This window comes from Budorcas taxicolor, chromosome 9 (genome assembly GCF_023091745.1).
Source record: "Budorcas taxicolor isolate Tak-1 chromosome 9, Takin1.1, whole genome shotgun sequence".
Classification (NCBI taxonomy): domain Eukaryota; kingdom Metazoa; phylum Chordata; class Mammalia; order Artiodactyla; family Bovidae; genus Budorcas; species Budorcas taxicolor.
Window position 1 is genome coordinate 68,539,623 of NC_068918.1, and position 72,089 is coordinate 68,611,711.

Consider the following 72,089-nt stretch of genomic DNA (forward strand, 5'->3'; position numbering starts at 1 on the left):
TTTGTTTGTTTGTTTTTTGAAAAAGGAAATTTGCCAACCCCGCCACGAAATTTTGTCTAAGTTACAGACTGTCAGTCTTTATAACCCCTCTTTGTTCCTCTCTTTTCTGAATCCCACATTTTCACCGAGGGTAGATAATCTTTGGCATTATCCTCATTGGCTCAGCTTAGCTTTAAGTCCCTTGGGGTCCTGCTGACTCCATAAACTTTCAACTCCTAAATCCAGTGCTGGCTCACCCAGGAAAGAAAAAAGCAAATTGAACAATAAAATTCAAGCTGTAGCTTCCGTTGTGACTCAAGAGAAGAAAATGTTTTTAATGGCCAAGAGCACGTAAATGTCATTAATCACCAAGAATGTGTGATTTCTCATTGGAGGCTCCCAATAAACAGTGTTTTGTCCAACTCCATTACTATCTGGAATTTGTAAATTATCTGATTGAATGTTCACCTAGGGTTGAGCATTTTGGAAATCCTTTCACAGAAATGATATCTGCCAAGAAGGAGAAAGGAGACTGTTTTTTTCCCTTTGTTTTCTTTTTCATCCCTCCCTTGTGTTTCTCTTCCTTTCCTTAGGCCCTTTTGCTGTGTCAGCCCTTCTATGCACGATCGGTTTTCTGTGATCTATGGAAAACTCCCACCTCAGGAATTTGAAGCCTTCTGTTAAGTCTTTTTATTTTGTTGAGTCCAGGCTACAGATTTTTGTTTTGAAAAGGTCTTAGAGGCTTACATTGTAGCCACACACTTTCATTCCTTGAGCCGCATAGATAAATTAGACCGTTTTTTAGGAGGGGCTTTGCAGGCATACTCTCTGGAATACTTTTCAGCGTATTACTGAGACATTAGAGTTGTTTGGGGGTTCACACAGTAAGTCGATGGGATGTTTTCTTTTTTCTCTTTTTGTTCTCTCCTCTAATGTTTCTAGATCAATAAATAAATATAAATGGTTGAAAGAATGTTATAAATTAATTTGTTGATGCTTCTTAGAATAAATTAAAATAAGTCATTTGGGGACTTGAGTAAATATTTATCATAACAAACACATTTTCTAATTTCATGTGAAAGAGAGCTGCATTTTCCTTTAAACACACAGATCAGATCAAAAGCTGTATTGAGAAATTTGTTGTTGTTTATTCCCTAAGTTGTGTCCAACACTTTGAGACCCTATGGACTCTAGCCTGCCAGGCTCCTCTGTCCTTGAGATTTCCCAGCCAAGAATATTGGAGTGGATTGCCAGTTCCTTCTCCAGGGGATCTTTCCGACTTAGGGATTGAACTTGCATCTCCTGCATTGGCAGGCAGATTCTTTACCACTGAGCCACTGGGGATGTCCTGAGTTGAGCAGTAGGGGCTCTAAATCTATTCTCTTGCCTTGGGGAACATAACTTCTTAGGAGAGGTAGACTACAGTTTAACTACATATTTGGAATGCAAGTAAGAATTTTTTTTTTAAGATTTGTCTTTTTCTGGGTTGGTATTAGCAACTTTAATAGTGTGTCCTTTTATAGCTCTGTTTAAATAGAGAACTAATGGGGGAAGACAATTGCATTTGTTGCAAGCCTGAGTGCCCCAGCCTCCACTGCCCCAGCCTCCACACACATTCTCCCACAGCCTTGCAGGGTGAACATGATTTCCCCCACTTCACAGAGGAAAAAAACAGAGAGGCTCAGAGGGGTTAGGGGATCAACCCAGAGTCAAAAACACAATAAGTAGCAAAGCTCAGAAGATTCATGTGACTCCAAACCTATGCTCTTTTCCATTTTAACCTATTGCCTCTAGTAGATAAGAATGTTAATTAGATATTTGCCATTACTGCCAATCTAGATAGGTGCATTTCTCAGAGAATAGTAATTTTTCCTCCTATTTGCCAACCAGAGGTAGGCGAGACCATTGCCTTTGGCTAACTGGTCTCTTCAGGAGTCTTGAGGATGAGCAGAATGTCTTTTCCTTCTCACTGTATAGCCCCCACCAAGCTCCCCAAATGGACAACTTAGAGAGGCCAGTCCAGACTTTCAGTGGATGTCAAAGATTCAGGATGAGAAGTCGTATAAGCACCACTGTATCAGGTAATAGTAAAACAAGTCCGAATCAGCTTGAGTTCCCCTGTGAGCTTCAGCTTGGGGTCCTTGCATAGGTCATTGAGTAAAACTTAATTGACAAGATCAGAACAAGTTCTTGGTGGGATGGCAGTGGTTCTGCCCTGTAAGTGCAGTCGTGAAGTGGCTAGACTTATTTTCTGGGATACCTGCTTCCCCTTCAGAGCTTTTGTCTCTATTATGAGAATTCTTCTCTCAGGCACCCTAAACCTTCATACTCTTTCCACTTTCTCCTCAACACAATCTGCTCTGGTGAGCTATCACTTGGAAATAATCTAATCAATTAATCATCACTTGCAGGAATGACCATAGTGGTGGAATTTCAGGAATCAAGGCAGGCAAGGGAAGATGCAGTTTCAGAGCAACAGAGGTTTCTTAACACTCTTCAGTGTATGGGACATAGGTGACTACCTACTCATTGAATGTTCATGGATCAGGCTGATCTGGAGAGAGACAGAGGACTACTGTAGATGGCTGCAGGGTGCTTGACCACAGCAAGCAGCAGGAAAGAAACACTCTCGCTGGTGTGATAGCTCTCTGTTTCATCTTCCAGATCGCTCTACTAGGAACTGTGGCATTTAGAAAGAGGTTGGGGTGGGCTGGGGAGTAGGGAAGCATTTTCTTTCCTTTAGATAGCCTCTCAGCCTCTTTAGAGGAAGGCCGAGATCATTCTTTTTAACCCTTGTAACTTGGTCAAAATAGTTTCCATAGAAGCAAGAATGATTACAAAGACTGATAGCTTAGGCAATACAACATGAAAATGCAATATATTCTTAAAAAACAGTTCATTGATTGCTTGTAAGACCAATAGAATTCGATGAAGTTTTCCTAAAGCTGTTTCCATGTTTACTGTTTATTAGAAGCTTTTTTGAAGGCCAAAACTTTTGGTTTTGGAGTTGAGGAAGTTTCCTGTAGTGTCAGCAATTTGCCTTCTCCTTACTTATTGTAGATACTCACTAGGACAGAAAGACATTGCAGGTCTATAACGTGCTGCAGTTCATGGGGTCACAAAGAGTCGGACACAACTGAGCGACTGAACTGGAACTAAGCTGGAACATGATCCATGGTATAAACACACTACGAAAGAGGTCTCTTCCATAGCTAGTTCAGAAGCACCACTCTTTTATCTGGAGAGCCAAGGAATATTGGACTGTTGCAATCTGTGGCAGGGTAGGTAGATGATAGGTTTCTTTTATGCTTGAGGGGTTGGCCAGTTGTATCTGTGGTACTTGTAACTTGTTTCTCTCAAAAAGGAGGTGAAAGGGCTCAAGGAATACCTCAGTATATTCCATGGAAAACAAGAAGAGGGAGAAGAAGGAATGTCTATGTCAGTGAATCTATGTGATGAATGAAATACCTTTATCCATTGGTAGAACTTAGGCATATCAATAATTCTTTTTTTTTAAATTTGCATCCTTCTATTACAGCATCACTGTACTTGTTTTCTAATTATTCCTCCAAGTCTGCTAATCCCCATGAGGTTATAAACTACATCAGGGTCTGCATCTTCTTTATTTTTGTGTTCCTGATGTCAGATATACCTGGGCACAGAATAGTTCCTCAACAAGTTATTTTTAAATGACAGAAAATATTTTATGTAACAGAATTTTCATTCTAAAATAATTGCTTCCCTGGGAATGAGGCACTGCTGTGAGTCATTTCAGAGAACTGAGTGCATGGAACCAGCAACCTGGCCTGAGAAAGACATGATATTGACTAGCAAAGAGATGTCAGTCTTTCTTACCATAACTTAACTGAATCTGAAACACGAATACAGTGAAGTTGACCAAAGAGGATACCTTGGGGCAAGGAAGATCACACAGGATTGACAACTAGGTTGATGGGAGCCACAGAGGCCAAGATCAGAGAAGCTGCACCCAGATAGTATCTGAGAAAAGCAGGTGAAGATGCAAGCTTTGAACATAAGTAAGACTTCTGTTACCCAGCTAGTGAATTGCTACAGGCACTGTATAGGATAGATTTCCCAGGACTGCTAGTCAGGGTAGGACAAGCATCTTTCCAGGGGAAGAGTCTTCAGGGAGCAAATAAGAAAAGCCTGTTTCCTTCTGGGGTGATAGGAGAGATGAAAAGCAGGACTTATAGGTTTGGAAGACTATAAAGAAGAGTGAGGACATATCTGCAAATTCAGATTAAAGTATCCTGAAGTACAGAGAAGGAATCTTTAGGTATTCCTAATCTTTGTCCCCAAATATGGCCTCTGTAGTAATGCCAGATTGGTCAACCTGGGAAGCATCACCCTGGGAACCAATATTAGCATGTAAGACACTGAAGAATCAGTTCAGTTCAGTCACTCAGTCGTGTCCAACCCTTTGCGACCCCATGGACTGCAGCACGCCAGGCTTCCCTGCCCATCACCAACTCCTGGAGCTTACTCAGACTCATACTCATCCAGTCAGTGATGCCATCCAACCATCTCATCCTCTGTCATCCCCTTCTTCTCCCACCTTCAATCTTTCCCAGCCATCAGGGTCTTTTCCAGTGAGTCAGTTCTTCTCATCAGGTGGCCAAAGTATTGGAGTTTCAGCTTCAGCATCAGTCCTTCCAACGAATATTCAGAACTGATTTCTTTTAGGATGGACTGGTTGGATCTTCTTGCAGTCCAAGGGACTCTCAAGAGTCTTCTCTGACACCACAGTTCAAAAGCATCAGTTCTTTGGTGCTCAGCTTTCTTTATAGTCCAACTCTCATATGACTACTGGGAAAACTATAGCTGAAGAATAGAAGACACTAAAAATTCATAAGGCCTCACCCTAGTTTCTGAGTATACTAGATACAAAGGAAGTCAGTCATTATTAGGAAAGGAAAATTATTAAGACCACTTCTAGATATCTTGATATTTTGGCTGACTCTTTCACATTTGTTGTCATTCTCTCCCTCTAGTTTCCCAGAGTGATTTATGACATTATCTTAAAATGGAAGGGCCTATGTACTTATTCTGGGATGTACCGTGGTTGTGGGGTAGGGAGGAAGCATGTGGGAGAATCATATGATTTTCTCTTGCCTACTGTACTCTGGGAGAGCCTCCCTTGGAGAAAAAGCAGAGGATACAGAGTAGGAGCAGACACTTTTTTTTTTAAAAAAGAAGACCAGTTATCTGGGAGGAAGATGTTTGGGAGTATAAAGTAACTCCAAATTTGTCAAGGGGAGTAGCTTGGAGGACTGTGACACAGCTAAGGATAAGCAGGAAGAAATGAGCCTGGGTAGAGATGCTTTCTCCCAGTTCAATTCAGTTCAGTTGCTCAGTCATGTCTGACTCTTTGTGACCCTATGGACTGCAGCACACCAGTCCTCCCTGTCCATCACCAGCTGCTGGAGTTTACTCAAACTCATGTCCATTAGGTTGGTGATGCCATCCAACCATCTCATCCTCTGTCATCAATTTATCCTCGTGCCTTCAATCTTTCCCAGCATCAGAGTCTTTTCCAGTGAGTCAGTTCTTTTCATCAGATGCAGTTTCAGCTTCAGCATCAGTTCTTCCAATGAATATTCAGGAGTGATTTTCTTTAGGATGGACTGGTTGGCTCTCCTTGCAGTCCAAGGGACTCTCAAGAGTCTTCTCCAGCACCACAGTTCAAAAGCATCAGTTCTTCAGTGCTCAGCTTTCTTTATAGTCCAACTTTCACATCCATATATGACTATTGGAAAAACCATAGCTTTGACTAGACTGACCTTTGTTGGTGAAGTAATGTCTCTTTTTAATATGCTGTCTAGTTTGGTCATAACTTTTCTTTCAAGGAGCAAGCGTCTTTTAATGTCATGGCTGCAGTCACCATCTACGGTGATTTTGGAGCCCCCCAAAATAAAGTCACTGTTTCCATTGTTTCCCCAGCTATTTGCCATGAAGTGATGGGACCATATGCCGTGATCTTAGTTTTCTGAATGTTGAGTTTTAAGCCAACTTTTTCGCTTTCCTCTTTCACTTTCATCAAGAGGCTTTTTAGTTCTTCTTCACTTTCTGCCGTAAGAGTGGTGTCATCTGCATATCTGAGGTTATTGATATTTCCCCCGGAAATCTTGATTCCAGCTTGTGCCTCATTCAGCCCAGCATTTCTCATGATGTACTCTGCATAGAAGTTAAATAAGCAGGGTGACAACATACAGCATTGACGTACTCCTTTTCCTATTTGGAACCAGTCTGTTGTTCCATGTCCAGTTCTAACTGTTGCTTCTTGACCTGCATACAGATTTCTCAGAAGGCAGGTCAGGTGGTCTGGTATTCCCATCTCTTTAAGAATTTTCCATAGTCTGTTGTGATCCACACAGTCAAAGACTTTGGCATAGTCATTAAAGCAGAAGTAGATGTTTTTCTGGAACTCTCTTGCTTTATTGATGATCCAATGGATGTTGGCAATTTGGTCTCTGGTTCCTCTGCCTTTTCTAAATCCAGCTTGAACATCTGGAATTTCATGATTCAAGTACTGTTGAAGCCTGGCTTAGAGAATTTTGAACATTACTTTGCTAGTGTGTGAGATGAGTGCAACTGTGCATCAATTTGAGCATCCTTTGGCATTGTCTTTCTTTGGGATCAGAATGAAAACTGACCTTTTCCAGTCCTGCGGCCACAGCTGAGTTTTCCAAATTTGCCAGCACATTGAGCGCAGTACTTTCAAAGCATCATCTTTTAGAAATTCCAAGAGATTCCTAAGCATTCAAAAAATGATGGAACTATGTTATCTCTATCAAAGAAAAACAGTCACAACGACTGGATGATGAACTCTGCTGGTTGGGAGGAAGTTGCTGTGTAAAACCTGGCATGCTCATGGGTGCACGAGCTACAGCTTCTTGGAGCGGGCCTCTAGAAATGAAAGAGAATTGGCCAAGATCACCCGTTCCCACTACTTGAATGGGTCCTGTGGGAACAAATGTTGCAGTCGTAAGGAATCTTCAGCGTACCTCTAGGACTAGGTAGGAAATTAAAATCATTTAGAAGTTAGGTGGGATTTTTTTTTTTTCTTCCTCTTCTTCCAGTTTGTGGACCTGACTCTGAAAGATAGGAAGTTAATAACTGGTTACATAAAAGACATCCAAAGGAAAGAATTTGTCTTCTGGATCATGACAGAAATGTCAGGAAGATGTACTACTGAAAATGGAAAAGGGCATTGGATCAAAGTGGAGAACATATTTAACAAGGATAAATGGATGAATGGGAGGGAGAAAAATCAGGACCCGACTACCAAGTAGGTAATGAGGACAGTGGGCACGAGAGAGAAAGAATCTGGATAGTGGAGGTGGTCCTTAGTAATTAGCATTCTTTCATTCATTCAACAAACAACAGAAGTTCACTAAGAATAAGATTTATGACCTTAGAGAACTATATATGTCAACACAGAATAAGAGGTGACAAAATAACTCAAAGTTTTAAAGCAAAAAGGTAAATACAATATTATTGACAGCACTAAGATTTGATGAGAAAAAACTCAAGCTAAAAATATCAAGAGAAAGATGTAATTTATTCAAAAACTTATCTAGCAGAAGAAAAATAGAATAGTGCTATATATAACTAAGGATACATCCATGCAGAAACAAAGGTAAAGCAAAGAAAGCACAGGAGAAATAAACCAATTATACCACTGTGAGAATATACGTTAGACCACTTAGGAAGAGAAAAAGATGGATATTATATTTTTGGTGTTAAATCTTGGTAGCCCTTTGCAGTAATGGGAGACTAGGAAATACTTGACTTTTAGAGAATTAACTTTGACAAAATTAAAGTGTTTGATAAGCATTTAACTTTTAATGTTGACATTTTTAACCTCTAAAAATGAGGGAGACTATGCAAGAGGTAAATGTCAATATGGACATTCTGAGGGGCAATAATAATGAGGGAGTAACCAGAATCTTGGAGTTCAGACCACTGTGAAAGTCACCTGTGTCCCCTTCCAGGGTTTTTCAAAATGAGGTTCCTGGACACAGCAGTACCGCACATTGTTATTGGTCTGCAACAAGTTTAAAGTAAGTATCTGGAAACATTTACAGCAATTTTCATCATCACAGTATTTTTACTTTTCAAAATTAAAGCTGATCCCTTGCTCTCTTCCATTGGAGGCCCACACACCACGTTTCTGGCAATGAGACTCCTCCACACCAGCATCAATGAATGATGGAAGATTGTCTTTACCCTCACTGCAGTTAAGGATATGGGGCAAAGGTGCATGCGTATGGTGTTGAAGAAAGTGGACTGACCTCAGCAAGAGGGCAGGAGAGCTCACTGGGCGTGAGGTGGAATGTGTGATCACCGTGATGCAGAATCTATGGTAGTACAAGATCCCAGAGAGAAGGATGTGAAGGATGAAAAATACAGCCAGGTCCTGACTAGTGGTCTGGATGACAAGCTCTGTGGAGACCTGGAGGGACTGAAGAAGATTTGGGCCTGCAGAGGGATATGCCACTTTGGGGACCTTGGGTCCAAGATCAGGACCACACTAAGACCTCAGCTCACTGTGGCTGCACCGTGAGTGTGTCCAAGAAGAAATAAACTTGTGGGCATTGTCTGTTAATAAATTGTTTATACATTAAAAAAAAGTGGATCCCTCAATTACAGATGCTCTGAGAAGCACTGTTCTAGTTTATAATTCAAAAAGTGTACTGCTCTTTGTCCTAAAAGGAATATAGCTTATTAAGAAAAAGAATCTAAAGACAAAATGAAAGGGTAAGGGAATTTGAGTGTACAGTTGGGGATTATTCCAATGGGACAAATGAAGCAAACCATCTAAAAGTTCTCTTGATGAGAAAAAGGGGTGAAAGCCTTTTATTGAGCACCTGTTTGCTATTGAACACTTTTATTTAGATTATCTTATCTTCTCCTTTTAGATAAGTGATACTATTCCAGTTTTTATGGAAGGAGGTTTGAGGCTCAGTAACTTTAGTGGATTGCTTCTGCATGCATGCATGCTAAGTTGCTTCAGTTGTTTCTGACTCTTTGCAACCCCATGGACTGTAGCTCACAAAGCTCCTCTGTCCATGGGATTTCCAAGGCAAGAATACTGAAGTGGGTTGCCAGTTCCTTCTCCAGGGCATCTTCCTGATCCAGGGATGGAACCTGGGTCACCTGCATTGCAGAAAGATTCTTTACCATTTGAGCCACCAGGGAAGTTTATGTCTACACCTTACTCCCCAGAACCTGTGAATATTACCTTATATCACAAAGTGTGATTAAGTAAAGGATCTTGAGAGGAGGAGCTTATCCTAAATGGATACTAAATTCAATCACATGTACCTTTATAAGATGGACACACAGAGAAGATAAGAAGGCAACATCATCATGGAGGCAGAGATGAGTGATGCAGTCCCAAGCCAAGGTTGGCCTGGAGCCATTTGAAGTTGGAAGAAGCAAAGAATGGATTCTTCTCAGAGCCTTCAGAGCCTGTAGACACTTAATTTTGGTTTCTGGTCTCTGAAACTGTGAGAGGACCAATCTCTGATGGTCTAAGCCACCCACTTTGTGGTAATTTGTTATAACAACCTCAGAAACCTTATACAGTGACCTAAAGTGACTTTGCTTCCCTGGTGGCTCAGTGGTAAAGAATCCATCTGTTAATGCAGGAGAAATGAGTTCCATCCCTGGGTTGGGAAGATCCCATGGAGAAGGAAATAGCAACCCACTCCAGTATTCTTGCCTGGGAAATCCCATCGACAGAGGAGCTTGGCAGGCTGTAGTCCATGAGGGCACAAAGCGTTGGACACAACTTAGGGACTAAACAACAACAAAAACAAAGTAACTACTACAAAATGAAAAAAAAAAAAAACCGGATATTTAACCTCAAGCTAACTCTAAAGCCTTTTACTCTGATCTATCAAATAGCAGCCTTCCAGACTTTATAATGCCTAGATCAAATGATTAGGAATATATTGAAAGGATATAGAGAATACAGAGAAATAAAGAGTGTAAGTTGTATCAGGTGGAAATCCTGGTTCCTCTATTCACTTTACTTGTCTTCTCAAATCCTCAGTTCCCTCAACTGAAAGCAAAACATCATAAACCAAATTAATCACACTATCCCCCTTCATGGCTCACAGCCTTGTGATGAAGGGGCTTGGAAGGAAAGTTATGACAAACCTAGACAGTATATTAGAAAGCAAAGACATCACTTTGCCACCAATGGTCTGTCTAGTCAAAGCTATGGTTTTTCCAGTAGTCATGTATGGATGGGAGAGTTGGACCATAAAGAAGGCTGAGCGCCGAAGAACTAATGCCTTTGAGTTGTGGTGTTGGAGAAGACTCTTGAGAGTCCCTTGGACTTCAAGGAGATCAATCAATCAATCCTAAAGGAAATCAACCCTGAATATTCATTGTAAGGACTGATGCTAAAGCTGAAGCTCCAATATTTTGGCCATCTGATGTGAAGACCTGAGGTACTAGAAAAGATCCTGATGCTGGGAAAGATTGAAGGCAGGCAGAGAAAGCGGCAACAGAGGATGAAATGGTTAAATAGCATTGCCAACTCAATTGACATCAATCTGAGCAGACTCTGGGAGATAGCAAAGGACAAGAAAGCCTGGTGTGCTGCAGTGCATGGGGGTCACAAGGAGTTGGACACGACTTAGCAACTGAACAACAACAACCACACTTTTGTGAGGTTTGAGTATAATGACATACATGTAAATTTCTTTGCTCAATGCTAATTACCAAGACCTATTCTTTTCTCAAGAGAGTCTGAAGAGGTGCTGTTGGCAGTGCTCTTTCTGTTCACTCTGTTGCAGATGCAGTGGCACTGGGTTGCCCACCATGCTGCCACAGCAGATGGCAAGGTGAGCATCCTCCAGGCTCTGGATGCACAGTCCTAACATCATGTGCTGATAGGAGTGACAAAAAGCCCCTGAGCCTGTTGAGCAGTTTCTGCTTGAAAGTAAACCTCAGCAGCTACCAGGCCGAAGCAAAACAGTTGTTTTTGGCAGGTCTTTTTTTTTCAGGATTCAGATGGACAATACTAAATAACTCTATTCAACAGGCCAGCTCAGTTTTACTTGTTTACTTACACCCTGCCTTGTTCCAGAAGGGATTTAAGGTGGATTACCTATTAATACCACACAAGATAAAATAAGTGAAAAATAAGTGGTGAGGAAAGTAGGACAACAGGAAAACGAGACTCAGAAAAATAAGTGAAACCAGGAATGACTTAGACTTACCATGTTCTGTGAGGATTTTTCCTTCACCAGGAGTGGCCATGGGTGTGTCTCTAAGCTTTCTTTATGTGAACACAAAAAAGGGCTCTAAAGCAAGGTCCCCAGCAACATCCTCTTTAGAATGTAATTTGAGTCTGCCCAGAGCAATGGGTATGGGAAAAATCAAGGCCCTAAAGATCTTGACACTGAGCGTAACAATCATCATTTCAGCCTGGATTAAAAAAATAATCAGTATAGTATCAATGAAATTTGTGTCTTTGAGGAACATAGCTTCCTGATGTCCTGTCTAATATAAACTAGCTATAAAGTTTATATTAAAATACATTAACTAATTTAAAAAGAAGATGGAGAAAGCAAACAAAAAATGTATATGTGCAGAACTGTTGACTCACTGGACAGGATGGATGATTAACTATGAATTAGGGAAACAAAAAAATGACTGGTTTTAGAACCATTCATCTGTAACCCTACTTTCTGGAGCTGATCGAGGCAAGCTTGATCTGTAGCCTTCTCTGTTCATGGTAATAAATTGTGTCTGTTTACAAGACAACCAGGGGAAATGCATTCAGCGTGTAGAAAAGTGTCATTAAATTATTAAGATTCAAATTAAAAGGCAAAGAGCAGTTGGAGCACATGTCTTTATTTTTACTTCACTAAAACCACTATTAAAGATGCATTCAGCCAGATTTTGGGGAGTGAATTGTGTATCTAATTTATGGGATGGGCAGGGGGAGCCCTTCATGATGATGTGATGCTTAAAAGAGTTTATAAGGGTTAGACTAAGGTATTTTATAGTGAAAATTGATGGTGGATAAGTAACTATGGCCCTTGTCCCCCTTTAAACCTGAGTTACTCTCTCTGCTCTCTGGCAGAAGCTGGTAAATTTTTTCTCTAAAGGGCTAGATGGTAACTATTTTAGGCTTTGTGGGCCTTATGTTTCCTGCCATGACTGTCCACCTCTGTAATTGCAGTGCAGAATCAGCCATAGACAACCAGCAAGTTCATGGGTGTAGCTGCGTTCCATTAAAACTTTATTTAACAAAGGCATGTGGCAGGGGAACTAGCCCCTGAGCTGTAGTTTGCCAAATCCTGCTCTATGAAGTACAACCATGGAGTTTGAAGTCCTTGTTCAAAGTTTTCACTGTGTTCTGAACTGTTTTCTGAAAGAAAAGTTTGGTTTGACAGCCTGCTTCCCTGAAGATGACGGGACAGTCCTCCTTTTAGATGAGACCTTAATTTTCTTTCTTTTTTTTTGTTTTGAACTTTCTATTTTGTATTGTGTATAGATGTTCCTTGGTTGTTCAGGGTTAGGATTCGGCACTCTCACAGCTGTGGCAAGGGTTTGATTCCTGGTCAGGGAAGTCTTCCTCTCCCGCTGCCACCTACCAACCTCCCCAGTGCGACAATGCCACCTGTTACAGCCTCCCAAGTGGCGCTAGTGGTAAAGAGCCGCTGGCCGATGCAGGAGAACTAAGAGCTGTGGGCTTGGTCCCTGGGTCGGGAAGATCCCCTGGAGGAGGGAATGGCAACCTACTCCAGTATTCTTGCCTGGAGAATCCCGTGGACAGAGGAGCCGAAGCGACTTAGCATGCACATAGCTGATTAAAAATGTTGCAATAGTTTCAGGTGAGCAGCGAAAGTGTTCAGCCGTCCATGGGGTCGCTAAGAGTCGGACACGACTGAGCGACTTCACTTTCACTTTTCACTTTCATGCGTTGGAGAAGGCAATGGCACCCCATTCCAGCACTCTTGCCTGGAGAATCCCAGGGACGGGAAGCCTGGTGGGCTGCCGTCTATGGGGTCGCAGAGTAGGACACGACTGAAGTGACTTAGCAGCAGCAGCAGCAGCATTCTCTCCCAAACTCCCCTCCCATCCAGGCTGCCACATAACACTGAGCAGAGTTCCCTGTTCTAGACTGTAGGTCCTTGTTGGTTATCTATTTTAAATAGAGCAGTGTGTACATGTCCATCCCAAACTCCCTGTTCCTTCCCCCAGGTAACCATAATTTAAGTCTGTGAGTCTCTTTCTGTTTTGTAAGTAAGTTCATTTGTATTGTTTCTTTTTAGATTCCACATTTAAGGGATGTCATACGATATTTCTCCTTCTCTGAAGAAGACCTTCATTTTCAAAATAGATCATTGCCACCTATATACCAGTTTTCTAAAGCACGGAGCTCTCCAAACTATATTCTCAGCCTCCAGCCTAGCTTCCACCTCTATGTCTCAGAGCCTAGTCACGTGTCAAGGTCTGGCTGAAACACAGATAAATGAGATAACTTAATGGACACAGTTATAATTCATGACTCTTGATTTTTAAAAAAAGTTCAGCCTTGCCTCAAGCTGGCTTATAAGAATGCGAACATTTGTACATGTACAATGTTACCTTTTTTCTTGAGGACTCTCATGGAATGAGAGTTGGACACTGCTCCGTCATCTTTTATTAAGGATTTCATACAAATGTGATCATTTGGAGAACATATTTCCCCCTTTGTAAAACTGCTGGTGAAGACACTTTTCACTAGATTGTTTTGTGTTCTTCATGTACCACTTAGTAGTCCCTCTTAGAGTTTAGAGGGATGACAAAAGTGTCTCTCTTGTTACGCTTCCTGTTATTAACCAGACAGTGCAGTATAACTCCTCCTGTACCACTTTTTGTCCTATTTTTTAGCTCTGTTTCCAAAATATAAAGCTAAGTACATGCTCCATGGCACAGATTATACATAGTTGAGGTCTCATCTCTCTGTCTTTTGATTCTTGGTCTGTTCATCTTTTTTTTTTTTGGTGGTAGTCTGATTGTATTTGTATCTTAAAATAGATTACCATAGAAGTATTGTATAAATACAAAATAAATAATAAAGTTTGGGCTTGTTAAAAGTGTTAAAGACCACAAGAGGACAATTTCAACTGTGTTTGAAACTAGAAAAACAAGGAAGTGATCACCAAACTGCCTGGGGCAGATGGTGTAATGATAACAGATAACAAAACTATTAAATTTATATTTTGCTTTCAGATTCTGCTGCAAAGAAAGTGATCTCTAGGCTGGAAGGATAAGAACAAATAATACCTTGAATTATTTTTTTGAGTTCCTTGTTTTCTTGGAATTTATTAAAAATTTTTTTTTTCTTTTTTTGGCACCTTGTCGCATTGTATTTTCATCCTAGGAAGTAGTCATAGTAGTTATTATTATCCTACTTTACTGGGGAGGAAATTGTGACTCAGTGTTAAATGACTTGTGCACATTCACAAACAATGCAAAGAGGGAGTTGACTGCAACTCTATGTAAAAAGTGGACAGTAAGGCAAAACCTGGTTATGTTAAATAAATTCTGATTGCCAGCACTGGATGCAAGTTTTGCCAGCCTACTAAGAAGATTGGGGTGTGGGGCAAATAGGAGATGCTCAAAATATTATTTTTTTAGTATGAGCTGAGCATTAATCTTAGTAATTCCTGAGGTATTGCAAAGACCAAAAGATAAATGAATGAAAGAAATGTCGGTCCATTTTTCAAAAAGAGGGAGAGATTCCACAATCCATAAACGGGTCAAGTATTCTCAGAGGTGATTCCAGAAAGAGTCAAGAATGGATTTTCAAGTTGATGGTTTGTGAGTATTAACAAAGGAATGTAGTTGTTACTAGGAGTGAACGTAGGTTTATAAGGAATACCATTTTATGCTTGCTTTATTTATTTTTTACTTTTGAAACAGAGCTTCTATGAGATCAGAGGATTGATTAGGAAAATTTAATTTTCACAATATCATAAAAATAGCAACCACTTGTTGAAATCTAACTATATGCCAGATCTTATTGCCTTATTTCATTCAGTCCCACTTGTGCTTAGTTGCTTAGTCGTGTCTGACTCTTTGCAGCACTGAGGACTGTAGCCCACCAGGCTCCTCTGTCTGTGGGGATTCCCTAGGCAAGAATACTGGAATGGGTAACCATTCCTTCTCCAGGGGATCTTCTGGACTCAGAGATTGAACTGAGTTTCGTTTAGTTCCACAGTGGTCCTAATATGTAGCTATCTTGCTGTCTCCCTTATTTCAGGTAAGACAGAAGTTCAGTGAGAGCAAGTAATTAAAGTCACATTGCTAGCGAGTGATTGAGCTGAAGTCAAAGCCAGATTTGTCAAAGCCGTTGGTGGTAAGTAACTACAGTACCATTTTGTGTTGACACACAGCTGGGCTCATGAGATTTTTAAGGTGAAGGTGAACTAAGCATGTACAGGTTGGGTCATCATATCTTTACATCATAGATTTACAACAGGTTGAAAATAAATCTAAGGCATGTTGATTAGCAGTTTGGTCTTAGTCTGCTTGACATTTGAATCCATAAGCTGGATAAAGACATAGAAAACACACTTATCCCTTCTGCAGTGGGGAAATCAAGAAGAAAAGACAATCTTATCACTGCTATTAACTACCAGTTGTATGAGGTGTTTCATTTTACTTAAAACTTTCACTTAGCTTGTCACATTTGATTCTCACAATTCTGTAAAAAAGACGTTACTAGCTCCCAAACTCTCCTTCTTGCCCCTTCTCTTTCTTTTTAACAGAGAGCTGAAACAAGGTTCAGGGAAATCAAATGACTCAATCAGAGTCATGGTGAATAATCTGGGGACTTCTGTTTTCTGTCACACTGCAACAGATATGGAGTCATGCTTAGAAATAACACATGATATGCAAATATGAGATCAAAATCATTAAGATGAAATATTGATAAATATGGAGTCTAATAATGAAGGAAAAAGTGTGTTTCATTGAATGCTTAATGTTAGCGAACACTTCACATTGATTGCTAATAATACTAATTTAATCTTAGGCTGGATTAATGGGAACATAATGTCTACATCATAATAAGCAATATTTCCACTGAATATGTAACTTTTCAAAACATACATCAGACATTTCCTCAGCCTAATATTTATTAAAAACTCAGACTAAGTAAACTCTGTGTTTGTGTGTGTTGTCCCTCAGTCGTGTCTGACTCTGCAACCCTGTGGACTATACCCCACCAGGCTCCTCTGTCCATGGGAATTCTCCAGGCAAGAATCCTGGAATGGGTTGCCGTGCCCTCCTCCAGGGGATCTTCCGGACCCAGGAATCAAAATTCTATTGGCTGAATATATCACAATTTTTTTATTCATTTATCCACTGGTGGACACTTGGTTTGTTTCCATATCCTGGCTATGGTAAATAATACTACAGTTAACATGGGGGTGCTATTTTTCCAAATTAGTGTTTTCATTTTCTTCAACTAAATAACTATAAGTAGAATTGCTGGGTCATATGGTAGTTTTATTTTTAATTTTTTTGAGGAATATCCATAATGTTTTCCATAGTAGCTGCATCAATGTATATTCCTACCAGTAGTGCATAAAGGGTTCTCTTCTCTCCACATTTTCATTAATAATTATTATGTGTAGTATTTTGATAAAAACCATTTTACTGGGTGTGAGGTGACATCTCATTTTGAGGTTTATTTGTATTTTCCCAGTGATTAAAGATGTCGAACATCTTTTCATGTACCTGTTGGCACTGTGCGATTTCTCTGGAAAAATATTTATTCAGATCTTCTAAACAGTTTTTAGTTGGATTGTTTGTTTTGTTGTATTTGCTATTAAGTAACTGTGTTCTTTATATATTTTGGACATTAACCCTTTATTAGATGTATGGTTTGCAAATTTTTTTTCCATTCCTTAGGTTGTTTTTTTCATTCTTTTGGTGGTTTTCTTAGCTGTGCAGAAACTTTTAGCTTGATCTAGCCTGACTTTATAATTTTTGCTTTTATTGCTTTGCTTTTAGTGTCAAATTAAAAAAAAACATTGCCAAGACCTATGTCAAGGAGCCTTTTGCCTGTGTTTTTACTCAAGAATTTTATGGTTTCAGGTCTTGCATTTAGGTCTTTAAACCATTTCAAGTTAACTTTTGTGATTGGAGTAAGATGGTGGTAAAAAATTTTCATTCTTTTTCATGTGGCTGTCCTATTTTTCCGGCATCATTTATTGAAGAGACTCTCCTTTCCCTGTTGTTTATTCTTGGCTCTTTTTCTGTAAACTAATTGACCATTTTGTGTGGGTTTTTTTCTGGGATCTTTGTTCCATTGATCTATGTGTCTATTTTTATACCAAGATCACATTGTTTTATGTAGATGTTTGGTTGACTTTTGTTATAAAAATATCTCAATGATAAATTGTATTCTCTATCCCTTCTCCTAATTTTCTCTCTCTCTCTCTCTCTCTCTCTCTCTCTCTCTCTCTCTCTCTCACACACACACACACACACACACACACACACACACACAGAATGTCTCCTCTTTTCAATATTAGTGTCTTGGTAGCAGGGGTTTTGTTTTGTTCTTGCTTCTCATGAATTGAATTTTTTCCTCTCGAAAGTTATATGTTGACAACTAAACTCCAGTGTCTCAGAATGTGATCTTATTTGAAAATAAGGCTGCTGCAGATGTAATTAATATGAGGTCATACTGAAGTAAAGTGAAAGTGAAAGCAAAGGTTGCTCAGTGTGTCCAACTCTTTGTGACCCTGTGGACTACACAGTCCATGGAATTCTTCAGGCACTGGAGTGGGTAGCCTTTCCCTTCCCCAGGGGATCTTCCTGACCCAGGAATCAAACTGGGGTCTCCTGCATTGCAGGTGGATTCTTTACCAACTGAACTATCAGGGAAGTCCACACCAAAGTAGGGTAAACCCTAATCCAATATGACTCATAATACTGAAGTAAAGTGAAAGTGAAAGTGAAGTCGCTCAGTCGTGTCTGACTCTTTGCGACCCGTGGATGGTAATCCACCAAGCTCCTCCGTCCATGAGATTCTCCAGGCAAGAGTACTGGAGTGGGTTGCCATTTCCTTCTCCAGGGGATCTTCCCGACCCAGGGATCGAACCTAGGTCTCCCACATTGCAGGCAGACGCTTTAACCTCTGCAGAATCCTAATCCAGTACGACTGGTAAAAGGGGAAATTTGGACAGGGAGAGTGCCACGTGAAGATGAAGGCAGAGATCTGGGTGATGTTTCTACAAGCCAAGGACTGCCAAACATTTAAACCATCAGAAGTCAGGAGAAAGGCATAAACGTTTCTTCCTCAAAGCTCTGGGATGGAGCCAATACTGTTAACACATTGAACTTGGACTTCTAACCTCCAAAACTGTAAAACAATACATATCTGTTGTTTCAGCCACTCGGTTCATGGTATTTTGTTATGGCAGCCCTAGTAAACTAATAATCTGCTGTATCCCTGTGTCTAGAACTGTGACTAGATAGAGGATGCATTCAATGAATAATTTTTGAGTGAATGTTGAATGAATAAATAAATGGATGAATGAATGAATATATATTACCTCAGGAAAGTCATTTATTGTTTCCAGTCCTCAGTGTTGTCATTTGTAAAATGACATCCACGACAGTGTAGAAGATTTATTCAGTTCTCATCTATTCTCCTGCATTCATAAAAAGAACTCTTATGACAGAAAAATTGATCATATATTAGAAGTTATCAAGAAAGCTTATTTAATCAGAATCTCTATTAAAAAATACAGGCAGACATGGGTTTCAAGGATGATTGAAATTTTAATTTGACCTGAGGCAAAAGTCTGAAATGAATAATTTCCTGAGTTTGCTTTCAGATTGTGATTCTGTGTGTTTTTCCTTGACAAATTTATCTATTTATAGAAATCAGGTCAGTGAGACTGTGTGAGTTATAGGCAAAGTGATTTCATTGCACTCCAGGCTCAACTCTGTTTCAGAATAGAATCTTCCTTACTGTGGAATTGAGCCATCAGCAAAGAAATGGTACAAGAATTGAATTAGGGCTGAATGCAGAAAATTGTCTTTGTGGTCGAGAAGTTTGGATGTGTCATTACCTGAGATGATGTTAAATGTAGCCATATGCCTTCAAATAATAAGCTTTGAAGAAGGAGCTGGATGAACAGACAGTGAACAGAACTCAGAGGATGATGTGGATGTGAGGAGATTTATTAGTCTGGATGCTAGCTGGAAAGCCCCAGCTAGCCAGAATGAGCTTATGTTTTCAGTTCTTCAAGACTGGCCTAGGTGGGCTCTCTGGGGCTGATCTGCAGGGGTGACTTTTCCAGAAAATGAGCCCATTGGACAGAGCCTTGGTAGTGTCCTTTTCAGATCCTTTACCTTTCAGTAGTCCCGCAGAACCCTAGTCTCTCTCTTTCTCCTGGTCTCTGTCTTTCTCTGTCTCTCTCTCTCTCAGCATTTAGAACCTTGGATTCCTCCTATGTGGAACTTTTACAAATGTCCTATCATTGACAAGGGCTTCCCTGGAGGCTCAGCTGGTAAAGAATTTGCCTGCCATTGCAGGAGATGCAAGAGACACAGGTTCGATCCCTGGGTGGGGAAGATCCCCTGCAGAAGGAAACCTGGAGAAGAAAATGGCAACCCACTCCAGTATTCTTGCCTGGAAAATCCCACAGACAGAGGAGCCTGGTGGGCTATAGTCCATGGGGTTGCAAAGAGTTGGACAGGACTGAGGACTCACTGAGGTTGAGATTATCAAGAAAGCTAACATCCTCTGTATATGTGTGCTCAGTTGTGTCCTACTTTTCACGATCCCATGGCCTGTTGCCTGCCAGGCTCCTCTGTCTATGGGATTTTCCAAGCAAGAATACTGAAGTGGGTTACCATTTCCTACTCCAGGGGATTCTCCCGACCCATGGGTGGAACCTGCAACCCATGGGTGGAACCTGCAACCCAGGAGTGGAACCCACATCCCTTGCAATTCCTGCATTTCCTGCATTGACAGGTGGGTTCTTTACCACTTGCGACCTGGAAAGCCCCTTCTTTTTCTACTCTTCAGAAACTCACATTTCCCGAGATGGATCTTTATTCCCATCAAAGACATTGACACCTTGGTGTGCAGAACTCTTTAAGATTTATAGGGGATGGTGACAAGGGCCAAAAAGATTCCTCTTCTCTTGTTAGTGGTCTGCTGCACCCTATGGGAAAAGAATTCTGGCTTCACTAACTCTTGGGTTCTTTTAGGTATGCACTGCAGTGTTAAATATATGAAATGAAAATCAGCAAGGAGCAGAATAGGGCTTTTACTTTCCTACCCCTACCCCAGTTTTGCAAATGGGTCAGTAAAAATAGTGTCCCTGATATGGGCAAGGGTGTAAATTTGTACAGTGAAAACTCACAGTGAAAACAAATCTCAAGAACAGAGGCTATATTTCAAGTCTTTGGATTGTAGAGAGCAGTTAGAGAAGAAATCTTAAATGTCATCTAATTTAGCTCACTTATTTTACAGATTAGGAAAGAGAAAGCTCTGAGCAAGAGATCTGCTGACTAGCAGACCTTATATTCTTCATGGACTTCTGTATTTTTGTATCTTTTGGATTTTTGTTTATGTGTTTGTTATTCTTCCTTGCATTATCTCTACCTAGTCTAGGGAGAAAAGGTTCATAAAATAATAGGGTGAGTGAGTCAACCAAGATCATAGAGATAGCAAAGTGAAAGAACTTGGACGGGACCCCAGGTACGCTGGTTTTCAGTTCCTTGCTCTGTGATTTGAGCATTAAAGCAAATCAAGGCTGAGAGAGGATTTGAATTTGTGGTCCCTAGATCCTTGGGTAAAACAGGCTGCTATGTTATTCTCTATACTGTAGTCTGATGTTTGCTATCATTCCCTATGGCAATGGTCCTAAGTTTCTTTTGGAGAATAAAGCAATGGTCCTCATTTAAGGGTCTTGAACATCAAGGATCCTCTTCTCAGAGAAAGATGTACACACGGATATCAGTTGATTACATAATCAATGACACACCCCTTCACTACAAACTAATGTTCAATATATTAATGTTAACTCATGTCTACTGAGTGTTTTCTATGTTCCAAGCATTGTTCTGAGGACTTTACACATGCTGCAGCATTTAATTCCTGCAGCGCTTCAAGGCAGATTCCATTCTTATTTTCGTTTTACAGAAAAAAAAAAAGACATTTACGCAACATCTTATTTAACACTATTTAAAAAATACTGATGATACCAGGTGCTAAGGATACAATCATGAAAGAAAATGGGCACAATGCCTGCCCCCATCAAGCTTAGAATCCAGTTGAAGCAGGCTGATTGCATGTTTACAGAGAAATATGCCATGAAGCAAACAGACATGGGCAAGTACGTCAGGCAGTGATAATAACACATACAAGTGGAGGGTTGGAGGAATCTAGAGGAGGAAGTCATGCTTGGATCATGAAGAGAAACAGGTGTTAGGTGCATTTAATGATGGGCTGCATATGTTGTCAGACCCACTGAATATAGGAAAAAAAGTTTGGGGTACAATCCCTTGCTAGAGGTCAATTCCAAAGTACTGGTCTCAAATCCAAACCGGGTCCATCTGCCTCCAATGTTAGCCTTTGCTCCATCATTGAAACAGTCGAGTTCTTCTAAGTACAATGACTCTTGGTGTTATTTTATAATATCCTGTCCTGGTCTCCTCCATGCTTGTGAGATACACTTTCCTAAACTGCCCAACTGCTTCCTGGACCATCTATGGTGAAGGTCGTAGTGTTAAAATTTTCAATCTGTTACACCATGCTCTGATACTTTTATCATTATTTTCTGCTGAGGATCAACTGCTTCCCCAAAGCGTTGGCCCCCAAACTTGTCCCCGTGTCTGGATGGACTCTAAGTAGGAACACAGAGAATCTTGTGTAATTATGGCTTCATGTCTGATCATTTTCTGCCTCATCCTAAATATTGAGGGTATGCATCTAGATTGGTGCCTTAATATGGTAAAAAAAACCCCTCTATTTCTAAAAAATTACCTAAAGGTGCTTCAAGCTCTCCCTGTTGCCCCCACATCTGCAAAGCCCTGCCCCAAACAATTGGGCCTTTATTTCTTCTTTCCAGCTTGCTGACACGTGATTCCCAGGCCCGGGGCTGGAGCCCTGCCCAGAGTGACAGGGGTAGGTACCTGGGCCATATATGACTTGCAGTCTGTCATCCAGCTGATGCACTTGGCATGCCATTGATAGCAAGTATGCCACACACAACAAACAGAAACACAGTTCTAATTTCAAGGTCTGTTAGAGACGCAAGGCAGTAGAAATGATGGTTGTAGAAATGGTAGGAATTGGCAGGTAAAGAAGTCATCTTCTGAAAGCTTCTAGGGGATGTCGGCGAGCACTGGGAAATAAATGCTCTTTACAATCATAAAACTGTACTTGATAATGGACTTTTGAAGAAGCCCAGTGAGGGACTAAAGTGGACGATATGTGACCATGTTTTTTTGCCCCTCATCAGCCTGAACGACTGATCGGGTCAGGCTGAGAACAGGCATCTGTGCATGAATATAAAAGCTATCGGAATGCAGAGTGCTTCCAACTACTATATTAGTAACGTTCAACAATTTTCACTCCTGGACATGATGTAATTAATTTTTGAATTAGGAAAGCAAGATGGTCTGTGCTCTGATATTTTCATTTGAAAGCAAGTGGGAAGACAAAAGCAAACAGGCTTTTTGGCTCTGAGGGAATGAATGACCTTCCACATAAGGAATTTAAACCAGAGCTTTCGCCTTCAGAGGGGACTGGGGCTGGAGAACATTTTTGAAGCAGAAATTTAAGGTGGAGGCACGGTTGTGGGTTACAGGCTATCCCTGCCTCCCCAGGATGTGTGCCCTTCACCATTACACATGCTCCTCTCAAGGGTTCTGATGGCCCTGAGCCTCTTTTGAAGGGAAAAACATTATTGCTAACAGTTTTTTAAAACATAGGGCTGGCATGCCAGCACATGTTCGAATGCTGTCATAGTTACATATAAAGTTAAAAAGAGGCCCTTTCCCCCACGCCTGACTCATACTCCATGCATCATATAACCAGTGTTTGGAAAGGCTATGCTCAGGGCAGTTGGATATATTGATATTTTGTCCAGTTGTGGGAGTGATATAAACAGGTGATCTAGAAGAGGGTAGGAGTATAAAGATGGAGGGTGCATGTCTGGGGGAGGGTCATGAATCTAAGATGGAAGGAAAGTTTGTCATACTTCCTGACTATTCCTTCAGACATTGAAGATAACAGAACCATGGTATTTTTCAGGTAGACTGCTTCCTCTTCACTTGTTTGGTCTTGTGGATTTTTACCACGTTCCTGCATCTGCTGCGTGTTTCTCTGTCTTTTCGTTTTGTTTAATTTATGGTGTTTGGGGTCTCCTGTCTGCAGACTGGAAGGTTGTAGTTCCTCTTAATTGCAGGTCCCCCAGGGGTGAGGTTGGACAAGTGCCCTGTGAAGGTTTCCTGACTGGGGGGCACTTGCGCCTGTGTTCTGGTGGATAGAGCTGGATCTTGTCTCCCTGAAGGGCTGTGCCATGTCCAGTAGTGTGTTTTAGGGTGTCTATGGGCTTGGAATGGCTTTGGGCAGCCTTTAGAACCATTGTATTTTAAAGATGGAAGAGACACTAGAAATCTGAAATGAAGACTCAGAGGATATTCACTGCCAGTGCAAAATCCTACAGCAAGGGAGAAGCCAGCCTTCAGACACCCTCTTTATAGCACAGACCACATTTAGGACCACAAAACCCATTTAAGAATGTGATAAAGCCTGCAGACACTTTCTCCTGAAAAAACAAAACTGCACTTAATATTTCCTGTATAGTTTCAAAGGAATTATAGACTCCTTATGTTCATCAATGAACCTGAGGATCTGATAAATTTTTTGTTGTACTAAGGTTATCAACCAAGCACACAAATAATGTACAGACTGTTTTAAGTCCCTCCTTTCTGTTTATTGGCTATTTGAGTACAAGTAAGAAGGCAATATTTCTAGGCCTCAGTTTCCTGATGTATGAAATATGTATAATAATGGTACCTATTCCTAGGTTATCTTGTAGATGAAATGCCATAATGAGTTTAAGGAAGGTTGACAGTGGGAAGGACAAGCCTTGTTGCCATGGCAGTGGTTGTTACTGACCTCCGTGCTCATTGAGCCATGACCTCTGTGGTTGGCTGCTGATGGGCTCCTCCAGATCCAGGTCTCCTGAATTTCTTCCTGTCCTTTGCCTTTTGCTTGCTTCCAGCATAAATCTATTTGCTTCCTGGCCATTCTCCTTTCCTTAAGGGTCTCTCCTCCTCACCACATGAAAGGCAGCCTGTGTTAAAATGTCTTGATAAATTTGTTGTGCGGAAATCCATTAGAAGGAAGTGCTAGGAAAATAAGATTGTTGGAGAAGAGAGTGCACCTGTGAAGTACTTCCTTACTGCAGTGGAGATCAAACAGTAGAACAAGTGGAAATACCAGGTCTGCAAGAATGGTTTGCAGTCTATGTTATTATTTCATTTTTTCTTTAATAATAGCAGGGGAAATAATCACTTTTTTTTTTTGCACAGGTTACGTTTTTAAATCTAAGCTTTCAGTGTGGAAAACTTCTATTTTTAATATCAATTTCTCTTGCTGATGTACCTAAATTACTTGAAATGTCCAGAGAGTTCCACAACCTGGCTCCACCCCCAATCTCTTCTCAGCTTCGTGCTGAGAAACATAAAGGTAGCCTGAGGAGAAGGCAGGATGTTAAAAGTACTGCTCACATCACCCTTTCTAATTCAAGTTGTCTATTTTTCAGTATTGGAAGTTCTCCCGAGGACTGGTGTAGGGTGAATTATGTGAAATTTTGGAAACCAAGTCTCCAAAGGATAGTTTTAGAGTGAGCCCCAAAGATTTCCTTCTACCTGATCAAGGTGGATCAGAAGATGCATAACCTCGCTCTCTCTTCTTTTTTTTTTTTTAGGTGCCAATACAAATCCCTCCCACTTACACTTGAAAGTAGGACTTCAAGGTACTTTACCACAGAAACCAGAAAGCAGCATTTAAATATTGCTAGAACAGCACAAATCTACATTCTTATTAGGCTAACAACTGAGTTTACCTTCCCCAGCTCAGGAATTATATAATAAGAGCCAGAAGAGCAAGTTTCTGGCTTCCTGATGCTTTGCAATTAGAGAGAGTCATTCTTTTCTATTATTATGTTGTCCTTTCACTATTGACATGGCAGGAATAAGAATGAAATGCTAGTGATTGATCTTAGGAACCAAGTCTTCCTCCTGGTAGGGATGGTGGTCATGTCATGGTTTCCTCAAGAGCTGCATCAGAGGCTGGGCATTAAATGAGGCTGCTTTGCATAAAGTGTTTTAGGGATAATTCTGTCATTTTCTTTGCTCTTAGATTTGGGTTCAAAGGCCTCCTTTACTATCTTCTAGCTAAAAAGTCTGGGCAACTTACTGACTTCTAGATTTGTAAACTTTTGTTTCTTTCTCTGGGGTCATAGATCCATTGGTGGAATCAGTCTATCTACAGCCTCTGGCACATAGCATAAATGTCCTCTTCTCAAGACAGGGAATTTCATCTTGGATGGTGACTGTCATGGAGGATAAGCACATGCCTTTTGGATAATGATGTAATCTCCAGAGTTAGTGGAGATGGCAGGTTCCGGAATGGAGTATACGTGTGTTTCTACTCATGGAGGTGATGTTTCTATGCATTGAAGATAATGAGCTTTTCCTCTAACTTGTTATAAACGTATACTGGAGCCTTTCTTTTTCTTTTTTGGAGCCTTTCTTTGCTATTTTTTTCCTCAGTGTCTCATAAGAGTGTCTACAAAGAAATCAATTAGATTGGTACAGGGCCAGCTCATCACCTTTGTCATTGAGGTGATTTGTTAATAGAGACAGCATCAATTGTCACTAACTTCAGCATGATATACTGTAAAGAGAATTGAACTGGACAGTACAAGGAGAAACATTTATTCCACAAATACATATTAACACCTACTCTGTCCCAAGTGCTGGGCTAGGTGCTAAAGATACAAAGGTGAGGGAATCCAATATCATATTGCTAAGAGATTATTAGTGCAATATTTCTCAACTAGAATCCAAGGATTTTCAGAGATTGGAAGGTCCAGAAGAACTCCAGTTTTGTTTTTTGCTTTTGTTTCAATGTGTGTGTTAGTCTCTCTGTTGTGTACAACTCTTTGAGACCCCATAAACTATAACCTGCCAGGCTCCTCTGTCCACGGAATTCTCCAGGCAAGAATACTGGATTGGGGAGCCATTTCCTTCTCCAAGGGATCTTCACAACCCAGAAATTGAACCCAGGTCTCCTGCATTGCAGGCAGATTCTTTACCATCTGAGTTACTAGGGAAGCCCCTTTGTTTCAATAATTAATTTTAATTGTCATTTACCTAATGTTTCAATGAACATGGAGATGCATGTGTCTTTTTGAGCTTGTGTCTTTGTTTTCTTTGCATAAATGCCCAGAACATTTGCTGCATCATATGACAGTTCTATTTGTAATTATTCAAGGAATCTCCACACTGTTTTCCCCAGTAGCTGTACCAGTTCTAACCAACAGTGCACAAGAGTTCCCTTTCATCCCCATCTTGCCGACTCTTGTTACCTATTGTCATTGTGATAGCAGTCATTCTAACAGGTGTGAAGTGATAATTCATTGTGGTTTTGATTTGCATTTCCCTGATGATTAGTGACACTGAGTGTCTTTTCATGTATTGGTTGGCCATCTGTATGTCTTGTTTTGAAAAATGTCTATTCAAATCCTCTGTCCATTTTAAACTCAGATTGTTTGTGCTTTATTTGCTGTTGAGCTTTATATATTTTGGATTGCTAACCTCAGATATATGTTTGTAAATATATTCTCCCATTCTGTAGGTTGCCTTTTTCATTTTGTTGGGTATTTCTTTTGCTTTGCAGAAGCTTTTCAGTTTTATGGAGTCTCATTTATTTATTTTTGCCTTTGTTGCCTGTGCTTTTAGTATTATATTGAAAAAAAAAATTGCCGAGATCTTTGTCAAAGAGATTCCCCCGCTACATTTTCTTCCAGATATTTTATGGTTTTAGGTCTTACATTTAAGTCTTTAACCCACCTTGAGTTCATTTTTTAAAGTGATGTAAGATAGGGGTATAATTTCATTTTTCTGCATGTGGCTGTCCAGTTTTCTGGGCAAAATATTTTTACGACAATAACTCTAATCTGAAAGATACATCCTAAAATTATGGATTAAGTTTCTTAATCTGATATCTAGCAATAGATGTAAGAATATGCCTACATGTTCTCAGAATCCTTGAGAAGTTTCCTTTTATTGGGGGTTTATATTTTAATCAAAGAAAAGCACTGACATAAGGGACCTGAGTTTTTGTACCTGTCTCTAACTAGATGGTGTGTGGTCTTAGTTAAGACACTCATTTAGACTCATTGACCTTAGAATCTTCCTCTTAAAATAAGGTGCCTGAATCAGGTGAGCTCTGAAGCTCTTCCAGTTTGAATAGTCTACGCCTCTCTGACTATCCCTCTAACTGGGTTGTAACCTGGATTTCTTTGTAATTTCTGGCTCAAAGGAGAGGGCACTAGGCAGACATAAGATCTATTCTAATTCTGCCTTTAAAAATGATTGGCAGGAAAATGCTGATGGAATCACTTTTCTGTTTTGTGTTTTAGGTTTTCTATCTGAAACTTGAAAATGGTAACCTAAAAAAGTACTTGAAAATCAGTGGTAAAATATGCTTGAAAACTTTGGAATATAGCAGCAATGTTATTATGAAAATGAGCTCTGCAGTGAGACTGAGTGAAGGACAGATTGTCATCTGCAGATTGTTAGTCAGTATCATATAGATTATGCTGTAACTACAAACAACCCCCAAGATTTACTTGTTCTGTAAGTCAGCGCAAGTTGTTCGGGATGGGATGGAGATCTGCTCATCATGATCACAAACTAGACATTGTAGTTTAATCATTTCACTGGCTAACAGATCACATGGTTTTGCCTAAGTTCACAGTGGGTGGAGGATAGCATTTCTACCTGGACCCAAAGAAGAATATCTTGAATATTTGTGAAATTATTATGATACTAGATCTTCACAAATACAACATCATTATTATGTTCATTTTAAAATTTGGAGACTAAAAGGCATATTATAATTCCAGATACTGATCAGTCTAAGATGCACAACAATGAACAAACTCAAGTTGATTTTGGATTTGACTGTACATATTTCTCAGAAGAGAGAGCTTTCCTTGAGAGGGTGAAGGAAGTGAAAGAGGATATTTGGCAGTTGCTGATTGGTGGATTGCCCCACCAATGGAAGAACTGGCAGGTGAGAATTCTTAGCAATGAGAATGTGCACAAGGAACAAAGCAAAATTAACTGAGGTTAAAGTTCATGGAGCATGAAAGAACACAAGCTGAATTGTGATCGACGAAACGTGGCTTATATCAGAACTTTTTTTTATTTAGGATTCTGAAATGGAAGTCACGTTTGTGTTTAATATAGAATAATCCTAAGTGGGTCATGGGGAAGCAGGTTTGAAATGAAAGAAGTGTGGTGCAATTGGAAGAACTGTGACAGACAATAGGAAAGTCAATACAGAAATCTGTATTTCTATGTCTGATCATACAAATTGGTTTCATCAGTAATGTACCTTCACATTTAGTACTTTTGTGAGATTGTCACTGCACACTTCACTATAACCCAGCAGGATAAATTAAAATTCTAGAAGAGAGGAATATTTTAATCAAAACATGTAATTAGTTGATTACCTGCTTTGTAGAGACATCTCTGCTGTAATATGGTTTTCTGTCATTGGTATGGGTGGTAAGAGTTCTAAATAGAGTGGCTTTATGGGTCTCTTGAACACAATCTTCTTAGAATGATATCATAACTTAGAGCAAAATATTATTAATTCCCAAATCACTGGAAACATATATGCAGATAGAAGTATGAAAGCATTTTCAAAATGCCAACTATAAACTTGAAAAAAATTGATAGGCTGTCCAGTGCTGGCTGACAAGTTTGTATTTATTCACATTTTAGATTATTTTTGCTATTGTCCTTTATATTGGTATGTATAGAGAATTGGCAAACATAGAAATAGAAGTGAAACCCCACAGAAGAGAAAGGATGGTATATGTCAGTGCCCCCCAAATTTAAAAGGATGAAGGACCTAGGCAAAAAGAGGAGAACCAACTCCTTGTGTGATAAGAATCTTCTGAAATGCACATTATTGACTTGGAGACAGCAAAAATTAGAAGAAAACAACCATCTTATCTAAAAAATAGTGTAGTAATACTTAAATTTCTAACAGTTATTGGGAATACAGGTAGAAATGCACTTGGTGTGGAGAAAAAGCTCCTCAAAAACCTGACTCACAAGTTCTTACATGTCACTTATCATCATGTTTCCTCCATAAATCACTTTCGTGCTTGAGAGTTACAGTATATGCATATATAATATTAATGCTAATAGCAACAGCCATAGTAAGTTCCTGCTCCTGCCTGCACTAATGTCTCTTTTCTCCAGAGGCCACAGCAGGAAAGAACTAGCAGCAGTGATTGGAAAGAATGTTCTCCAGCTCCTTCTCTAAGAGGAATATGGTCTTACACTTCAGTTCCTGCTTTTGCCCATCTACAGAGTCATAAGTAGTAACCAAAATGTAGCTAGTAATCATAGTTATGATCCAGATGGCCTCATGACATACTGTAATGGCAGAAAGCAAGTTAAGGGGAAGGAAAAGGCCCTGTGATGATAGAGAGGAGGACAGACATTCATTGTTACTTTCCCACTTTTACTGGCTGCCACTCAAGAGCTTCTAATTATTTTATAATGCCTGAAATAGTTATGTCACCTGCATTGTTCATGGTCCTATCTCCATGGAAAAGGGTTCTCACATCTGATAAACCTATCATTCTTAGAGAGACAATGACATTATCAAGAAAAAGGATGAAGTGCTTGGGAGCTGGCCAGTTCTCACTTGGTGAGTACTCATGCCCACCCATATCTATCATTAAACCCTAGCAAAACAAAACAAAACAAAACAAACAAACCCTAGCAAAGGCTTGGACAGATGCAGAGTATCACTAGTTCCTTGCACTAGAGGGGCCAGGGCAGGGATGGACCTTTCCCTCTGGGAGCCTGGAGAGCCTGTGGTTATTGTCTGTCAAATTCAAGACAAGAATTCAGGTTATTATATAACTTGTTTTCAAAACATCTTCGTGGGGTGGGGAGGTTGCAGCTCTTCCCGGCCCCTCTTGCCAGGGAAGCTCTGTAGCACCTGTGGGTCTGGTATCTCTGTGGTGGGGCAGGCTGATCAGGTTGGCCCATCTTGTAGATCCTGTCCTGCACAGAATATTTTCTTCTCTCTCCACTTTTGTTGTTTACTTAGCAAAAGGCACTCCACCCTCACTGCAAGTTTTGACACTCTCTCTGATACGCTGTATGGCTACTGTACCTTAACTTTCAATTACATTCAATCCTATTATAATCATTTTCTTATAACAAATCCTCTTTAACACCTGAAAAGCTCAACTCCTATGAGTATAGTGTTAGACTGTCAAAATGAAAAAACAGAGGAATCCTCCTGGAATCATAGTAGCTGTTGTGTGCATTTGAAAGTCAGATCAGCATAAGGGCCTAACACATGCTGCTTTCAACTCTGGTAGTGAAAGAGAAAGTTATTCTTAGCCATTCAAATATATCTTGACCTATAAACCAGTGGCCTTAATTCAGTGATTCTGAATCAATGTGATTGGATGTTAAAATGCTTTCTCTGGAAAAACATTTCTTTCAAGAGTGAGGTTCAGAATTCCTAATTATTACCATTATCATGATTAATGTAAGCAGAAGTCTTCACTAATATAAGAACACACTCTGTGGGAAGGTTTCTGTTTGTTTGCATTATTTCTTTTTGTGCTTCTGGTGTAAACCATGTAAACCGTGCTTCATGGTGACTAAACCATGATCAAGTTTCAGATTTTATAGGCACATGGACATGATTATTTTTGGCTAGCATCTATAACTCAGAAGCCTATTTTGTTATTCTGGTTATTTAGGTTTTATTTCACGTGGCTTGTTGCTACTTTGGGGTAACATCATTTTGAGGAACATCCTCAGGCTCAAAGTACAGAAGTGGATGCTGGAGAAAGTAACAGATTTTGTCAGTGGTGTCTTTTCAGTATAAGTCACGCCTGTTGATTCTACAGACTGACATTCTGAGTTTCATCCTGGGCAATGAGAGCCCTTTGTGGATTAGCTGGTGGGAGGATGCCTCTCCAGTCAATCAAGTCCCTCCCCAACAATCTCAGGGAACAAAAATAAGGCTGCTGATGGCTCTGGTACCCTATATGGTCACCAGGTTCTTTGCTATAACCTGGGAGATGTGAGAGTGTTCTGCTTTCCCTAAGTAGCTTTGGTTCAGGCCCATCTTTCCAGCTCAGGGTAATGTGAGCTGGAGTTGGTTGCTGAGACTCTGGCAGCTGGCTTAACCTGTTTATATAAAGACGGAACACAGCCACTGATTAAGAGAGCCACCTCCTACTGGTTGGTTTTGGAGTGGAGCCCAGAATTTTCCATGGAGATAGCTTTTAAAAGTTAGGTCAGCATCTCAGTGAAAGATAAGGACACACAAGAAAGTCCTTGTGGGTTTCCCTGTCTTCAGAACTCGCACTGTTTAGCAAGAGTTAGAATGGTCATATTTGACCAATAAAATGCCTCGACTGGGTTTATCTCCATAAAAGGATCACTCTTCCTGAATGATCCTCTGGACTGAGGATTAAGTGGATCAGTATGAGCCAAGCTTAGCATTTAGCCACTTATGTATGGCTTTGACTCTTTGGAGTGGACAGGTCAGTGATAAGATCTAATTTGAAGCCAAGACTTTATATGGAGGTTATTTTTAAATGGTAAGGACAATATTTTAATGATGAAAGACGATTGCTTCTGGGTTTAAACCAGGGAATAAGGTTAAGGGGAGCAAAGGAGCATGGAAAGGAAGCTAAATGAGGGGACAAAGACCTGATGGAAGACTTCCATGGGAATTCAGTGGAGAAACTCTCTAGCTTCATTGGCCCCCTGGAGCTCACCACCCCCTCAGTTATCAAGCATACATGAAGAAATAGTATTCCTGAAAAGCTGGGAAAAATGATCTAGGTCTTAGTGTGATTTGTGGATGCAAAGGAACCCTCGTATTCGATTGGATTTTGAATCTACATTTCTATTTATTTAGCAGGCACAGACTATCCTTTAAGTTTTCTGTGTGCCTGGAAATAAAGACATGTGTGGTAATGCCAAAACACTCCTTGAATTGGAGTCTTTAGTAGCTGGAGTGTGTGCAACTAAAAATGTGATTGGAGGATATTCTTGCCCTCTAGTCTGCAACTTCCAGAGGTTAAAAAAAAGAACATCACACTTTCAAAAAAGGAAAAAAAGAGTCCTTTGCATAGATTATTATATAAATAAATCTTCTTAACAAGCACTGCAGTTCTTTCTTTTTTTTTTTACAAAGCACAAAGAGTTATTGTGTGATTTATGTGAAAAGGTTATATAACTGTACTCTGTTACTTTAAATAGTATTTTTTATTTAAACTGCCAACTTCTTCATCACCAGCAAAGAAAAAAAATGCATATTTGCAAAGCACAAAGGTAATTTTCAAGGACTGTAATTAGCTCATGATAACTCTATCTTTTGTGATGTCTTTGCTGCGAAACTAGAAAAGAAATGGGTTTTCATTGTTAAATCTAAACTGTGGCACCTGCAGTGTGTCAGGGAAGGAGGAAGTTTGAAGTATTACACTTGGTCAGGGGAAAATCATCGGTGAACTACGGTAACAGATCTTGCCATTTTAATTTGGCTTCATCTTTTCTTTTCACAAACATGGCAAGTGGAAAGCCTGTTTCTGTTCCCCAACTGACCCTTTATTCCCCAAATACTAAAAAATCTATTTAAAAAACAAACTGAATACATGATATGGAAGATGGGAACAAGAATGAAATTATAGTAAAAGAAGGTAGGAAAACAAAAAAAAAGTCTATGTGTCTTAAAAACGGATCATAGGATAGAATGTTGGCAAGAAAAAGAAAATGAAAAAAGGAAACCGCATTTCAGGAAGAGGATGCTAATTAATTGAATTCATTCCAGGAAATTGATTACTAGGAAAAATTTTGTTTCCGTGAAAAATTCTACCTTCAGGGGAGATCAGAGCAGATGTGCAAACAAGGTGTGTTTGTGTGTGTGTGTGTGTGTGTGTGTGTGTGTGATGTCTCCAAGGGTATTCTGTTGAGACAGTGTTATGGAGGAATTGAAGAGGGCAGTCACAAAATTTCGCCCTGGTGAAGAACAAATCCAAAGAAAACCTAGAAATTTCCTTCTTAGGAAGACAGGGTGTTGTAGGTGGTGTAGCTCCCCGAAGGTCTTAATTATACTAAGTTCTGGGATTTAAAGGAGGAATTTCTACTGAGGAGTAAACTCTAACTTGGTAGGCTGTGAGCTGGGATTCTAGAGCTCGTTTACCTCACAGGGGACTATACACATGAACAATAGGAAAATCCATACAGCACTTGAAGTCAAGGAATTGCAGTGTGGCAATCTGAGTGCTGGGTGTGTTCTCTGTAGGACTGTGAGAACAGTATCATCTGTTTGGTCACTGACATGGTTGCCCAGGTGGCAGTTTGGCAAATGACCAGCTTGAATAACAAGCATCTCTTGCAATGGACTGTGAAATACTCAGGCAGAATTGTTCTCAGACAGTCAGTGATCCTTCTCAGCTCAAATAGTAGATTTCCATTTTAATGGGAATATAAACAACTGGTATGAGGCTGAAAATAAAGAAATACTTTCAGAGTTCAGGCAATGGATACCCACTTCTGGCAACTCTGCCCATGGAGAAGTCGATTGATTTTTAAAGAGTGCCCTGCAACTGTCAGGGAGAACTGGGACAGTAGCCAGATGTTTCAATATATTATGGACACCAATGTCAGTCACTACGTTTTGGAGCTAGAGCTCAATTGTAAATTTGATTGTTATGTCTTTGAGAGTTAGTGGGAATATGGAGCCTCTATCAGGTGAAGTCTGCAGCATTTAGGACTTCATGAAATCTTGTCTGGAAAGGTGTCACATACCCTGCTCAACAGATCAAATAAGAGAGGACTGAACGTTAATTTCCTAGCCAGGAAGAAGGAAGTCAATTAAAAACATACAGTTGAAGAGTGATCAATTTCCTTCACAGTAGAACCCAAAGGAAGTATTTTAAAATGTGTATTTAAACTAAAAAGTAGTACATAACAAAGAGGAAAAGAAAAGTTAAACTGTGAAGGGTAATGAATCCAAGGTAACAGCAATAGTTTATACATGAACAGGTGCAGCCTTTTCTAAGTCCACACCCACCCTCTCTGGCTTTGACATGTGGTGGGAAATCTCTCCAAACAAGAGCTAATATTTTCTCCGAGATTTAAAGGCTATCTTAGACTTCTAGCAAAGGTTGATGAGTAATATAAATCCCTCCGTGTGCTCAGAATGGGGATCAAGGCTTCTTCTCCAGTGGCTGAGCGGTAAAGAATCTGCCTGCAATGCAGGAGACATAGGAGATGTGAGTTCGATCCCTGGTTGGCAAGATCCCCTGGAGGAGGGCATGACAACCCACTCTAGTGTTCTTACCTGGAAAATTCCACGGACAGAGGAACTTGGCGGGCTATGGTCCATGGGGTCACAAAAAGTCGGACGTGACTGAAGCGACTGAGCATGCACGCATGTAGACAGAAGGTAGCCAAGATGATACTATTATCCATTATGCTGAGCACAAGATGTTTCTCTTTAAACTTAGAGGAAAAATGCAGAGACAAACAGTCTTTCAAATGAATTGTGTGTCTAGTTTGATGCAGGCTGGGTCACTTGGAGAGACATCTCTTTATTTTTGTCTTCTTCTATGGACTCCATTTAGACCTTAAACAATCAGCCCTCTTTAAGGTTTTATTTTTTTCTTCCCCAAGTCACCTGCCCTAGAAATTTCAGCATTTTGTATTTTTAGATGCTGAGGTCAGGGCAAGTGCAAAATGATGACATTTTCGGCCTTTACAAGCAATTCGTTTTGACTTTAGCAGGACACAACAGAATAAAAAAAGTTGCCATATTCCATTTTAACCCCTTAGGGTCAGAAGCAGCATGTGTCAGCACCAGTGTGTTCTTAGCAGTTAACCCCATTAGAGTGAATCCCATTTAGGAAGACAAGTGCTCCCTGTCATGAAAACCCTCAAGGTCCCACAAGCTATACAATTAGGCACATTTATTTTCCTGATCTGTTGTGATTCAATTGTAACTGTGAAAGTAAGGCAAAGAAGCCACTTTCTGATTTGATTCTGTTTTTTTCCTGACAGTTCTAAATTGAGTGTTCTGTGAACAGTTGAGCTTTCTACAGTATTTCTCTTTTAAGGAGAGGAAGTGTGTGTTCTGTTGGAGGACAGAACCTCCTGTCTTCTCAATTACACTCCAATCCAGTCCAAGCCTCTTAGAATAAATCACATATGAAAGGAAAGGAGGATGGCTTGAGAGAAAGAATGGAAAAACATACCGAACCGCATAAACATTTAAACTTTCAAATAAAGATGGACCATTCCTCACTTGTGGTCACCCCTTATTTATGAACAGCTGGGTGTCCAGATAAACTACCCCTCTTTGCTCTCTCCTCCATCATCAGGGAGGGCTCACTCTGACATCCCTCATCTAAAGCCTGAGAATGAGCCCTCCTGACTGCACTGCATTCATTTATTCATGCATTCACTTGATACATATTTAGGAAATATCTACTATGTGCCATGCACTAGAGAAGGCATTAAGGACATGGTGGATAAAGAGATAGGTCCTGGAGATAGCCCTTCAGGAGCTCACAGTCTAGACTCAAGAGGGAAAAATAGCCTGTAATCAAACAATTACATGAATAGATGTAAAATACCAGCTCTGAAAAATGCAATGAGGGAAAGTACGTGATGTTATGAGTACAGGAAATAGGAGAAATTGAATCTCATCCAGGGGTTCAAGGAGGATTTTCTTGAGGAAAGGATAAAAGCTGAAATGTGAAGCTTGAATGAGTGTTGATTTGCTCCAGAAGGAAGTGAAGAAACTTACAACATGCTTGAAAATCCAAGGTGGGATGGGGCGCGGGATTGATAGAGGGCCAGTGTGGCTGGGGCTGCCTAGTGGAAGCTGAGACAGGAGAGGGGCCAGATGAGTCTTGAGTAGGAGTCTTTATCTTTGAAAGAACCAAGTTTTATCACAGTGCTGATTGGTGGTGAGGAACAGGGGGTCATTTGACAGCTGTTTGATAGGTGGCATTAAAGGGGGAAAGCGCGTCTCCTCTCACTCTTACTTTTTTCTCCACCACTGTACCTTTTCCTTAGCATCTTCCAGATGCCCCATCTCTGCTTCTCACCTGCCCCTTACTCTAGAGCTCCTGCCACCTCTTCATCTGGGTCTCTGTTTCTCCCCATCTTAACTGTTAGCCTCTTGGGCCTTTTGCCTTCTTGGCTTAAAGCCACAAAACCCCCATATAGTTAAGGCAGGCAGGAATACTCCAGATTAGAACTTTGAATGTATTTCTGCTCAGAAACAGAAGCACACACAGTCCCAAGGGTCTATGGGATGGATGACACTGGTTTGGGAAAGCTACTCTCAGAGCCTAGCATCATGGGGTGCTGTTTCTATGGGAAAAGATTATTTTAACCAACAACTTATAAGTAAACTCCTAAAGTCAAATGCATTTTCTCATTAGAGACTGCCTGAATATAAAGAAGTCTTTGTGTGATAGGTACCTTGGTGATATCTGCCCCACTTGTTTTTTATCTTTGCATATTGAATTAATGAACAGTTGGTTAGAGAACTCTTTAGCCCCGGTGATAGGCTATTTTGTTACAGTTTTGGCTAGGAGCTGGTTAGATCAATGATTTAAATGCTAGTTTTGATAAAGTGGACAGATTTGAAAAAAAAATTAAATTCAAGTGCTGAATGGATATTAAATCATGGTGGACAATTAATTTTTCTGCAGTTACTAAATATGCAAATGCTCGTGATTGCCTTATGGCTGTTCTTCTTGTCCATATTTCACATTTATCACTTGTCATTTTAGCTAGGTTCACACAATTTTTTTTTCAATGAGGGATTAAAAAAAAAGTCTCATTCTCTGTCTTCCCACATTGGGAATAGAGAGGGATCTTCTTGGGTAGATTACTCAACAAGTATTATATTATATGCTAAACACTCAAGACCCTATGCCACCACATGGAAGACAGATACAGTCCCCATTCTTATAGGTCATACAGTCTATAGCAGTGCTGTCTGGTAGAACTTTCTATGATGGTGGAAATATTCTGCACTGTCCAATGTAGTAGCCACTAGCCACGTGAGCACTTAAAACGTGGCCAGTGTAACTGAAGAGCTCAATTTTTAGGTTGATTTCATTTTAGTTATTTGAAATTGAAATTTCATGTGTAGCTACTGTATTGGATTTCCCTGGTGGCTCACTGGTGAAGAACCCACCTGCCAATGCAGGAGACGTGGGTTCACTCCTTTGGTCAGGAAGGGGGTCACAAAAGAATTGAATACGACTTAGTGACTAAACAACAAGAACAACGGCCACGGTATTGGATAGTACAAGTCTAGGGGTACAGAGAATGTCCAGTAAGACATCAGGAAGGCAGATTGGTAGAGCCTGGAAAAATAATGAATGACTTACGCATTGTAGAACTAAAAAAAGAAGCATCTGAGTTCCAGATTATTGCCATTTTAAGTAGGAGAAATGTGGAGTGGATGGCATTCATACAATCTTCTAGGAAAATAAGTTAAAGAGTCTTAATAAAGCTAAAATCCACTAAAAAAGATGTCTGACCATTCACTGGCTCTTCTGTGCCCCTACCTACTGCCTTCCCCTTAGACAAGACCCTGTAAAGATTTCTAATGCCAAATGCACAAGTGCTTTTGAGCTTTTTGGAAGTCATAGGAGACCCTTACACTATCATTGTGCTAGAAATTATTACTTAACCGAGCTGCATAACAGGAAAGAAGTTGAGCTTTTAAGGATAAATGGGTCATGCAATGTTTTAAATCACTGTTGAAAAAAAATCTAGCATAAAATGTTATGTTCTGGAAGAATATCACCCATTTTAGAAATAAGTTCAGAGGAACTCTCTGGCTAGAACAGTTTGTATCAGACAGAGTTGTTTGAAAGTTGTATGTTGTGTTACTGGTAGCAACAGATTTCAGAGATGTTTTGCAGCTAAAATACCTGGGTTACAGCTGCTAATCAAAGACAGAATTAAGAAAAAGAGGGAAAGCTTCCTCCTATACTCTGAAAAGAACAATGCCAGGAGAGAGCTCTCTTGAACTGGAAATAGTTGGAGGGGCAGGGTTAGTCTGCAGAAATAGAGGGATGCTGTAAATGTCAGCAATCAACTCTATTTCATTCATGTGGGGACAGACAGTCCTAGACAGAGCAGAGCCCTGCAGCTAGGGCATGGGCCAGAAAGGAAATGAAAGCTGTGTATCTAATTGTTTCTAGAAAGCTAAGAAGGGAAAAGAGACCACATACAGATAGAGAGAGAGGTGCACCTGGGTTTAGACCTAGGTGGATTCTGACTTTAAGGCAGTGGATACAGCATGGATTTAAAAAGCAGCCTGATCAAGTCTGGGGGGATGACTAAGTTTAGATTAAATGGTGATAAATAGATATAGATTTCTGAGAAAAGTACTTATGAAATATTTAACTATGCTATTTAAAAGTTGTTCAAAATGTACTTTACCATATAGATACATAAAGTTTCATTGAATTTGGCCCATTTGTGTCCATCATAGAAATCTCAGTTAAAAAACATCGTCTTGCCTTCCACCTGGTGACAGTCTACTTCAAATATATTTCCTTGAGCCCTTTTATCAACCTCTCAATCAGTCCTCTTATCACTAGAATAAGGGCGATGACATCTATCTCTGCTGGCTTCACAGAAGTGACAATTCAACAAGATAACAAGTGCAAAACACTTGGGAAATTCTAGAACATATGCAAATAATAAGCAACTTCAATTATTATTTGAATGGCAAATGGTTGCCTTGAAAGTTAAATCTGTACGCTTACACACAAAGAGTGACTGCAGCAAATGTTGAGATGAGATTTACTCTCCCTACCAGCAAGCTGAAGGGATGTGGGCAGTGGAGGAAAGCAAAGCATGTGTGTTCTCCAGGGTGCAAGTTTGGTCAGTTGCTGGATTTCTAAGTATTTCAGGTCCTGGGCCAATAATAGGAAAGGCTGGAATAGGAACATTAAAGAAAACCCCATTTTTTTCTGCCCACTATAATAGAAATCTAAAATATATATGTGTTTTTAATTATGGTACAACCTTCTTTCTACGTGTGTATCTTGTTAGTTCCAGACACATGTATAATTTCGTCTGTTCACCAAGTATGTCTAACCACCATAGAAAGTGAGCTAACAAAAATTACCCCTGCTCTTTGAGTCATAAGATAAGAGTCAGTCTGGCCTCTGGTTATAAGGCTTTGAATCATTTACTTACCTTTCCGGGGAACAGTATTCTCAGCTTTAGAAGAGTGTCTATCTGAGGTCTTGGATTTGAATATCCGAGATTAAGGGCACAGAAAGAGCTTATTTTAAGAAGGTTTACTCAAACTGGAACTGGGGTGGATTCATCAACGCAGTTTCACATTATTCCTCTTTCTTGTAGTCATTGTACTTTTCAGGGAAGGCACTCAAAGAAAGAAGTCCTGCAGAAGCCCAGTGAGCATCATATGCATGTAAGGGGCCCTGGACCCAGAGATCTCAAAGGAAATTTGCCTGAATGGAGAGGAACAAACTCACATTTGTTACGTGCCAGCAATATGCAGGAACTCTACCAGTCCCTTTATATGTTATCATTTCTGTCTAATTAAAAGGAGTAGGAAGAGTTGAATTCTGTCTTTGTTTATGCAATTTGGCTATAAAGTAAAGTAAAATTCTGCCAGTGAATCCAATTTCCCATTGGCTTTCACGTTGCCTTAGACACCATCCCTATTGTGGTGGCTGCTCTGGTGATGTCTTCTGGAAGTTTCACTTTTCACATGTTTAACTATCATAGCAAATTTGTGTCATCTCAGTTATAATCAGGCTTACCTGAAGGGATGTTGGCATCATCAGTTTTGTTCCAAATACATATTTCCCCCCTAAATATGTTGGAATTGAATAGTGCCATTGTTTCCAGGGCCAAATCCAAGATGACCACATTTGTATACTAAGTTTTCAGACCTCAATTTCTTAATTCCAACCACTGGATCCTTGCTCTTTTTGAGTTTCCATCAGGAGGGAGACTCAGAGCCTAAGGAAGAAATAGAAGCCCAGCAAGCAGTCAGGCTGGATACAAGTAGCCACCCAAATTCAAAGCAAGACAGAGGCTGTTCTTGTGGGCTTTTTTTTTCTTTTCCCAAAGTCACTAGAATACTTTTTTTTTCTTTTCTTTTTTACTATTTCAGCCAGTCTCTCTGTAAAGACAGGTTCTCCTCATCCACAGAAGCCCTTTTCATACATTACTGAGAAGACTGATAAGAGGAAAAAACATCCACTGATGGATTCTCAGAAAGAAAGTGTTGGATTTAACTTCAGGGCAATACTGCTGTCACTATCCCAGGCCCAGCTGACAGTGAGGTTGCCAGGCGCCACTGGCCCTGCCAAGAGTGGGGGTGAAACGAACCAACCATGTGGTTTGTATTACCATTTTTCAGCTTTTTAAGGTTGAGAGAGGAGAACGTCACCAGTGATAATTCAGTTTAGAATGAATACATTTTCAATGCAGTGTTTGGTAACTGCTGATTTGTTTTAAATTTTAAAGTCCATAGTCACGTTTTACAACGTGGACAAGATAAAGCATAAGATATGTCAAGATCCTACTCTAAGCAAATAAAGTCTCTGGCCAAATCCTCTTAAAAAAAAAAAAATGAAAGAAAGAAAGAAAGAAAAAAAATCTCTCCAGCATTTCTAAGCTGCTACTTACAGCCTTTATAAAGATAGCACAGGAAAAAGAAACCAAAGCCAAACAATGAGCTAAATTCTGCCTTCCGTTTACTTACACCATCTTCTTCAAAGTCAGGGTAGATTTTCTTTTTTTTTTTTTAATGTCTCAAGTCAGAACTTGCCACAAACTAATCAATTTGTGGAAGCTTACATTAAATCATCAAATGTGATTTATTTAAAATGCCATTTAGGATCTAAATCTTTTAGTTTCAAAGGAGATAGTGCAATCTGGGATTATTCACACTTTGAATTCTCCTAGGTATTCTTGGAGCTATTCTTCTCAGAAAGTCTGAAACATATATTGGAACAAATGAATCAACTCACAGACAAATATGCAAAGTCATAGGTTTATTTGCATCGAGTTTAATATAATACCTTATGAATTAAGTCCTTCCTTGAAGAAGCACATCCCCTGCCCTGTCATCTGAACACATCCAGGTCCTGATAGCTTTGCTGCCAATCTTGTCCCTTATAGATATACATTAAAAAATCCTCATACTTTACAAAAATCAATTTAGCAGAATTCAGTTGCCTTTAGGATGCTATTGCCTTCTTATAGCATTTTAAGAGTTCTGAGAAATCCACTAATACATGGCACTCCTGGAAGCAAGGTTATAAAGCAAGGTTATAAACCTTCCTGTCAGAGGTTATAAAGCAGCAGAAACCAGAAAGAATCTATAGCTGGTGCAGTTATATATTTCTGCAAAGACATTCCAACAAAGAAAAAATATAACTTGTCAATCATGGTGCCTTGGTCTAAACAAAACGCAATTTTGCTTAAAGAGACACTGTCAAACATAGTCTTTTGGCCTCCAAAATTATGCTTTGCAAAACACTAAATTAGTTTTGTCAAAACATAACCTTGGTTCTCAAAACATTGTCAGAACTTTCAGAGTTCAATGAAAGAAGGTAGCATTTGTGGTTTTGGTGGACATTGTCCTCTATATTTATTCTACATAGCATCCATCAAGCCGTCCATCTGACTGTCTGTCCATTCATTCATGCAACAAGTGTTACTGAATTCTTATTATGTGCCAGGCACTGTGCTGGACCCTGCACACAAGGATGAAAAGACACATCCATATCCTCAAGGCTGGTTAGGCCTAGTGAGGAGACAGACATGAGTAAGTAAATTTGTTATAGTCAAATAAAATAACCAGTGTAATGGAAAGGCAGAGCAGACAGAAAGCAAGTCTTGTAATGCTATATGAATTCAGGCAACTCAATGAGCTAAACTGAAGACAGACTATTCTTTTCGGATATCCATTACTATTCATGGAAGACCTAGCATCTGAAATCACCTTATTTTTTGGTCACCACTGATGACATGACCACAGGGGACATGCCATCATAGGGATACACATATAAAGTATTCCATTTCTCAGAAGAGGGAGCTTTCCTAGGGAGGGTGAAGGAAAAGAAGGAGGAAATTTGGCAATTGTTGATTGGTGGGTTGTCTCCACTAGCAATACCCACATATTTTTTTTCCCCTTTCAAGGAAACATATGAGGATGCAAATCAGTAAGAATGACCTTATTGCATGGATAATCTAAATCAGAATCTGATTTACTTAAAAGCAAATATTTTGAAAACTCTTATACTTAGTTATAACTTATACATGATCAGTTTCAAATAAATTGTGACTCTTGGGTGGTTTCACTGCAGTTGGCAACGACTCATTCCAAACGCTTGACAAAAACATTCTCAAAGAGTTTACGTTCTTCCAAGGTTAGTTGTTTTTTTTTTTTTTAATGCATCACTTCAGGAACAAATTATAGAAAAAAAATTTGATTTTATAATTTCATTTCTGATAACACTGTGTCATCTGTCACATAAACTGTGACCAGCAGAACAGACCTTCATACTTTCTCAACAATTAAGAATGAGAAAGTATGGCTGGGCTCAACATTTATTTACGGCTGGGGGAGTGCCCTTTTTGCTACACAATGCTTTAGCAAAACCCCAAAGGGGAATTCAGAAGGCAAACCTGATGGTCCCAGGGCAAGTCTTCTCAAGGCCTTTGAGTTCCAAGAGAACATGTCAAAAGGGTAAATCTGAGTAATTTACCCCTTAGGCTGGGGGCGGTGGTGGTTGATGTGGTATATTGCTTATTCTGGAATCTGTAAGCCTAGGTGGCATAAAAGCTAGAGGGTATACTGGAGAAGGAAAAGGCAACCCACTCCAGTATTCTTGCCTGGACGATCCCATGGAGAGAGGAGTCTGGTAAGCTACAGTCCTTGGGGTCGCAAAGAGTCAGACATGACTGAGCTATTGAGCAGGCAAGCACATTCTGGACAAGGCAATATTCCCTCTGTGTCATAGGTTAAAAGGTTGTGTCTGTACACAGAACAGAACACACTGTTGCAAAACCAACTAATGGTTTAGAATTGTTCATTTTGATCTTTGCACAACCCACTTGATGACAATCAACTGAGAGGACAATTTACTGATCTTTTTCAGGCACTAAGAATGCAAATTAAAAATCCTAGATCAGTGGTATCTTGGTCCACTCCTTTCAGTCACTGCGATGCCACTGATATTTCTGCTAAACAGATGAACTGTACTAAAGCTGTCAAGAGGCTCAACAGTTTATTAAATTAAAGGCAGGGACTGAATTTATTGTGAATGTCTTTACATGTGATTCTTTAAATCTCCTTGCCATCTATGTCAGACCTTGCCACTGATCGTTGTTTGAGGTTGATTCTTGTCCTCTTGACACCAGGTTGTCAGGGGAGTGCTCAGGGGTTCCACCCATGTCCACACTCAGACCTGAGTAATTATCCGTAAGCATTTTGGAGCCCACATGTGTTCCTAATGCACACTGCAATACTTTTTTTGGCTAATTCGTATGGGAAAATCCATAATCTACATCTATTCACTTAACTTATATATATATATTTCAAGTTAAGAAAGCAACTCACAAACTGAATCTTCCTGGTTAAGTGCATATACCTATGAGTATTAGTCCACCAATGGACGGTGAATGCTTACCACCCATTATTGCCTCAGTGGAGCCCAGTGAAGACATCTGGACACTGGAGGCTATACACTGTCTCCCTGTTCCTTGACTTTTCCCCCTCAGATGGATACCCCTAGAAGGAAGCTAGCTCTGCCATGGGTACCTCTGTTTCTACCCTGCAGTTTGAAAGCTATGTCCCTTTTTTATTTCTTAGCTCAGATCCCTTTGGATTAGGAGACCTGCCGAGCATTGATCTGAATCAGCCTCATCACACTCTCTTCTATCCTCTCCTCTCCTCCAGCCCTAGATTTACTCTGGGCTCTTACCTGGCCTTTCTTCTGTCTAGGGACTTCACCCCTTACCAGCTCATTTCTTCTACCTCTATCTCCCTTCAGTGCCTTTGTGCACCATAGGATTTACTGCTGACCATAAGCATCTTGGTGTGAATCATTTTATTTGACTCTTTGTTAATTGCTAATAGAGATAAACAGGAACAACTGAGATAAGGGTTTTGGAAACTTGTAAAGTGAAGCAAATTAGACATACCAAGGGAGCATTTCATGCAAAGATGGGCTCGATAAAGGACAGAAATGGTAACAGAAGCAGAAGATATTAAGAAGAGGTGGCAAGAATACACAGAATTGTACAAAAAAGATCTTCATGACCAAGATAATCATGATGGTGTGATCACTCATCTAGAGCCAGACATCCTGGAATGTGAAGTCAAGTGGGCCTTAGAAAGCATCACTATGAACAAAGCTAGTGGAGGTGATGGAATTCTAATTGAGCTATTTCAAATTGTGAAAGATGATGCTGTGAAAGTGCTGCACTCAATATGCCAGCAAATTTGGAAAACTCAGCAGTGGCCACAGGACTGGAAGAGGTCAGTTTTCATTCCAATCCCAAAGAAAGGCAATGCCAAAGAATGCTCAAACTACCACACAATTGTACTCATCTCACATGCTAGTAAAATAATGCTCAAAATTCTCCAAGCCAGGCTGTGAACTTCCTGATGTTCAAGCTGGTTTTAGAAAAGGCCGAGGAACCAGAGATCAAGTTGCCAACATCCACTGGGTCATGGAAAAAGCAAGAGAGTTCCAGAAAAACATCTATTTCTGCTTTATTGACTATGCCAAAGCCTTTGACTGTGTGGGTTACAATAAAGTGTGGAAAATTCTGAAAGAGATGGGAATACCAGACCACCTGACCTGCCTCTTGGGAAACCTATATGCAGGTGAGGAAGCAAAAGTTAGAAATGGACATGGAACAACAGACTGGTTCCAAATAGGAAAAGGAGTACGTCAAGGCTGTATATTGTCACCCTGCTTATTTAACTTCTATGCAGAGCACATCATGAGAAACGCTGGACTGGAAGAAACACAAGCTGGAATCAAGATTGCCGGGAGAAATATCAATAACCATAGATATGCAGATGACACCACCCTTATGGCAGAAAGTGAAGAGGAACTAAAAAGCCTCCTGATGAAAGTGAAAGAGGAGAGTGAAAAAGTTGGCTTAAAGCTCAACATTCAGAAAATGAAGATCATGGCATCTGGTCCCGTCACTTCATGGCAAATAGATGGGGAAACAGTGGAAACAGTGTCAGATTTTATTTTGGGGGGCTCCAAAATTACTGCAGATGGTGACTGCAGCCATGAAATTAAAAGACGCTTACTCCTTGGAAGAAAAGTTATGACCAACCTAGATAGCATATTCAAAAGCAGAGACATTACTTTGCCAACAAAGGTCCGTCTAGTCAAGGATATGGTTTTTCCAGTGGTCATGTATGGATGTGAGAGTTGGACTGTGAAGAAAGCTGAGCGCCGAAGAATTGATGCTTTTGAACTGTGGTGTTGGAGAAGACTCTTGAGAGTCCCTTGGACTGCAAGGAGATCCAACCAGTCCATTCTAAAGGAGATCAGTCCTAGGAGTTCTTTGGAAGGACTGATGCTAAAGCTGAAACTCCAATACTTTGGCCATCTCATGGGAAGAGTTGACTCATTGGAAAAGACTCTGATGCTGGGAGGGGTTGGGGGCAGGGGGAGAAGGGGACGACAGAGGATGAGATGGCTAGATGGCATCACCAACTCAATGCATGTGAATTTGAGTGAACTCCAGGAGTTGGTGATGGACAGGGAGGCCTGGTGTGCTGCAATTCATGGGGTTGCAAAGAGTCAGACATGACTAAGCGACTGAACTGAACTGAGTGAAGGAGGGACGAAAGGGAAGTTAACTTGTAAAGGATAGGTGGAAAGGCAGAGATAAAAGGTAAATTTGGCAATCTACAATTTACTCACTCATGCAGCCTTCCAGCTATGGTCACTCTGAACCTGCCAAGTTTTGCCTTGTATTATTGTTGTTCCTAGGTTCATTCATCTATTCATTCAGCTACTTCTTCTTGAGCATCAACTCTATGCCAGTCACATAATAGGTACTAGGGCTATACTGGTAAGCAAACTGAACTCTCATAAAGTCTGGTATATGAGAGATATGAGTCAAATTATCACATGATAAATATGTATACGAGGTGAGGGAGATATATGATACAGAGAGAAATGATAACAGGGGAATTTGACCAGGTCAGTGATCTCTGGAAAAATACACCTGTGAAAATGATAAGGTTGCTGGGACTTAGTGGAAATATAGGACATAACTCAGTGAATATAGAAAGAAATACTTTCACTAGAAAGAAAAAATTATGAACAAAAGCCCTGTGGTATAAAGTAGCATGGTGTGTTCAAAGAACTAAAAGAAAGCCTGAATGTCCAGGAGGCAAAGAGCAGTGTGGAATGTTATAGGTGGGTCAGGAGAGCTGAGAATCTGTTATTATAAGTATGTAAGCATTTTATTCTTTGTCCTAAGAGCAACGGAACATTATCAAATTGTGAACAATTTGCCTCAAACTTAGTGACCTAAAAATCAATAACCTGCATTATCTCACAGTGTCAGTGCATCAGGAAACCAGGAGGGCTTAGCTGGGCAGTTTTGAGTGGAGTTGTCTCATGAGGATGCAGTCAAGATGTCAGCCAAAGCTCTGTTGTGACCCAGAGTCCTAGCTTGAGCTGAGGGTTTGCTTCCAGAGTGGCTCACGTGCATAGCTGGCAAAGTGGTCCTGGTTGTTGGTGATGTATCTCAGTTCCTATTCACATCAACCTCTTTTGAGTATCGGCATGGCATGGCAGCTGTCTTGCCCCTAGAGCATGTGAGAAGATAGGTGGGTAGATAGATAGATATCTAGTTATGCTTTTTAAGACCTAGCCTCAGAAGTCACAGAGTACTTGTGTCACATTGTGTTTAATGGAAGAAAGTCACTAATTCCTACAAATATTCAAAGGGAGGGGAATTAGTCTCCACTTTCTTTTTTTGTTTTCAGGTGCTACTAGTGACCCAATTCTCCACCTTTTGAAAGAAGCACTGCCAAAGAATTTAGGGTACATTTGAAGACCATCAAACCACTGAAGAATGTAAAACAAGAATGATGACACAATCAGATTTGCTTTTCAAAAATATTACTCTGAATGGAAAACAATTACATAGGGCTAGTATCAGTTAATAGATATTAGAGGGATCTAGGTATGAATCACTGATATGGTGGAATATAGTGCTGGTGAAGATGAAGATAAATGAAAGGGCCAAAATACATTTAGAAGGTAAAATGAGATCCATTGGACTTGGCAGTTGAAGGAGAGGGGATACTATAGATCCTACATTCCTGGTTTGCTGAAAAGCCTGGAGAGTTATAGTCCATGGGGTTGCATGAGTCGGACACGACTTAGCAACTAAACCACCACCACCACTGTGGCGTTCAGTTATATGGAGAATGCAAGGAGATTTATCAGTTTTGGTCTATCAAAGGTAGCAGTGCTGATCATGAGTTTTATTTAAGATGTATTATGTTTGGAATTTATTTGGTATAATTGTTCTGCAGTTTGTGAGTCATCTGCTCAGTGGCTCTATGGTGGGTTTAATGATGACCTCCTCCAAAAAGGCTTATGCCACACACTGTGTGACCCAGGTCTGCTGCACCCAGAGCCCCTGCCCCTGCAGCAAGCCACTGCTGACCCATGCCTCTGCAGGAGATACTCAAATGCTCAAAGGCAGGTCTGGCTCAGTCTCTGTGGGGTCTCTGGGTCCTGGTGCGCACAAGGGTTTGTTTGAGCCTTCTGAGCGTCTCTGGTGAGTATGGGGTTTGATTCTAAAATTGATTTCGCCCCTCTTACTGTCTTGCTGGGGTTTCTCCTTTGCCCTTGGATGTGGGGTATCTTTTTTTGGTGGGATCTAACATTCTCCTGTCTATAGTTGTTCAGCAGGGAGTTGTAATTTTGGAGTTCTTGCAGGAGAAGATGAGCGCATGTCCTTCTACTCTGCCGGCTTTTGTTAGTCTTAACACTTTGGCCACCTGATGCAAAAAACTGACTCACTGGAAAAGACCCTGATTCTGGGAAAGTTTGAAGGCAGGAGGAGAAGGGGATGACAGAGGATAAGATGATTGGGTGGCATCACTGACTCAGTAGACATGAGTTTGAGCAAGCTCTGGGAGTTGGTGATGGACAGGGAAGTCTGGTGTGCTGCAGTCCATGGGGTCGCAAAGAGTTGGACATGACTGAGCAACTGAACTGAACTGAACTCCTGTTTGTAATATCCAAGTACAAATACCAAGTAGTTCTTTAGCCATGAAACTCTAGAACTAAGATGAGAGTTCTGAGCTAGATATATAAGTTGGTAAATTATCTGTACACAAATAAGAAGGAAATTTCTGGGTTTGATGAGCTCTCCTAGAGCAAGAAAGAATTATATGAAAGGAGACAAAGGTTTTGAAAGATTGGTTTTGTGTCCAGCAAGTGTTCTTTCTTGCTTTTTCCTATGGGAAGAGTATACCTCCATGTCCCATTGATGCTAGGCTTGGCCATATGATTCATATTGGCTAATGAGATGTCAGTGAGTGTGACAGTAACAGGTGCTTGAATTGTGTGGTATGACTTTCCCTTTTGTGCTCTTCCCTTTGGCTTTGAAAAGAATATGCCTTAAATAGCCAACTGGTTCACGGAGGGATTAATAGACCTGCACTCTACCCAAAGTTTGAGGCCAAGCCCCATTGAGCCTGACCTACATCAGCTAAGCCTGATTTACACATACATGAGCAAGAAAAAAAATTGCTTATTTTTGTACACCACTAAAATGTCAAGATTTTTTAGTTGTTATTATGCAGCATTGTTTGGTGTTAGCCTGCTCAGACAAAGGCTTAAGGCCTAGTAACAAGGAACACTATTCTTTAAAGTCCTTATTGAACTGCATGCATCTTAAGAGCACTATTTATGTCTGAAGCATGATTGTATCGGTTTGGGTAAAAAGTTCCTTCCGGTTTTCTGTAAAGTGGTGCAAAAACTTGAATAATCTGGCCAATCCACTATTAGCAAAACCTAGTAAAAAGTGTTGGTCAAACATCTGGTGTATGGATCACAATCTAATTTAAGCATGGCTGTTTACCTATCACAAATATCTATGTCACACACACACAATCTGATAATAGCTCTTCTAAGCAGTGTTTCCTCAAATAATAAGAGGTTCCACCAAACTCAGATACAACAGTTATCAAGATCAACAACAGCATTCCTTCCCTTTCCCTGAGTACATTTTTATTAGATGTTGTGAAGTAACACTTGAGAAAATGCTTAAGAAAATGGACTCTATGTACATAATATGTTAATATTCTCGACTATATTTTATTGCTGTTAGAGCAGATTTCAAGAGAAGAAATTTTAAAATTAAAAAAAAAGTTATTAATGGCAATAAACAGGCCTGTAAATGGCATACCAATGGAGTGCCAGCAGTCAGAGTGGCTCTTTGGCTACTAACGTTTTCACAGAAGCTTTGATTAGTTAAGAGGTAATTGCGAGAGACGAGTCAGGCTCAAAGAAAGAAAAATGGTTTCTCCAGTCTAGCAGCTGTGGAATCTTTTGGTAATTGCTGTAATGTTCCTTGTCAGTAAACTTCAAGCTTGCTTTTTATGTCACTGTAGAATGCTTGATCTAAAATATATATTTTAACTTTATCTTATTTATAACTTTCTTCTTCAATGTAACTCTAAATTACAATTGAAAAAAACAGCACTGGGATTTACATGATAGTTCTGTTAAAAAGGACAGGAAAACTCTACTGGAAAAGCCCCAAAGAGGCTGCATTTAAAATATTTGACAATCATGGTTTGAGTTATTAAAGTGTGACTCCCCTCCACCCACAGGTAGCCATCTTAAATGTCCATAATATTTGTGTGCCTGTGTGCACACCGGGCAAGTTAGTTGTTCAGTGTTTACAGGGACATGTGAAATTATACCTTGCCTTGTTTGACCACAGTGTGAAATTTTAAAGTATAAACACCATCAAAAAGAAGAGCGGTTTCAAAAACAGAGAAACAACAACATTCCATTCTCCCAGAGCCTTTTCAGTCTCTCAGTCAGACAGCGGGGGCCCCACTCCCCTCTCCCAGCAGTCAACTGGAAACAACATCCCATTCCTCACACCATCCCCCTCCTGAAAGGAAAGGGCACCATCAATTCTGAGAAATTGCCAAAATAACAAAACTTATTGGAGTGCACAATTTCTCACAGAAACTGCCAATCAGCTACAGACACAAATCTGCCTTCCTTATCCCTCACCCCACCCCTCTGCTAGGAAAACAACCTAAACCCTCAGGAGAAAGTTTTCAGCCAAACCTTTCAGGCAAAGGATAAAACAAGTGATGCTGCCATCTTGGAGTATTTTGCTTGTACGCCCTTCCACCTTCTTTATAACACAGCTCTGTGTCTCTGTGTCTGTGTGTGTGTGGTGTTGTTTTGCCTTTTCATTTTGTTCAGGGTTCAATAAAGTTATTATTTTAACTGAAAATAGCCCATGAACATGGTTTAAAAAGCAAACAGCACAGAAGTGAATGAAATAAAAATTAAAAGACTCCCTCTCCACATTCCCCACCTCTTTCCCCAATTCTCTTAGACTTCCAAACAGCGGGCTTCCCTAGTGGTTCAGTTGATAAAGAATCTGCCTGCAATGCAGGAGACTGGGATTAAATCCCCTGGGCTGGGAAGATCCCCTGGAGAAGGAAATGGCAACCCACTCCAGTACTCTTGCTTGGAGAATTCCATGGACAGAGGAGCCAAGTAGGCCACAGTCCATGGGATCCCAAAGAATGGGACAGGACTGTATAACTAACTTTCACTTTTCCAAACAGCAGAAGTTCTTTGAGGGGAGGACAATGTACTTGCATGTGTGAAGGGCAGGGAGTGGGGTGTGGGAGGGAGAGAGACTCTTGATATTGTCTTATTTTTAATTGAGGAAAAAATATATATCACACGCATACACACTACTCCCTTCACTATAATCCTCCCTTCATCTCCCCTCCATCAAAACAAACAAACAAATGAACAAACCCCAAAAACCCAACCCATAAAAAACCCCAAACAAATGAAAAATCCAAGCCTCTGCTGTTTAGAAGTCTAGAAGAACTGCTGGTTAAAGGTCTTTCAGATTAAGCTCATTCCAAAGACATTTCCAGTATAACCAAACAATGAGAAACACTGGTGTCCAGCCAGCTACAGCCCCTGCCACCTCTGATTTAGGGCGTTTGATGATGATTAACTCAAAGAGAAGATGGAGATGGGTTCATGGAATGAGAAAGCAAACAACCCCAAATTCCCTTCCATGTATTTATATTTGAACTATCTTATATTTATCTGTTATTTTACATAATAAAGTCTTGTGCCTTAGGATGATTTTGTTGGTGGAGAAATTCTCTTAAGCCTTGCATTTTCTTCTTAATCATAAAGGGTGGTGGGATGTTTTCTACGAACAGAAATTCTTCTTCATAGAGTTATTTTTCTCAGAATATTAGGAGGGTCCCTACTAGGTAATCAATGATGTCAGTGTAAATGCTCTAGTACTTTCCTTTCCCAGCCAAGTTGCCGTTATGTGCTTTAGTTCTACTGCTTGACTGTTTTTAAAGCAGATTGAAAAATCTACTCACCAAGAGAACAATGATTAACTAAATCTGTAAAGTGCCATTTTACTTGCTATCAATAGCTTAAAAGAAAACCTAAATCCGTGACTAATCACCCAGGAGTTTACTGCTTGCTTAGAGGAGCCTTTTAGACTGAAGGGTTATGAAATTTTTAGTTTTTTTCTTCCTTTCTCCATGTCATTTACATTAAAAAAAAACAATAAAAACTTACACACTCTATTAGGAATAAATAAATATATTCCCAGGCTTTGTTTTTCTTTTGAACTACATACTTGAGTTTCTGTAGTCAGTTTTACTCCGAGTATCTATTCCTGTTGCCACAATGTAGAATATTGGTTAAGAGCCTGGGCCCCAGGGAAAACCCATCCTGACTCAGGACCTTACTAGCTGAATGGCTTAGATCAATTTTCCTAATCTCTCTATACCTCAGTTTTCTCAACTGTCAAATGGAGGTAAATTGTAAAATTTGCAGTTATAATGTGAAGTTAATAGGGTTGTTGTAAAATTGAAAGAGTAAAAGTAAGTGAAGCTCAATATAATTTTATCATACAATATGCTTCAATGAAGGAGAGTTTAGAAATAAGATACAAAACTTTTAATTTTGACAAAGTCCCAAAGTAAAAACAAAACAAAACAAAACAAAAATGGAGAAACAAAAAATTGCCAAACTACATGATGTTGACTAAATAAAGTTTCAATTATTTCTCCAGATCATCCTATGTCTCAAATTCTATGATGTGGAGTTTGAAAGTGTATATTACCTCAATCTGTTCTATGACAGCCAGGAAATAATGACAGTGTAGGGGTGCCCACTGTAGTATGCTGGTCTATGAATGTGAAAGAAAAGGTCAAGAGAAGTTATGTAGATCATAGAGAGAATATACTGAATGGCCTAGGGGAAAATATGTATTCATTATTGTATTACTGATTGGATGACACCAAGAAATGACTAGTATTTCCACGCTGGAGCTTATACATTGTTGCATACAGAGACAGAATTCATGACCAGAGAGATTACTAACTACTTACCTTTGTTGTTCAGTAGCCAAGTCATGTCTGACTCTTTGCAACCCTATGAACTGCAGCATGCCAGTGTTCCCTGTCCTTTGCTGTCTCCTGGAGTTTGCTCAAACTCATGTCCCTTGAGTCAGTGATACCATCCAACCATCTCATCCTCTGTCACTCCCTTCTCCTCTTTCCCTCAATCTTTCCCAGCATTAGAATCTTTTCCGAAGAGTCGGCTCTTCACATCAGATGGCCAGAGTATTGGAGCTTCAGCTTTAGCATCAGTCCTTCCAATGAATAGTCAGGGTTGGTTTCCTTTAGGATTGACTGGTTTGATCTCTTTGGACTCTTCAAGAGTCCAAGGACTCTTGAAAGTCTTCTCCAGCATCACAGTTGGAAAGCATCAATTCTTTGACACTCAGCCTTTTTTATGGTCCAACTCTCACATTTGTACATGACTATTGGAAAAACCATAGCTTTGACTAGATGGACTTTGTTGGCACAGTAAAGTCTCTTCTTTTTAATACACTGTTTAGGTCTGTCATAGATTTTCTTCCAAGGAGCAAGCATCTTTTAATTGCATGGCTACAATCACCATCCAAGGTGATTTTGGAGCTCAAGAAAATAAAGTCTGTCACTGTTTCCATTGTTTCCCCATCTATTTACCATAACGTTATGGGACCAGATGCCATAATCTTCTTATTGATCTGCAAAACTATAAAACTCCAAAGATCAAGAGTTCATCTCAAGTTTATAGAGTATATCCATATCAGTTCCATTTCATGCAAATTTTGTCAGATTGGGACATTCACTTATTCCATAGAGGATCAGTGTATATCTCTCTATTTGGTATGAGCCAAGTGTAGTAGCCTAACCCTCAAGACCATTGAAGTGGACTGATGATTCCAGTAGAGTACTTTGGGATATTATGGGGTAACTTGAGGGATACCCTCCACTCTCAGTGGGGTGATGGTGGTGGCTGGTATCACAGCTAGGAAATGGCATCTGAGATAATTAAGGGTCAATAGAGAGATAAAGAGGAGAGTGGAGAGGTAGTGGAGAGGAGGAAAGTTGAGCAAAGATGCAGAGGTAATTGATTGATTGGTAGGTGGAGGTGAATCTAAGGTCAAAGGAAGATTTTTAATGAATGTGAAGAATGGAGGAAAATATATAAATTGAGGGAAGAAAGAATAGAGAGAAAAATTACAGGTAGAAGAAAACGAGGGCAAGTTCTCAGAGGAGGCGATAGTGGACTTTATTTTTTTATTAAAAATATTCTTTTTTGCAGTATAGTTGATTTACAATGTTGTAAATTTCTGGTTCACAGCAAAATCATTCAGGTATATATTCATACATATATATACACACACATTCTTTTTCATATTATTTTCCATTATAGTTTATTACAAGATATTGAATATAGTTCCCTGCACTATACAGTGGGGTCTTTGCTCTTTATCTATTTGGTATATATTCATTTATATTAAATGAAGGAAGAACACCCCACATTCTGGGGCTAGAGAAAAGGTCAGATGTGGGGACAAACTCTGATAAATATTATTGATTTCACTGATTAGAAAAGGGCTTTTTTTTGAACACAGGGATAAAAAAGATATTTATTTATTTAGAATTTTCCTGAACATAAAAGAAGTAGGGAAGAAAGAAAACAAGGAAATGAAATTTATAGTTAAATACATGTTAAATCTCTATGTGGAAAATATTAGCTTCAAATTAGCTTTCCCAGTTCATTTATCTTTCAGAAAGATTCGGTTTGTGTGTCAGCTGGCAGAAAACATTCTACACTATTTAAAAATAAATCCTAAATGGTTTAAAAGCTATATACACAAGGCAGGGGCATTCTTTATATTACCAAATATTTGATTTCCAGTGAGGAAAACATTTTTCATACTTTATTTCCTTCTTTTATGAAATGTCAGTTTTGTCATCTGAAAGAAGGTTCTTTATGAAACACCTTCAAGCTAAAAAAGAAGTCTAGGATCAAGAGAATTCAAGATGCTCTGATCTACGATAGATATGGAGAAGCAGGAAAAAATAGCCACAATAGAAAAAGATGTGTGGAAATATAGATCTGATATATGAAAAGGCCTGCAGTGGTTCCTGGTCTAGTCAATATTAAATGAATTAAACTGATGTGCAATTTCCCTTTGGAGTATTTATCTAGCTTTGGTTTGATCACTTCTAAAGATAGGAAGCTGTTGCCTCTTGAGACTTTTCATTCCATTCTGGGTAAACTCTGATCACGCCCACCCCCAAGAGCTGTAAAGTAGTCAAAATTATTAATATACAATATGAATAACTAGAGCTTACAGAGATCTTCCTATGTGCCAGGAATAGTTCTAAATGATTTACATATATTAATATTATTAAATGCTCAAAGAGTTATCTTAGGAAGTTGTTATTATTATCTTAATTTTACGGATGAGGCAAATGAGGTTCAGAGAGGCTAGATAAATTTTTCAATATCAAGCAATTAGTAAGTAATAGAGCAGGACATTTGTTCTTGTTTAGTCACTAAGTTGTATCTGACTTTGCATGCCAGGTGTCCTTGTCCTTCACTACCTCCCTGAGTTTGCTCAAACTCACGTCCATTGAATCGATGATTCCATCTAACCATCTCATCCTCTGCTGCCCTCTTCTCCTCCTGCCCTAAATCTTTCCCAGTATCACGGTCATTTCCAAGAGTCAGCTCTTTGCATCAGGTGGCCAAAATATTGGAGCTTCAGATTCAGCATCAGTACTTCCAATGAATATTCAGGGTTGATTTTCTTTAGGAATGACTGGTTTGATCTCCTTGCTGTCCAAGGGACTCTCAAGAGTCTTTTCCAGCACCATGGTTCAAAAGCATCAATTCTTCAGCACTCAGCCTTCTTTATGGTTCAACTGTCACATCTGTACATGACTACTGGAAAAACCATAGCTTTGACTAGATAGACCTTTGTCAGAAAAATGCTGTCTTTGCATCAGGCTGTCTAGGTTTTTCATAGCTTTCCTTCCAAGGAGCAAGCCTCCTTTAATTTCATGGCTGCAGTCACTGTCTGCAGTATAGTGTTTCCATTGTTTCCCCATCTATTTGCCATGAAGTGATGGAACCAGATACTGTGATCTTAGTTTTTTGAATGTTGAGTTTTAAGCCAGCTTTTTTACTCTCCTCTTTCACCTTCATCAAGAGGCTCTTTAGTTCCTCTTTGCTTTCTGCAATTAGGGTGGTGCATATCTGAGATTATTGATATTTCTCCTGGCAGTCTTGATTCTAGCTTGTGTTTCATCCACTCTGACATTTCACATGATGTACTCTGCCTAGAAGTTAAATAAGCAAGGTGACAATATACAGCCTTGACATACTCCGTTCCCAATTTTGAACCAGTCGGTTGTTCCGTGTAAGGTTCCAATTGTTGCTTCTTGACCTGATTACAGATTTCTCAGGAGGCAGGTAAAGTGGTCTAGTATTCCCATCTCTTGAAGAATTTTCCACGGTTTGTTGTGATCCACATAGTCAAAGGCCTTAGCATAGTCAATGAAGCAGAAGTAGATTTTTGAGGGGAATTCCCTTGCTTTTTCTTTGATTTAAAGGAAGTTGGCAATTTTACCTCTGGTTCCCCTGCCTTTTCTAAATCTAGCTTGAACATCTGGAAGTTATTGGTTCACATACTGTTGACGTCTGGCATGGGGAATTTTGAACATTACTTTGCTAGCATGTAAGATGAGTGAAATTGTGTGGTAGTTTGAGCATTCTTTGGCATTGCCTTTCTTTGGGATTGGAATGAAAACTGACCTTTTCCAGTCCTGCGGCCACTGCTGAGTTTTCCAAATTTGCTAGCATGTTGAGTGCAGCACTTTCACAGCATCATCTTTCATGATTTGAAATAGCTCAACTGGAATTCAATCACCTCCACTAGCTTTGTTCATAGTGATGCTTCCTAAGGCCACTTGACTTCACATTCCAGGATGTCTGGTTCTAGGTGAGTGACCACACAATTGTGGTTATCTGGGTCATTAAGAGGTTTTTTGTATTGTTCTTCTGCGTATTCTTGCCACCTCTTCTTCATATCTTCTGCTTCTGTTAGGTCCATACAAGATCTGTCCTTTATTGTTCCCATCTTTGCATGAAATGTTCCCTTGGCACATCTAACTTTCTTGAAGAGATCTCTAGTCTTTCCCATTCTATTATTTTCCTCTATTTCTTTGCACTGTTCACTTAAGAAGACTTTCTTATCTCTCCTTCCTATTCTTTGGAACTCTGCATTCAGATGGGTATATCTTTCCTTTTCTCCTTTGCCTTTCACTTCTCTTCTCTTCTCAACTAGGACCCCCAAATTCTAGCTCTGGAACCCAGGCTGTTAGCCATATCAGTGTTCTTTCTTTCACTGCACAAACATTCTGAGACTTTCCTCAATCCTTTGTTGTTCAAGAAATTCTAGTGTCACCTATTCATTTGTTCTCCTTTTTTGACCTGTGTGGGCAGATCTGGTATTTCCAGACTAGTTTTTAGACTTTTGTGATGCAGAATTGGGAAGAGGCGGGTCATTGTGGAGAGGTCTGACAGAATGCGGTCCACTGGAGAAGGGAATGGCAAACCACTTCAGTATTCTTGCCTTGAGAACCCCATGAACAGTATGAAAAGGCAAAATGATAGGATACCAAAAGAGGAACTCCCCAGGTCTGTAGGTGCCCAATATGCTACTGGAGATCAGTGGAGAAATAACTCCAGAAAGAATGAAGGGATGGAGCCAAAGCAAACACAATACCCAGTAGTGGATGTGACTGGTGATGGAAGCAAGGTCCGATGCTATAAAGAGCAATACTGCATAGGAACCTGGAATGTTAGGTCTATGAATCAAGGCAACTTGGAAGTGGTCAAACAGGAGATGGCAAGATTGAATGTCGACATTCTAGGAATCAGCAAACTAAAATGGACTGGAATAGGTGAATTTAACTCAGATGACCATTGTATCTACTACTGTGGGCAGGAATCTCTTAGAAGAAATGGAATAGCCATCATGGTCAACAAGAGTCCGAAATGCAGTACTTTGATGCAATCTCAAAAATGACAGAATGATCTCTGTTCATTTCTAAGGCAAACCATTCAATATCACAGTAATCCAAGTCTATGCCCCAACCAGTAATGCTGAAGAAGCTGAAGTTGAACGGTTCTATGAAGACCTACAAGACCTTTTAGAACTAACTCCCAAAAAAGATGTCCTTTCATTATAGGGGATTGGAATGCAAAAGTAGGAAGTCAAGAAACATCTAGAGTAACAGGCAAATTTGGCCTTGGAATACAGAATGAAGCAGGGCAAAGGCTAGTAGAGTTTTGCCAAGAGAAAGTACTGGTCATAGCAAACACCCTCTTCCAACAACACAAGAGAAGACTCTACACATGGACATCACCAGATGGTCAACACCGAAATCAGATTGATTATATTCTTTGCAGCCAAAGATGGAGAAGCGCTATACAGTCAGCAAAAACAAGACCGGGAGCTGACTGTGGCTCAGATCATGAACTCCTTATTGCCAAATTCAGACTTAAATTGAAGAAAGCCAGGAAAACCATTAGATCATTCAAGTATGACCTAAATCAAATCCCTTATGATTATACAGTGGAAGTGAGAAATAGATTTAAGAGACTAGATCTGATAGACAGAGTGCCTGATGAACTATGGACAGAGATTCATGACATTGTACAGGAGACAGGGATGAAGACCATCCCCATGGAAAAGAAATGCATAAAAGCAAAATGGCTGTCTGAGGAGGCCTTACAAATAGCTGTGAAAAGAAGAGAAGTGAAAAGCAAAGAAGAAAAGGAAAGATAAAAGCATTGAATGCAGAATTCCAAAGAATAGCAAGAAGTGATAAGAAAGCCTTCCTCAGTGATCAATGCAAAGAAATAGAGTAAAACAACACAATGGGAAAGACTAGAGATCTCTTCAAGGAAACTGGAGATACCAAGGGAACATTTCATGCAAAGATGGGCTCGATAAAGGACAGAAATGGTATGGACCTAACAGAAGCAGAAGATATTAAGAAGAGGTGGCAAGAATACACAGAAGAACTATACAAAAAAGATCTTCATGACCAAGATAATCACGATCGTGTGATCACTCATCTAGAGCCAGACATCCTGGAATGTGAAGTCAAGTGGGCCTTAGAAAGCATCACTACAAACAAAGCTAGTGGAGGTGATGGAATTCCAGTTGAGCTATTTCAAATCGTGAAAGATGATGCTGTGAAAGTGCTGCACTCAATATGCCAGCAAATTTGGAAAACTCAGCAGTGGCCGCAGGACTGGAAAAGGTCAGTTTTCATTCCAATTCCAAAGAAAGACAATGCCAAAGAATGCTCAAACTACCACACAATTGCACTCATCTCACACGCTATGTTCCAAATTCTCCAAGCCAGGCTTCAGCAATACATGAACCGTGAACTTCCTGATGTTCAAGCTGGTTTTAGAAAAGGCAGAGGAAACCGAGATCAAATTGCCAACATCCGCTGGATCATGGAAAAAGCAAGAGAGTTCTAGAAAAACATCTATTCTTGCTTTATTGACTATGCCAAAGCCTTTGACTGTGTGGCCACAATAAAGTGTGGAAAATTCTGAAAGAGATGGGAATACCAGACCACCTGACCTGCCTCTTGAGAAATCTGTATGCAGGTCAGGAAGCAACAGTTAGGACTGGACATGGAACAACAGACTGGTTCCAAATAGGAAAAGGAGTACGTCAAGGCTGTATATTGTCACACTGCTTATTTAACTTCTATGCAGAGTACATCATGAGAAACACTGGGCTGGAGGAAGCACAAGCTGGAATGAAGATTGCCGGGAGAAATATCCATCACCTCACATATGCAGATGACATGACCCTTATGGCAGAAAGTGAAGAGGAACTAAAAAGCCTCTTGATGAAAGTGAAAGAGGAGAGTGAAAAAGTTGGCTTAAAGCTCAACATTCAGAAAACTAAAATCATGGCATCTGGTCTCATCACTTCATGGCAAATAGATGGGAAAACAGTGGAAATAGTGGCTCACTTTATGTTTTTGGACTCCAAAATCATTGCACATGGTGATTGCAGCCATGAAATTTAAAGACGCTTACTCCTTGGAAGGAAAGTTATGACCAACCTAGATAGCATATTAAAAAGCAGAGACATTTCTTTGTCAGCAAAGGTCTGTCTAGTCAAGGCTATGGTTTTTCCAGTGGTTATGTATGGATGTGAGAGTTGGACTATAAAGAAAGCTGAATGCCAAAGATGCTTTTGACCTGTGGAGTTGGAGAAGACTCTTGAGAGTCCCTTGGACTGCAAGGAGATCCAACCAGTCCATCCTAAAGGAGATCAGTCCTGGGTATTCTTTGGAAGGACTGATGTTGAAGCTGAAACTCCAGTAATTTGGCCACCTGATGCAAAGAGCTGACTCATTTGAAAACACCCTAATGCTGGGAAAGATTGAGGGCAGGAAAAGGAGACGACAGAGGATGAGATGGTTGGATGGCATCACCCACTCAATGGACATGGGTTTGGGTGGACTCTGGGATTTGGTGATGGACAGGGAGGCCTGATGTTCTGCAGTTCAGGGGGTCGCACAGAGTTGGACACGACTGAATGGCTGAACTGAACTGAACTGAACTGAACTGTTTTCCTCTATTTCTTTGCACTGATCACTGAGGAAGGCTTTCTTATCTCTCCTTGCTATTCCTTGGAATTCTGCATTCAAATGGGTATATCTTTCCTTTTCTTCTTTGCTTTTCACTTCTCTTCTTTTCACAGCTATTTGTAAGGCCTCCTCAGACAACCATTTTGCTTTTCTGCATTTCTTTTCCTTGAGGATGTTCTTGCTCCCTGTCTCCTGTACAATGTCATGAACCTCCTTCCATAGCTCATCAGGCACTCTGTTCACCAGAACTAGTCCCTTAAATCTATTTCTCACTTCCACTGTATAATCATTAGAAGGCAGATAGTCATAGGGCAGTTTGTTTGATAGTGCTGTTCAAATAAGTCTTCCCTGGTGGCCCAGATGATAAAGAATCTGCCTGCAATGCAAGAGACCCAGGTTTGATCCCTAGGTCAGGAAGGTCCCCTGGAGAAGGGAATGGCTACCCACTCCTGTGTTCTTGCCTGGATAATCCGAAGGGGCAGAGGAGCTTAGCAGGCTATGGTGTATAGGGTCTAAAGAGTTGGACATGACTGAAGTGGCATAGCAGGCAAGCAGAAATATGCTTTTATATTTAAAGGGTATTTTTTGTAGGTAGTATATGATTAGCTTTCTTGGGGAAAAGGAGCTGACAATCTCTGGCTTTAATTGGGGTGTTTAGGCCATTTACATTTAATATAATTATTGAAATGATTGGGTTTAAGGCTAGCTTGTTGTTTTTATATTATCATCTTTCTCTTCCTCGCTTTCTTTTGTATTAATCAAATATTTAATGAATATTTTTTGTCTCCTTTGGCTTATTAATTAGGAATATAGTTTAATCATTTGTTTCTTAAAGGTTTATATTATACAATTTAACTAAATTGATGTCTACCTTTAAGGGATTTTAACCATTTTATAAATAATATAAGAACCTTAAAATAGTATGCTTCCATTTCTCTCCCCCTGACCTTTGTGCTATTGTTGTTATACTATTTACTCTTACAAATATTTTAGCTTTTTAGTACCTTGTTATTATTTTGTTTAAACTGTAAATAATCTATTAAAGAAATATAAATACTAAGAAAAATAATCATATGTATTTATCTATGCAGTTTCCATTTCTGGTATTCTTCATTCATTTGTATAGATTCATATTTCTATCTAGTGTACTTTTTTTCTGCCTAAAAGACCTCTTTTAGTATTTTGTTTGTTTATTTTTTGGTAATGTGGATCTGCTGATTATTAATGATTTTAGTTTTTGTATGTCTGAAAAAAGTCTATCACTGTTGCTTTTCAAAGATTTTTTTTTTGCTAGATATATTATTCAAGGTTAACAGTTTTTTCTTTCAGTAGTTTGGAGATGTTGTTGAACTATTTTCTTGCTTACGTTATTTCTAGTGATAGCTCTCTTATCACAGATAGCATACCTTTTTTTCTTAGCTGCTTTTAAGAATTTCTCTTTATCATTTGTTTTGAGTAGTTTGATTATTGTGTGCCTGGGTGTAATTTTCTTTATGCTTCTTTTGAGCGGGGTTTGTTGAGCTTCTTGGATATGTGAATTTATTGGTTTTAATATTTTTTGCCTTTATGTCATCAAATACCTTTATCTGCCCCTGTCTTTGAGGACTTCAACTACTCATAACCTGGACACTTGTAATTATTCCATAGTTTGCTGATATTCTTTTATTAATTTTTCTTTTCCCTCTATGCTTCATTTTGGGAAATTTCTATTGCTATTTTGACACCAATCTTTTCCATCATACTTTTATCTGAGACATGTTTATTATCTCTAAAAATTTTATTATGCATATATATATATATATATGGATAAGTATGCATATATATATGCTGTTGTTGTTCAGTTGCCCAGTTGTGCCCAGCTCTTTGCAACACCATGGACTGCAGCATGCCAGGCCTCCCTAGCCCTCATCATCTCCCGCAGTTTGCCCAAGTTCAAGTCCCTTACATTAGTGATGCCATCTAGCCATCTCATCCTCTGACACCCTCTTCTCCTTCTGCCCTCAATCTTTCCCAGCACCAGGGACTTTTTCAATGAGTTATCTGTTCATATCAGATGACCAAAATACTGGAGCTTCAGCTTCCGCATCAGACCCGCCAGTGAATATTCAAGTTGATCTCCCTTAAGATTGACTGGTTTGATCTCCTTGCTGTCCAAAGGACTTTCAGGAGTCTTCTCCAGCACCACAGTTTGAAGGCATCAATTCTTTGGTGTTCTGCCTTCTTTACGGTCCAGCTCTCACAACTGTATGTGACCACCGGGAAGACCATAGCCTTGACTATACGCACCTTTGTCCCTGCTTTTCAACACACTGTCTAGGTTTGTCATCGCTTTGCTGCCAAGAAGCAATCGTCTTCTGATTTCATGGCTGCAGTCACCGTCTGCAGTGATTTTGAAGCCCAAGAAGAGGAAATCTGTCACTACTTTCACCTTTTCCCCTTCTATTTGCCATGCAGTAATGGAGCCGGATGCCATGATCTTAGATTTTTTAATATTTAGTCTTGAGCCAGCTCTTTCACTCCCCTCCTTCAACCTCATCAAGAGACTCTTTAGTTCCTCTTAGCTTTCTGCCATTAGAGTGGTATCACCGGCATCTCTGAGGTTGTTGATATTTCCCCTGCCTATCTTGATTTCAACTTGTAACATATATACATATATATGTATATATGTATGTATGTGTATATATGTATGGGCTTCCCTGGTAGTTCAGCTGGTAAAGAATCTGCCTGCAATATGGAATAACTGGGTTTGACCCCTGGGTTGGGAAGATCCCTTGAAGGAGGGCATGGCAACCCACTCCAGTATTCTTGCTTGGAGAATCCCAGTAGACAGAGGAGCCTGGCAGGCTACAGTCCTTGGGGTTGTCAAGAGTTGTCAGACACGACTGAGTGACTAAGCACAGTATATATATGTGCGTGTGTTTGTGTGTGTGTGTGTGTGTATGTGTGTGTGTACACACACATATATATTTGAAACTGGGCTTCCCAGGTGGCTCAGTGGACATATTGAATGCATTTATAGTGACTATTTAGATGTCCTTGTCTGCTTATTCTAACATCTGCAACATTTCTGAATTTGTTTCAGTGAACTTTCCCCCTTGTTCTGTCAGGTTTTCCTTCTTTGCATATCTGGTAATCTTTGCTTGAATGCCAGACATTGTGAATTTTACCTTCCTTGGTGCTGGGCATTTTTCTATTCTTAAAAATATTCTTGAGTTTTCCTCTGGGATGCAACTAAGTAATGTGAAAACAGTTTGCATCTTTTTGATCTTCCTTTTAAGATCTGTTAGCTAGTAAATGCTACTAGCATTTACTCTGAAGCTAATTATTCCCTATTGCTGAGTAAAGGCTTTTTGAATTTATCCATACTTCATGAATTATCAGATTTTCTAGTCTGATCTAGGATAAGTCACTATTCTCAGGCCACTCTGTGGGCACTGGGAACTGTTTGCTCTAATCTGTTCAGATGTTTTATTTCCCCAGAATCAAGTAATTTCCTTCCATGAGTTCAGCATAAAAACACCTTCCTTTTTATTAATCTTATTATACTGTGGCCTGTCAATGTGCATGCAAAGAAGTAGAATAGCCAAATATTCCTTACTTGTGTAGTTATAAGCTGTGCTCCCTAACTTGTGTTTGTGTAATTATTTATATATATTTTTGTTTCTATTTGCTGAATTTTAATTTCCTTAAAAAATTTTATTTATTTGATTATGTTAAGTTGTAATTTCGGCAACCAGGATCTTTATGATGTTATGTGAGGTCTTTTGCTGCAGCAAATGGACTCTCTAGTTGTGTCACGCAGGCTTAGTAGTTGTGGCATGCAGGCTTAGTTGCTCCAAGGCATGTGGAATCTTCGCTGTCTGACCAGGGAGTGTTTCCTGCAATGCAAGGTGGATTCTTAACCACTGGATCACCAAGGAAGTCCTTAATTTCTTTTAAAATCTAACTTCACTTGATTAGATTTCAACCAAGTCTTATTAATTCACAGTAGAAGAATAGGTTTTAAGAGTTACCTAAAATAAAAGGCTTGAGGAAGAAGTAAAGAGGAAATCAGGTTTTTAGGAATATATCCTAGGAAAGAGCAATTCTGTAGGATCTGAAACAAAAGCCTAAAGAGTCCCTATTCTAAAAGTGAAGTGATGAAAAAGAATTTCTAGAAAGGCTTACTGATGGTTTGAACCTGTGCCAGAAGGATTGCATAAATGTAAAGATTGTGTTCGAGATTTTCTTCATTTTATTTATGATTATCTCAGTGTTATTCTACTGAGCTAACATTTATTTGTATTTTTGAAGCTACTGTTTACGATGGTTGACAGGAGACAAAATTAAAGGAATATGTTATATTGGTAAAAATGGAGTAAAGATAGGATAAAATCTAGGTAGATGGTCTTAATGAAAGCAATGCCATTCTTTACATTAATCTGCACAATACCTGTGAACAAGCAGTATTAAAGTAGGGACTTGTCTAAGATGCAGACCTAGGTCTTTATTGAGGCTGTTTGTTGTTTGAAGGCAAGCGTCTTAACTCTTTGGAGAAAACATATCATTTTTTATTATAGCTATCTCTGAGCAAGCCATGTTTAGGCATTAAGGATGGATGGAATGTTCTACATTTCAGTAGAGGCCAGAGCACTGTTTTAAGAAAGAACAAAATGATATTTTTCTTTCTTTTGATGTTGTTCCATTCTTCTTCATTTTTGTTTTTTAATCTCTTCTTATAATTTTTGCTACTTCATTTCTGTGCCCAATATTTTTAGTGCTTTATAGTTCTTTATCTCTTTGTCTTTTTCTTTACTTTTTTTTTTTTTAAACTGTTTTTATCACCTGTGCTAACCATTTCCTTCAAATTACATTCTGCTTGCGACCCTTGTAGACAATGCCTTCATGGGAGCTAAGAGGATTTTGGACAGGCAGAAGAAGAAGGAATAAGTTATGAACAAATCTGCTTTTTCTGAAGCAAACCGTGTGCACTGCATGGAATGGGGAGATATTTCTGTAGTGGTTGGTTAGGCCTAATCACGATGGGACCATTGACAAGAAAAGTAAACAAGAGGTGGAAGAAAAAGCCATGCCTGCTGCAGAGTACTTTCCCCTTCTTACTCATGTAGCAGGAATATGAGACCACAGTTGATAACTCAGTGACCTTACATTTTGAGTCATGGTTTCCCCCTATTTTTGGGAATTTTCCTTCCCACATACTCACAGCAAACTTCTCCCACCCTTCTCTGTGAGCTAAAATGAACACAAGGGGCAACCATATATTTATTTTCACCCAATACAGATTCTAACAGAACTTCAATTCAACAAACATTTATTGAGCACTTACTGAGCATTTACTATGTTGTAAGGAATGGTTGAGCATAAAGTAGCACAAGCTATGGTCTTTAATTTTGGGGAAACTTCATCCTTATAAGCACATAGAAAACCATACTGAAGGTGGCAAAAATATAAATAAAAATGAAGATCATAAGAGAGGAATAAAGTGGGGGGACTAAGATAGAGGGAGGCCTCATGGAGGAGCTGGAATTTCATCTCGATTCTAAATGAAATTGGTGTGGTGGTTCAGTAGTTACAAATCCACCTGCCAAGAAGGAGATTCAAGGTTCAATTCTTGGGTCAGGCAGATCTCTTGGAGAAGGAAATATCAACCCACTCCAGGATTCTTGAGCCTGACACGCTACAGTCTATGGGGTTGCAAATAATTGGACATGACTTAACAGCTAAACAACAGCAACAGAAAAGCAAATATAGAGAAAAGAAAATGCAAAAATATTCATATTTATAAAGTGAGTGGTGGGAAGGCGATGGAATTTCAGGTCCTTTCAGGATGTGAGGCATGCTGGGGTCTGTACTATGCAGGCTGAACTTTATTCTGTAGGCAGAAGACAATCATTGATGGGCTTTAAATAGGCATGATGACAAGGTGTAATTGGGACATGGATAACTATCGATAGCTGCATAAGATGGTACAAGAGAGAGTGGAGGCAGGGAGACAGTCAGGAACAGGGAGAAGGAATAAGATCCAATTCTTATAAGGTGCAAGCACACAAGATGTGGGCAGTCTGACATAGAAGCCTGGACCTACAGGCCATGACCTGGCGGGAAGTTTCTGATGTTCTCTATGCCTCGATTTCCTCCTCTGTAAATCAAGGATCAGAATAATAATTGTTTTATAGGATTGTAAAGATGAGATGAATTAATATGTGTGAAGCCCTTAGATATGTGTCTGCTTCTGCTGCTGCTAAGTCGCTTCAGTCGTGTCCGACTCTGTGCGACCCCATAGACGGCAGCTCACCAATAGTAAACAGTCAACAATGTTATAAGCTGTTAGTGAAGCAATAGTAAAAAAAGACAAGAAGGAGTGGATTTGAAAGTATTTATACTATATTATAGATGCTCAGTCGTGTCTGACTCTTTGCAACCCCATGAACTGTAGCCCACCAAGCTCTTCTGTCCATGGAATTCTCCAGGCAAGAATACTGGAATGGGTTGCCATTCCCTTCTCCAGGGGATCTTCCTAACCCAAGGATCGTACCCAGGTCTCCTGCAGTGCAGGCAGATTCTTTACCGACTGAGCCACCAGGGAAGCCAATTCTCTATTATTATGTCATATTTATGTTGGAGTTATTTTCTGCTATCTGCCTATTATATATAATTCTGTCATTTAGTAAGCAAAGCCAGAAATCAAATTGTTGCTATAGCACTTATTATATATTATTTTTTGTGACTGCTTTCTTCTAGAATGTCTCAGACTTTGAGATAATATATGAGGTCACCTTTGACATATGTTAGTTTTAAAAAGGAGCCTGAAAATGTTATAGAGCTATTTGAATTATATGGTTGGAGTCAATTGTAACTGATAATTTATCATCTATATCTGTCTATCTACCTACCTATGTACCTATCATCTATCCATCTATGAGACATAAATGTATTTACTTAATTATACTTTTTTGCATTGCTCCAAACCAAATGAGAAGTTAAAGATCCTCAGATCCTTTGCAGATATAACTATGTAACTTTACAACCCCTTCAAGGCAGAGAAAACTATATTAATTAAAGCTTAGAACAATAATCCTAACCAATCCTTACACTGCTTCTCCCCCACCCCCTGTTTTGCTCTAGTTCTACTGTTGAAATCATAATCATTGCTGCAGAAATAGAGGGAGTTCCTCTCCTAGAGATGTTAACCGGAAGCGGTGAGGGGGGCTGGAGAAGGCCAACTCCCATTGCTCTGGACACTGCGTTGGGTCCCCTCCTTGGAGATATTGGGAAAAGGCACTAGGCAAAGCAAGGCTGGCAGAAGAAGATGAAGAGGCAGCTCTCTTTGTTCAAGACCAGGAAAAGAGGGAAATAAGGGTGATAAGCAATTTGCCTTTACTGTTTCCGGTGCAGTCTGTCTCAAGTGGACTTATCTAGGGTCTAGACCGCACTGGAAATCTGAAGGTCAAGATAACAGAGATATCTGCAGCCAACATCTAACTGTAAAATGCGTATCTTGATCTACTCTGGGTTCCAATATAACCCAGCACCTAAGCAAGGAACCATACGAAGGTGTTCATGGGGTAGCAAAATAGCCAAAGCTCTTCTAAGGGAAGGACAGGAAAGTGGGGTGCTCTACTGGCTTGTGGCTTCTCAGCTCTTTCTCTGGGTGCCCTTTCCCCTTCTGTTTCAGGGGCCCCCACTCAGCACTAGACACCTGCCTGTCTCCTTTCCCACCTCTGACTGAGGGCAAGGTTAGTAAAGACCTGCCTGGGTGCCTGGGAACACTCTTGACTCAGGTGAGCCAATGGCAGAGATAAAGCAATTATGGGATCTCGGATGTGCCTCCAGTGCTACCTCTTCAACTCTGCTCAGAGGGCTTATCCAGCATCAGAAGGAGATTAACTTGCATGCAGCCTTTAGAAATAAACATAGAGGAATATTTACTGATGGGGAAAATTTGTTCATGAGATGCTAAGTGCAAAAGCATGTAATAAACATTGTGTACAGTATGATCTCTACTTGTGAACCAAACCAAATTAACCATACGCATCACACATATGCATTGAGAGGTTTAACCATGGCCAGATCTGGTGGGGAGGAAATATGGGGTTTGCTATATATAAATATGTGTGTGCATGTGAGTGTGTGTGTATTTTTTTCTGCCTATCAATGAAAGTCATTTTTAGTTTTCAAAAAAAGAAAGACAATAGCCCCAAATTCCACAGCAGCTAAGTGGTGTTGCCTCCACAGATACCCCTTTGAAGCCAGTTTATATAAATGTGAAGATATCTGGGCAATCACATAGTACTGCTTTCCCTTTTGCTTTCTGTTGTGGGCTCTTTATTCTTTGCACAGAAAGCATGAAGTAGTGATTGCCTCCTTCGCTAACAGGGATCCTCAAATGTGGGTAACTGAAGGATCCAGGGTAGGACAGGTTAAGGAAGTCCATCCCCACACTTCCATTATGAGTCAGCTTCCTGCAAAGATCACCGCTCCCCCAGTTTCCGGCCAACCTCCCTTTAGCAGGAAGAGAAAAATGGGCTGAACTCCTGACACTTGGAGAAATACCTGATTCCCCACCAAGCTGCCCATGATTTCAGTGGAAATGTGAGTGTGCGTGGGGGGTACATGCTGGAAGAATCTTTCTTAGTATGTGTCAAGTTCTATCCTAACCACTTTCAATCTATATAGTCACAAGATTAGGTCAGCTTCCAGGCTTTTCCCTTTCTTGTCTTTCTCTGACCAATGACCTATGGACTTGCTGTGATAACATTTTTCTTTGCAAAGCTGACTTTTAAACTGACAACCAAAGTAGCAGTTACACTTACACAAGAGAAAGTGAGGCAACTTCAGGCTGGTTCCTGTGTTTGTTCATCAACTGACATTAATTGGGTGCCTTCTGAAGAAGGCAAGTAGCAGGCTAGAGTAGAATCTAAACCACAGTGGCAAGGAGCTGGTTGAAGCCCCAAAATCCTAAGTGGGGTGGAATGAAGTGTGGGAAACTCTTTCTAGAATTTCACTGATTAACCATTGATAAAATAACAGAAGTCTATTTTTCCCCTCTCAGGGCCCCCTTTATTCACAATCTGAATGTGAAAAGTAAGAAATCCAACTTACCTAAACTTTACACCGTGCTAATTGTGTGCAAGCTGCTGTCATTTGAGAGTGTAGCCTCAAATCTCTCTTCTGAAGGACCTGATGCAGAGCAAGCGCCCTGCCACCTTCTCCCTCCTCTGAGGAGATTGTGAGGAGCACAACAGTGAATCCTTTCATTCTCCCTGTTTGTTTTAGGGAGGTCGATGGCATTTGTTTTTTTGGTCTCATCTTCCTCAACTCCTGCACCAGCAGGATTCCTCCCCTCCCCATTGTCTTTAGGGGGCACATTTCCATGTCAAAAACCTCTCTGGAGAGAAAGCCTCTTTATTCTCCCATCCACTGCCTTGTTTGTGCCTGACTCACCTTAACTCTATCTTTTCCAGTCCTGTCTGACATTAGCAATAAAGAGGGGCAGAATCTTATTTAGAAATCAAAACTACAGGGGGAAGATGTGGTGGAGGGGGGTGCGGCTGGGAACAGCTTTTCTCTGGGAATGATAAGAGCAGTTTAATTGCCCTTGAAAATATCAACTTGATGTAAGAAAGATCACTAACTCTTAAAGTAAACATAGAAAGAAGAATCATCCTAGAGTGAAATTGTAGATTTTCCTTAGGAAAAATGGAGACGCTAAGATTGCCAGACCCAGCTAGGTAAATCCACAGTGGGCTAAGTTAGAAGACTGTGTAAGTTATGAGTGAGTTTGGCATTATTTGTCTTACATCTACAGATTGTCTCCTGATATACACATTCCAACAGAACTAGGTGGTGGTGGTGGTGGTGGTTTAGTCACTAAGTTGTGTGATTCTTGCGACCTGGTGGATGGTAGCCCGCCAGGCTCCTCTCTGTCCATGGGATTCTCCAGGCAAGAATACTGGAGTGGGTTGCCATTTCCTTCTCCAGGACCCAGGGATCGAACCCATGTCTCCTGGATTGCAGGCAGATGATTTACTGACTGAGCTATGAGGGACCAGAACTAGTGAACAGTTCAATTGGACACAAAGAAGGGTCTCCACACTCCTACCATGTTCCAACTTTTCTAGAGTTGGGGAACCTTGGAACTTATGACTGCTCTTATACTTTTGACAGATCTTGAGAATCCAAATCCACTTATTTTCTGTCAGTTGTCAAGATTAGAAGGCATTCATGGTAAGGCTTCACTTGGGAGTTCTCTGGGGTTTTGATCATGGCTATTTGTACCCAAGACATATATTTTCCTGTGGCCACTGAAAGCCCAAGGAAGCGCCTACACTTGTCACCAGTCTACCAGGAATTCAGGCTCATTAGCACTTATTTGGTACCCATTAAACTTTGAATGGCAGCTGGACTTGTGGGTCCCCCACATTAAAAGGGGGTCTTAAAACCAGAGAAAAAGCCAAAGCCTTCTGGCTCTCATTTATTTCTTGTGCTCCAGAAGTTGTCTTTTCCCCTTCTGCACTAGACTTGAGTTATTTGGAAATACTGGGACTTCTTGAACAGATCTTCTCTTTTCTTTCCACAAATACTTCACAAAATATCCCTTTTCTTTGGAATGCTCTTTCTCCTCTTTGCCTCTGGCTAACTTCCACTTGGCTGACTCTTACATCCAATTAACTCCTGAGTCTTTGAAAACTCTGTTAGTTGTTCCTCCTATATAATGTCACAACTGGCAAGAAAAACAAAACAATCATGGAAAAGAAATAAAAGTCTCAGAAAATCTTCCAATTCCTTTCCTCTTACCTCTCTTTTTTGATGTAGTGCTTGGAAGTCCTAATGATTTCATTTGTTTTGAAAACGTTGGCCCATGTCTCTCTGAAACCAGAACAAGAATCTAGGCCTAAAAGTATTGAGTATTGCTCTTAGACTTACACGTAGCCCTATATGAGTAGGACTTTTAAGTGTTCTGTGTATAAGCCAGTTAAGGAAACATAGCTAGTGGCTCTCACTGGGAAGGTCAACTGGGATATTTATTCCCAAAGATACCTAAGCGATATGCAGGTGTATATCAAACCTTGGATTTTAGATAGTTTACAGTCTAGCTGTGGGGTAAGGTACTTGTATTACTTTTCTATTGCTGTATAACAAATCACTCCCAAGTCTAATGGCTTAAAACAATACCCATTTATCAGCTCACTGTTCTATAACTCAGCAGTCTGAGTGTGGCTCAACTGTCCCTCTGTTCATGGTCTCACATGTAAGGTGTTGGCTGAGCTGAGTTCTTTGGAGGCTTGGGGTCCTTTTCCAAGCTCACTAGGTTCCAGGCAGTTGTAAGGCAGCCTTCTTTCTGGCTGCTCAGGGCTGTTCTCAGTTC